This window comes from Agelaius phoeniceus, chromosome 12 (genome assembly GCF_051311805.1).
Source record: "Agelaius phoeniceus isolate bAgePho1 chromosome 12, bAgePho1.hap1, whole genome shotgun sequence".
Taxonomy (NCBI): domain Eukaryota; kingdom Metazoa; phylum Chordata; class Aves; order Passeriformes; family Icteridae; genus Agelaius; species Agelaius phoeniceus.
The window spans coordinates 9,072,936-9,145,024 of NC_135276.1; positions in this window are offsets into that span (position 1 = coordinate 9,072,936).

Here is a 72,089-nt window from a genome sequence, read left to right on the forward strand (position 1 = left end):
ACTCTGATTGCAAAAACACCCAACTTGTTGCAAGATCAGGCAATTAAAAGGAGTCACTTCAGCAGCAATTTGAGTGATTTGTGGATGGGCTGGGAATGGGAGACAGAGGAATATGGATAGATAGGGTAAAGCTGGCCTTGGGAACTACCACTTCTGTGATAAAATGAGCACATGATCCTAATTCCACAGGAAGTTGCAGGAGGCACCCATATCTGAGGCTAAATTTTGTGGAACTTGATATTTACAAGGAAAATAAAAACAGGACAAAAACATTGACACTTCCAAAAATGTGCAGATATATCCTCAAGGACTGCAAGAGTTTGAGTCAACATTTCCAGTGTGACTGTCAGTGTCAGTCCCATTATTTCGATTCTGCCTGTACCTTCCAGTGTTTCCTGTACCATAGCAAGGATGTAAAATATGGTGGAAAGATATGTATATATACATAAGTGTATTGATTGGCATGAATTCCTCATTTACTGACTGTTGCAAATTAAACTGAGTCTGCACTGAGAATTATCATCCCTAATAGCATCAGCAGAGTTGTGTATCAGAGATGTTTTCAGACTCCAGAAGACATCATGGTATTAGCAGAACAGTGTAGGTTACTCCATTTCTTTAGAATCCCTGTAATTTAGTACTATTTTCACCACAGGTTTGTTCAGCATTCCATTTGCAATAGTGTGTTAGGTGGTGTGAAACACCATGTCTGCTAACTGAAACCAGTTAACACATCTGATGTGAAGAATCTAAGAGGATGCTTGTTGAAGAAAAATCTGTCTTGGGCCTTTTCTTTCTGGTGATAAAGAACAGAAATAAGCTCTGTCTTCCTGGGCAAAAAGTCTTCTCAATAAGAGAACTTCTATTGCCTATGAACACATTTGAGGTTTTGCTGAGAGAAGTTTGGCTGCTGCATTTTTCTGTACTCAATGTGCTGTCAGTAAGATGCTTTGTTAAAAAGTTCTTTGGGACACTCTGTGCTTAAAGAACTATGATACAGAACAAAATTCTGTTTTATTTGTGTGATATAGAAAAGAAACATATCAATGTTCACCATGATTTTATATTTATTTATTTTTTAATCTATTTGTAGGACAATTAGCTGTGGCATGGTTGATAAATTCAAAACTGAAAGAGTGGTTGCATGGAGCAGGGAAGGGACAGGCTTGTCTGCCAGGGTTTCACTGAACTATAGCCAGCTCTCAGACTGATCCTACCAGAGAAAGAATTTAGTGTACATTATGGTGATAAAATGAATAGTATAAAGAAGAAAAATCACGTCCAATTATACTCTATAGTTTAAAATTAGGTGCAAATTTACTTTACTGGTCTGGAATTTACCTCCATGCTAAATAATGGCTGCTATCTCTATTGATTTGGGGAATAACTTAAAGAATTCCTCCAAGCCTGAGTCAGGCTCTAGCTGTACTCAGAGTGAAAGTGATAGGATGATAGGATGTGTCTGTTACAAACTTAGCACATCTGCTGGTTTTTTGAGCTTTTCAAAGGAGCTTGAACTCATGTTACTTTGTCCATTACACTTTGAAACTCCTAAAGCATGGACTGGGGAATGTGTGTGTTTTCATAATACATTCTTTTCTTGAGACTGGGATTATTATTTTCCAAAACAATTCCCACCCTCAAAATTCTCCAGTAAATTCATGGAACTACAAATTCACTGTTATATTTTTAGTATCTCTGTGCACCACCTGTGAAGACTGAATGCATGGTCTGGGGTATGCAGAACACAGAGAACTGGTGCTGCAAATGCTTTTGATCCTTGGGCAAAGTGGGAAGCCACATAAGGAATACTCAGTCAAGGCATAAGGTTACCTAAAAAATATTTTCTCAATAGCAGAGCTTTAACTTATGGAAAACGTTTAGAATATCCACAGGGAAAATCTTTGGTTCTTCAGTTTCATATTTAGATTACTGTAGCTGGAAGTTAATTAGCCCTGCTAGCCTTTTTCTTTTGGGCTAATTAGTAAGAAAACTGAATATAAAAAGTCAAAGTCATTTTGAGAGAAAGAACTTCAGCATTTTGTACAGAGCAGTCCCTTTGGAGGATATTATCTCCATAATGACCATAGGATGCTCTCCATTCTGACAGAATGTAGTTCTACAGTCTCTGGACTCATTTAGACGACATCTTAGTCATTAATGATTTCAGGCCTAGCTGCTTGCAGTTGCCAGATGAAACCACATGACATGTTGTTTAATTATGCAATGATCAGCAGCCTTTACATTTTAATTAGGGAGCCACTGTAATGAAGCCGTCCCACTTTACATATGGCTCCTTGGGCTGAAAGGTTGTCTTTGCTAATTGGTTGTTTGGAAATGTAATTTTGACACAGGTAGACTTGTCTTCACTTCTAATGTGTTTCCTGATCTCTTTTTTTGATTTAGCTAATTAGTGGTAATAATTTAAAAGCTTCATGGCATTCCAAAACTCCTGCTGTTTACTATGTGTATGGTAGTTTTGTTAACAGATTTTAGTACTGTTATACATGGTGACATACTGCTAGTTCCTGCTCACAATTTTCCTTGGTTTTGTAAGATCACAGGGACTTTAGCATCATGCTATCCTTTCAGTTAGCTGTGTGTGAAACAGATTCTTGATGCAAGGAGTTTAAAGAACTATAATTTTATAACCATTTTGAGTACTCTTTAGAGACTACTTGCATTGGAAAATGCATGATCTTTGGAGTTTAAGTTTTTCAATGATTAATTCATGAATATATCTTCAAGAGTGCTAAGGTCTCCAAAATGATGAAAGCTTATCCTTTCACTGCTGTTTGTTTTCATTTCAAATCAAAGCTGTCTTGTTTGTTTGTTTACTTTTAAAAATAATAGTCTGTTCTTTCCACTGAGTTTTTGATAAAATTTTGACAAGTAAAAAATTAATTTACATTAAAGAATCAAATAGGTAAAATTTCCATCTCCCCCTGTATTATATTGTGTGATATGATAAGCAGAAACATTCCCAACCTGCTCCACCAATCCAGCCCACATCCTATGTCTCTTCCCTGCTTGGTGCTTCATTTCATTTTATTTATAACAATAAAGTAGACTGTGTTCGCCTTAATTTCTCTCAGGGATGGCTGTTTATGAGGATCCTAGCTCAAAAATATTTGTCTCTGTGTCCTTTCTCCCTTAAAGCTATTTTTGAGTACATCCAGTTGGACAAAATGTAAGTTGCTTCAGTTAGTCAAGAGACTCAGCAGGAGCGTTCCAGGCGAACGTTACCGCTGCTCACTTGTTAGAGCTCTCCTGGTCAGACTAACATTGATTAAATCCAGGGTTACTTTCACATGACACTCCCAAACCCTTTACTGTCCTTCCCAGAGCACTCCTTAGGTTTTCTATTCAGCAGCTTCTGACAGCCACACAGGCTTTAGATCTGTATGAGTTCTCTAAAAATATTGTTTCATTTCAAAGATTTCCTGTGCATTTCAGAAAATCAATCCCATAGTACTCATCTGTTACTAATGTAAAGGTGTTAGAGTGGGGAAATATTGTGCTGTGTATTTTTATTTTTATTTTGCCTAGCAAAACAAAGACTTGAGAGTGATGAAATAACTTTGCAACACTGATAAAAATTGTTAATCTCTCAACTGTTAGAACACTAACAAGAGCTTGCACCACCTGCTATCTGGCAGTCCATTAATTTTGTCTCCTGTGTCACAGATATTTATGTGCATCACTATTGTACCTTCAGCTAAGCCATCCCGATTCCTTACTTGAAGTGAATAATGTTTGTAGGACATAGAGGGTTATCTTGATAATTACTTCCTCTGCTAAATACTTTTTTTTTAATAACTTTTTTTTTTTTTTATTGATAACTTGTTTTAGCATATACCACTAGGGTCCTAGAACTCTATGGGTGTTGTTAAAATAAGACAATATCAACAAATCCTTCTGACAAAAATACGAATGATTTAATAATTACTAGATGAGATACATAAGGACTGATGTTTTAGCAAGTTTTTTTCTTTTTCCATGATCACTATCAATTTTTTTAAAGTTACCTACAAAAACTTGCTCTAGTATCAAGAACTGTAGATAATTTTTACATAATCAAAACTATTTCCTCATTTTCTTCAGAGTAAATACTGGATTCTCATCATTGCATGGGAGTTAGAATGAAAAATTTCACTGAAATTAATGTTACCTGGGATTTCTGGAAAAGACTGATCATCAAGACAGTTGAGCTGGACATATGAAGTAAACACATTTATCAGAATGTATCTGGCCAATAGGATTCCATTGTCTCCTGCCAAAGCTTCGGCTTTCAGCCAAATTAGTTTTGTTGTGTTTATACTGAATGGACACAGGCCACAAAAGATAACAAGGTGCAAAAAACTGAATAAGAAACATACGAGGTGGTAAAGAGAATTTTGTGGTGCATCTACTGCTTATTTCTGAACTTTATTTGTGTCATTTCTAAACCTAAAATTTATGCTTGAGCCATTGGATGTGACTATGCATGGTTTTCTGGTTACTTTTTCACATCCAGCAATCAGGACATCATCCTTCATGATGCTGAGTGGTTTTGCCTTTATTCCTCATAGCAAGTGAGTCATTGTTTCATCTTTTCCCTGGTAGCAATGTCTAATTTTATTGACTGCTTGTGTAGGCTAAGTTAGAACAACTTCAGAATAGGCAGCAGGACCATCTACATGCCCAGGACTTTACCAACTCAAGACTTGTACATGCTCAAGAAATTTCTAATGGGACAATAAAGCACTTGCTTCTGACCCAAATGGTGTCTTTAAAAGGAAATGGCTTTTACAGTTTTCAAGTTGCTCACACCTTGTCATTTGGAATGCACTACATACAGACATCTCTTGTTAACTGCCTCCTGCCAGGGGACCCCTGTGACACACTGACACATTTACACATTGATCTGAGGGAAAAGAAAAACTTCATGTCATTTCAATAAACCAATACAATTCAGCTCATGCTAACATGAAATGAAATCTATTGTGCTTCTGGTTTTGTGGGTTGAAAGTTTTTTGATGAGAAAAAAATCTCTGTGTGAAATTTGTTTCTGTTGATCATAAATACTTTTGAAAAATGCCCTCTTGATCATCCATATTCACTTTCTGTTGCATTTTTGATGTTCTTTAAACATTTATTTGGAATTTAGAGATCTTTTAGTGAGCTGGTCTTTTAAAAATGTGGTTATCACACGGTACTGAAAAGAAGATAGCAATGTGAATAAATATGGCCATTTTATTTTCTCAAACATGTCAATGTCAAACATGTTTGATATAAGCCTACACTTATTTACCCTGGTAAATTTGGAACTCTTTTTTTCAGCTTTCTAGCTTTTCAGCTTGATGTTTCCAAAACATTTAAAATGAGAGGCCCAAAGATGAAGATCATTAAATTCGCATGGAAAATTGAATATAAATATAAATAATAGCTGGATGTTTCAGTAATGTGAAGGTCTTGGAAGACTGATCATGCAAAGAACAATCTTTGCCAAAGAGCCCTCAAGTGATAAGCAGTCTCTGGAATGATAAGAACCACCCCTTTGCATTATGGAGAGATGAGCATTTGATCAGCATGTTTCCAATGTCATGCCATCCCTATAGATTTCCATAACAGGGTGTAGTTCTTTCTTGGGTTTTCTGGTCTTTGAATACATAATTTGGTTAGACTTTTCTAGAATGTATTTGACACTTTTTAAAGCTTTATAATCACTGCTCATTAACTGTTTACTGATATAGAAGTACTGTTTCTTTTATTAAGTTGAACAATGCCAAAACAGGGCTTTTTAAAGTTTAAATATGGCTTAAATGTAGCATTCTTGTTTCATGTATCATCTTTGTGAGAGAAATTAAGAAATTTAGTATTTATGTGATATATGCAGATATATTTAAAGTTTAGGATGAGTTCAGTGGAACTGCCCAGGAGATGCACTTGGCTTTACTTATCATAAACTCAGATTTATAGCTCTTCTGAGGAAAGGACGGTGCATACACAGTTCTGACTTCTACAACATGAAGGATTCTTGTGTTGTCAGTAAAATGATATGCAGTGGTTAAGAGTGGAAAAGAACAGGCCAGCATTCAGGCAGTTTCTTTCCATTCTGCATTATGGCAGATTACTTACTGCAATGTCTGATAAGTAGGTGTCACATAACCTGTGACACCTTATTGTCACATAACTGATACCAGCTTTTTATTGTAAATCCTTGGAAAAAGAGAGGAAAAACCCCACAATTAAAGACAGGCAAGCACACATCAGGTATTTAGATGAAGTAGATAAAGGTACTCAAATAATTAGCTGGTGATTTGCAGAAATAATTATTTCTGCATTTCAGGTTTGTAACTCTATTTGCCAGAATATATTTAAGTAAGATACTTTTGCATTCAAAATAACTATCTAAATTAAAAATATGTTGCCAAAATTTTAGTGGTTGCATTAGGATTTTTATGTTCCTGAATTTTAATAGTGCTATATCAGCATAGCTGGTAAAATACCTGAGAAGCATGAACAGGATTATTGTTCCCTATGGTTGGCTCAAAATATTAAGTATTCAGCCTATATCTTATTTGTGCATTGCACAGCACTATCTGGCATCAGAACAAGATGTGATTTGTTTGCAACCCCAGTGAGGGATGGGGATACCTCCTATAAATGCTTAGCAAAGGACTAAATTGAAGTCTGCCGGCACCAGTGGGAGCAATTCTGTAGATTGGGTTTGGAACCAGGGCCCAAGAACACCCAGGTGCTCACAGGGGATCCAGGTCTGTGTCTGCAGCCAGGTTAGCTGGAATGCCACCAGAGGAATGCCACCAGAGCAGGAGCCAGAAATGTTTGCCTCATGCAGGAGTGCAGGATCCAGAGCCCACATCCCTCTGATGGGATGTGTCCACCTGTCTGGCAGAAAACTTGCTGCTCAGCAAGGCTGAGAGAATGAGAGGTTCCTGTGGCTTAAAGCAATGGTCAAGCAGCTGGGTAGAGATAACAATAAAGCCTGACATTGACTGGGAACTGCAAGTGGTTCTTTGTCATGCTAAGCCTCTTTCTCCAATCTGTTTCTCTCCTTTTTACCAGATAAAGTGGACTATTTGATAAAATACAAGATCTTCCCCAGGGTATTAAATATATGCTACATAGCAGATAAGGCATTAGTATGATATAACAACCAGAGTGGTATGTCTTGCTAACTAGTGCAACTAATGAATTTTAGTTTTAAACACAAAAAAATATGTTTTTAAACTGATTTCTCCATAATTGGTTAAAGTGATTGGTATCTTTTAAAAGATGATTAATGGCATTATAACTTACTATATATCCTTACATATATGTATGATATGACTTCTCTCTTATTTGGGGAACCTGAATGATAAATATTAATCCTAAATGTTAAAAAGAACTGATAACAGTTGTAACAATATGAGCCCCAGAAATCCCACAGCAGTTCATGGCTTATCATTACTTGATTGGATTAAGCCTGTAATGGAATTCCCCATCCAGTTTCTACAAGATTGCTAAATATCTCACACTAAGTTCCATCTTTCTTTTAGAAATGGTTTTCCATTTTTTTTTTACTGTAGTGCACAACCAAAAGGCCTCATGGTTGCTATATTGTGTTAGTATGAGCTGGTCATGAAGTGTGATTTTCATACATCCTGGGCTACCTACATTTTTATTTATCCACCAAGCCAACATTCAACCCCATCATATGCATATGAGTTTTTGCTGTATCACTGTTTTACAGACAGAGAGGAGACATGCAAGTGCATTAAGTGTGTCTCTGCAGAGAGAACCATCCCAGAGCAGGGTCCTGGATTGGCACCCCTAGGCCTGTGCCAGAGCCCAGGGCAGTAGGAAGCTCAAGGCAGGGTTTACTGGCTTCAGTGGCTGCTGCTTCAGTCTTTCCTCTTAGATCCTGGTGGATTTCCATGCCAGTGCAAGGCAGCAACAGCACAGCCCCACCCCATTACATCCTTGCTACACGTTCACAGTGGCTTCTAAGTCAGCCTTTTTTCTTTGTAATAGAAAACAAGGCACAGAGTTTGCATCCACATCTCATAAATTGGTGCTTGGATCACTCATTTCTCTCCTTAAAAGTACGTGAAAGTTACAGCATATTCAACATGGGGTCCAAATATTCTTCAGAACCAACAGTGAGCCCTGCAGATCTGTCTGCTGAATGCTTGAGGGAGATCAGCTTTCAATTCCATCTTACACGCTCATCCCCAAAAGTATTTGGAAATCTTAGGGATTAAGTCTCTGACAGGTGGTTAAATTCTGCCTTTTGTTGTTTTACAGAAGTAAGTCTAACAACAAATAGCTGTGGAAATATATATTTATTGTGTAGAGAGAATGGGATAGGAATTAGCATTGGAACTACCTTGAAAGTTATAGAGACATCTTGAATATTTTCAGTTTAGACTAAGAAAGATGCTTCCCATTACAGAACTGACCTTGGTGTATCTCAGAATGAGCATGGTGGGGGTCATTTATACCAAGAAAGCTTTTGGCCATCAGGATAAAAACAAATTAATAGAAAAGCCCCTTCTAACAGATCAGGACACTCTGTTAGAGAGTCCTTGTACTGCAAGATCTGTGTGGTGCCCTGAAAATGAAAATTCCAGTCTGTTACTCATAAGAAGAATCTGCTGCTGGTAAAAAGAGCACTCCTTTTTGTTTCTTCATATGAATTACTGAATGTTAACTACAAATCTCATTATCTGTCTCCCTTTTTTAAACTCTTGTGCATACCAGCTTGTATTAAATTGTCTTTTTTACTAACTGGGTGTGGTGAAAAAGCACTAGTTAACAAATGTGGTCACTAAAGGTTGTTTTTTATTGTTTGAAGCTGTTAGTTACATAGGTAATTACATCTCAGCTATTTAAGATGGTTGACTTCATGTTAATCCAATTAAATATTTTAAGCACTGACTTTATTTAAATAACATTTTTCTTCCAGCACAGCTGCCCCTGAGTTTGACAAAATAATTTTACTGCATGGTGAACTTTGCTAGTACAGAGAATAGCTAGACCAGCTAATTTGAGAAAATTCAATATTTATTTTAAGAAATATATTTTTGTTAATATTTTATTTTTCCTGCTTTATACTTTTCTAATTTCATGTGTGATTTATAACAGCTAATATATGTCCTTGCTGCTACATTGTAATAAGACAATATAGTAGCTGATTAAAAATAAAATAAGTGAAATAATTTTAGCACTTGTAAACACATGAAAATAAAACATTTATATTACTTATTATTCAGCTATTATATTGCTGACATTTATTACAAAAAAGGTATTTTGCAGAGATATTAAAAATTGTGAAACTGACCCTTTACAAATGTACTTTCACAAGAAGCAAAAAAAATAGGCAGGGAAAAGGTCAAAAGTTAAAATTTAGTAAGAAAACAAGATTCTGACTTTTAACTGGCTCCTAGATGTTTTTGAAAACTGGAGGTAATTGCTATTGATGCCCTTGTGGATGTGATCTCAGCTGTCCCTACAGCAGACTCACACCCTGACCCATGGGGACCATGTCCACCCAGGGAGCTCTGAGGATGGCAATGGCTCTTCCAGCAGGACAGAGCAGTTTGCTGCTCGGGCTCTTTGAAAAGCACTAATGCTGACCAAAATACACTGAACTCCTGGTTCATTGTAGCACAGGAAAGGGGCAAAAGCCAAACCTTGCTTTTTTTCACAAGCTTTAAGTTTTATTTTACAAGCTATTGTTGGAGTAAGGAAAAAAATTAAACTTGAAATTTAGTCTTACTTCTTGGAAGTGAGTTTTTAATAGGAACTTCTCCATAGGACAAGTTCAGTGTCAGTTCCTAGCTTTATTTCTTTCTGTAAACATGGACTTTACTTGCCTGGCAAAAGATATTTTTTCACCTGTGCGCCACTGCAGGTTATTTAAATAAATTACTTAATTTACATTTGCAAAATATTAAATTAAAAAGTGCTTTACAGTGACAGGTACAGGTGAGTTACAGAGCCCTTCAAAAGTAGCATATTTTTGAAACATAGGTGAAATTTTTATAACTCAAGTCCATGTTAAAGAGAAGATGGGTTCTGCAGATTGGTTCAGGTAGAGCACTTAAGGAATTAATCTATTTTTACACCGTTAGAAAAGAAGAGCAACAGACCAACCTTTGGTTGGACTTGATCTCAGAGATCTTTTCTAGCCTTAACAATTCTGTCATTCTATGGCTTTTAAAGTAAAACAAGGTAATTAGAACTATCAATAGAAAAATGCCACAGCTCATCCCCGTTTGTTAAAGATGCTATTAAAGTGAAAATTTGAAATGTACTGGACTGTCTTTTAAAAGCAATATTTTGAATTCTGGTTGAGTGAATCATTTGAGCCCATGCTTTATTTTAAGTAAATTCTTAAACTTAAGTAAATTCCTCTTAAGTGTTGCTGAATGGGAATGACCCGACAAATATACTATTATTGTTTGTTTGTTTTTCCTAATCAGAACCTCATTGTTCTTTTAATTGGTGTTACTTTCTGAATGTAATCCTTTTCCATTTTCATAAAAAATTAGTATGGGAAGCATCAGCAAAAACCATATTCTTTCTCTGTTTCTCAATCAACTTCAGAGCTATTTGCTGAATAATATTTTAAAGAAAATAGACCTTTTTTCTAACAAATATTTCTTGTGGTTCTTCAATTCTTTAGAGGACTGCTTTTGCTGGGTTAGTTGACTTAAAGGTTTAGCACATCTCTAGCAATAAACAAGCATGTTGGACATGTTGTTTGATGAACTTCAAAGATTTAGGCACTCAGCTTTAATTACTGATGGTTTTAGCAACAGCACAATAACGATGGGCTCCTGCTTCACTAAATCAAAGAAATGTGACTGAGGGACTTCTGATCCAATTGTTCTCATTTAGTTCAGCTCTCACAAACGTGGCTGTAAAATATCGTTGTGGCTTGAGTTGACATGAAACGCAATTGACATCAATCAAATAAATAAAAAACTTGTGAGAATCAATACATGACACAAACCTGGTAGTTCCAGCTGCTTAATCAACTGCACATATTTGTGTTTCGTTTCCCTCCTGCCACTTTTTCTCTCCAAATTCTACTTTATTTTTTTTAAGCACTTGTCATCTGCAACCTAGTAAAGCTTAGCAGCTGCTGAGATAAGAGGATCAATATTTTCCAATCAGGGTAATCTGAAAGGCACCATTACTATATAACATTTAAGTGCTATTGTTACTGATAAAGCTCTGTACCTTTTAGTTGTTCAGTGATAATAACAATCTTTTGTCTGCCTGCAGATACAATTGTGCACACTGTATTAAATAGTTATGATTGTGTGGCTTGTCAGCATTCCAAGGTTTTGCCAGAGACCCGGCCATATGAACTCATTCAGAGAAGCAGGGCAGGTTTAATGGGCAAGTTGGATGAAGCATGAAGCCAGCTGGTGTCAGCTGCCTCTTAACAATTGTAATATGTATCAATCACTCAGCATGGATTTTTTTTTATTGGTATATTTTTGATCTTTGAGGTCTTATACCAATAAAACATAATTACTGGGATTTAAAGGGGCAGCATTATTTAGAGGGAGGAGATGAAATATTGCTTGAATGGATAGTCCTCAGCATTGCCACCTCTATTGATAGGAAGATAATTCAAAGGAAACTGATAGAACCAAAAAGAGCTTCTTATTGGATTCTGCAGAGAGAGAACCCAGTGCATGGTTTCCACAAGGACTGTGGGGTTCTAAAGGATATACTTTAATTTTTTTTTAAAGCCAGGTAACTTCAGGTTAGAAAACTGGTTTAAAATACCCAACAGTTTATCTTGGAATTATCAGATCACCAGATCTCTAAGAATACTGGTCAATATAATGCCAGGAATTTATTTTTCTGTACTATAAATCTGACATCAATATTTTATATCTGATATGGATAGCTTAAAAAAACTTTAATGTGAGATTGTACGAAAGGCAAAGCAACATCCCAATGAAGCTGAGCTGATTATTGTTCCACCATTACTTGTATTGACTATGTTGTAATCTATCAAAACAAATGTCAGCCATGTCAAAACAAAAAAATCCTTCCTGAAATCTTGTCTGAACTGCTTTCATCGAAAATCAGCCACAAACTACCCCATGTACTGTAAAAGGTGTGATTTAGTCCAGGCAAGATGTTCAGAGTTTTTGTATTGCTGTGTTGAAGGCAAAGAAGAGGAGGAGACAAAAATGTTGTAGCCAATTATCTAAAATGGTACAATTGGTGCATTCTAAGCTTGATGGGCTCATTAAGCATTAAAACTCCTTGACATTTCCCTGTTGTACTGATAAATAGAAATGAACAGTTTGCATTTTATATTTTACCAAATTGTATGTCTTTTTGGCTTCTTATCTGTCATGTTTTACATGTTTAATTTTGCATCTATTTCATTTAAAAAATCAGCACTAAAGATTCTTTGCTCTTCTTCTAATTATCTTCCTTTAAAAAACTCCCAGTTTTGTATCAATGATATTGTTTGGTTTTAAAGTGTAATAGTTAATGCTCATTGTTAAATTGCCAAAAGGATATAGACTAATTTAGCATGTCATGGCTGCTTGGTGAAAATGCCATCATTAGTGATCCATGAGTTGTAAAGAAAAATAGAAAAGGAAGAAAGGCAATAGCCTCCTAAATACCCCAAATGATTTTTAGAAGTTCCTTTTTATTAAAAGAGTTTTGAATGGAACCCTCCTTGACATAATTAAATACATTAAAACATCATCTTTAAATGGAGTTATGACTGCATTGATTTAATAAATAGGAAAGAACAAAAGGCAGATTGTGAATGAGATAGTGTTAGCCTTTTTATACTAAGGAAATTAACCTCAGGATTACCTTTCTGTACTATTCCCAGTTCAGAAAAAAATCCACCTGGATTGGATATTTGTGGCATGAACTGATAAAAAAGACCCTCACGTTTTTTCCTTTTTTTTTCATTTGCATTCATAACTAATTTGTTCAGAAATCCCCTTTTGAATTTTCAATCGTGTTCTCTCTCTCTCTTAAGAGCAAAGCTCCTGCTAAGTTCTTATTTTCTCTAGGTTTTACAGGTCAGCAGCAGGCTCTGTACACTGGCATTGACTGCCTGACCACTCATTGCCCCCTGAAGGGTCTGAGTGTACCCTGCAGAGGTAACAAGGCAGGCAGGAGAGGGGTCTGGAGTGAGCTAATGAAATTGAGCTTGGTATTTTCCCTAAGTAAACTTTTGTCTTCTTTGTTTGCCAACACCCAAATCAATAATCAAATATTTATGTTACTGACAGTAAATTAATTTGTTCTGACTTTAAGGGAGGTTTACCTTTAGCCACCTTTTTTGACATGTTACAATATTCAGCTAGATAAATGTGTGGTGCTGCAATAACCATTTTTTTTTCTCATCTAGCACAAAAAGTAACTTTAAAAATCTCTGTTAATTATAATAATACCCCTTTTTACAGTTCTGGCAGTCTAATGGGACTTATGGTCATGATAAGCATGATTAGCTTTCTTGCTGGATATACTGGAGTAGCCAGTGAAGTGCTGCAGATCTGCAGAGGTTCTGTTCCCACGCTTTATTCGTTGTTCCCATGCTGAGGGCCTTAGGCTGACTTTATATTCCCTGTATTCTACCACACATGGTGTAACCAGCTCACACAATTGCTCTCATTCAGGTGTATGGAGCTGCCAGAGATGGTTCAGTTCCAACATTTATGTGAGACACTAACAGAGCTTCCATGAGCACCATCAGGGTTACTCCTCGTGCACTTCCCAAACCCTCAATACTCCTGCAGCAACATGAGCTCCTGTAAATGACAACAAGGCCCACAGCCATGTTCTGTCTCATTATGAAATGACAGGGTTGTGGGCTGACATGAACTATTCTTTATGAAAATGGGGGCAGGTGGCTGAATAAAAGCCTTGCAGAATGTTTTTATTCACTGTTTTAGAGGCTTCAATAAGTGTTAAATTACAAGGAGAATTAAAAAACCCCAACAAACCACTTGCTGCATTATTTATTTTGGAGGGGGGTATTTTTTTATCCTTTAGAATTCTATTGGTCTGTCATAATGCCTATTACTACAGTTTTGTCTGTGGTGATTTATCACTATGTTCTTTGCATTGTCATAGGCATATTTGGCACTACTAACGTGATATTTAAATTTCAGATGGTAGAGTTTGGTACTGGGGTCATACCAGTAACACATGGTTTGTACTAAATGTATTAATTTCTGTATGGTATGAATTTCTGTATGGTCCCTCTCCCTCTCCCCTCTCCCTCTCCCCTCTCCCTCTCCCTCTCCCTCTCCCTCTCCCTCTCCCTCTCCATTCTCTGCAACGTCTCTTTCTCTCTCTCACCCACTCCCCCTGTTTGCCCCCTTTCCCTGGTGCAAAACTTCCACCTTTTACATTATGGTAATTCTATTAATCTCCTTGGAAGGTGTCCAACCTATCTTACATTCCACTTAAAAAAAAAAAAATATATATATATTATTTCAATCACTTAAAGCACATATATATAATTATGTAGTTTCTATATTTTTCTTGGAAAGATTTTCACCATATGTGTGTCGAGGAAAGAGGTTTAAAATACTTACCCACCATGGTGTGTATTTAATAATACAATATATTTCCCTTTTTGTAAAGAGGCTGAAAACAGGACCAATCCAGCTCACAGAATGAAATCTATTCTCATGATCCTAAATTTTGATTCTCCTTCCTCACCAACTCAAACTTCAGGTTAATGGACACTCATATTTAGCCAAAAATTCTCTCCAGTAATCATAGAATTGAGAAAAGAAAGCATTTGAAGGTGTTTTCTCTGCTTTCCTATTTTAAATGATTTTCCCTTAGTGCTGTGTTCTCTTTTTTACAGTGACTGTATTCATCTGTCATTCTGTGTAAGCAGTCACTCTTTAGGTCTTGATTACCCTTGCTTTGGGCAATGCCTTCTCTTTTAAATAATATGATGAAAGCAGATCCAGTGAGGCTTACACAATGAGACCTTTAAGGTGCTGCTCAACCCTTTCTGGTCTTGCTGAGACAAAAATTGGTCTCTCTTTGCACAGGATTCATGATCACAAACACAGCTGTTATTATGCTTACAAAAAGTATCCTATAATGCAAATACCTAACAACTTTATCAATGCAAGAGACTGGCATTGCTCTTTCTGCTGCTGCTTGATTTACTGTTAAGAGAAATGTTTGTTGGTTCCAGGGAATAAAAACATTTCAATTTGGAGGCTCACTGCAGTCATTCTGGACAAACATTGTATTGCCTCTCAACACACTCTTGATTAATTTTAACTGAAAAAAGCAAAAAGAAATTAAAATTTTGACTGTGTTTCACTGAAATTGATAATACTCAATATCCACGTGGGCAGGTTGGTTCATGTCCCTCAGTGGAATCTTTGTGACAGTTCTGGGATCTTCAGGCTAGATTTGTAACCAATAGTGATGGAAACAGGGTAAAGCCCCACAGGTTTGTCACCTAGTTCAGAGTCAAAGCCAACAGCAGTTGTGTGCCTCTCTGAAGCCATTGATTAAAACCTCTAAATGCCTCTTAAATGTGTGTTACACATTGTGAATGGTTCTGAAGCTCTCTTTATGTGGCTGAATAAACAATTTAAATGGGTGAACAGGCCAGACTGACCTTCGCCACAAGATGGGATGAAGAGTCCCAGTTTGTTTTAGCATCTTCTTGGGGTTTGGAACTGGGGCTGTGAAATCCTCAACTGCTTGACATCAATTCCCTCCTTCTGGGAAGTGTCTGCCTGGCCAGCAGGGACTCCTCACTGGGCCTCCCTTGCAGGAGGAGCGAGTGCTGCCTGTTTGTGCAAAGATACCAAGTCCTTTCCAGAGGTGTTTGCTCCCTTCTTTTGTCTCTTTGTGCACCTATACAATCCCACTCATGGTCTAGCTCTTGTGTAATCAGTTTCTGAACAGAAAATGCTCATAATGCCTTAATATATCTTTTTGCACTTCTAAACCTTGAAATAATAAAAAAAAACCATTGTTGTTCGGTAGTGTATCTAACTCAGTTTAGGCTTGTGGTTAAAATCTATTTATTGATTCATTGGAATGGACTCCGAAGGGATGGTTGAAATCAGCACATTCTTGTAAGTGATCAGTCAATTTTAATGCTTTGATACCTAAATTTATGCAGTTGACCCAAGGGATTTTTTAACTAGTTTTGTTTAGGGAAAGTTTCACAGATCTACATAAATATCATCACTGAGGATTTTTAGGTTTTTTCATGGGGTCAGTGACACCAGAAAAAGAAAACAAAAATACCTTTGAAGCCAGGAAAAAAAAATGAGATTACTACAAGTAGAAAGAAAATATTAAATAATTTTTTAAAATAGGAATACTGAATAAAGTAAATTCCTAAAATGAAAAAAAAAAACTGTATACATTTTCCTCTCGCACTTTCTGGAAAATATTTTTAAATTATAAAAGGCAGAAACAATAAGTTGCGCCAAAGTTTTTGTGGGAAACGATGAGATTTTCTGATAGGAAAGTTTCCACATCAGAAATGCAAAGCTAGGCTAGATAGAAATACCAGGATTTTGTAGGTGAAGTTTATAAACCTGCACAGCCATTTCGTTTGTCTTTGCTTTAAGATGCTTGGGCAATATAAATATTGCAGAAATAAAACTTTAATCACAACAGCATAAGACTGTTGGCACCTGCTATCAGTTCCTTACCTGTGTTATCTCTACAGTGGCCTTGGCTTTTAAATAGTTCTTTCATTGGAGAGGAAGGAAAGGTCAGCGATCTCTTATTGTTTGACACCACCGAGGGGTTTCCGGAGATTGGCAGCCGGCAGAACCTTGCAGGAAAGTGCTGGATAGTGCTGCCAGCAAGGCTTGCATAGATCAGCATTTCATTACAGAAATAGCAAATGACTGATGTATTTTCTAGGTCAAGGTGGAACAAGTTAAATAAGGATACCGACAACTTGAGTAGGGGAAGGTGGCTATTGTGTGCAGTATTCCACCAGCTGTGGATGGACAGTGTAATCCTCTTTTCTTTCATTATATAACAATACTTAAGTATTTCTTCCCTGAAACCTATTGTGTGTTTGGATATACCAGAGGAGCTACAAGTACTTCTCTTAAAGAATTTTAGATTCTTTATTTAGTCATGATTTAGGTTTAGTCATGATTTAGAGAGAGAGAAAAAAAAGTAGTTTAGTAAAAGCTTTAAAGTATTTGCTTTTTTTTCCAAAATGTTCTTCATAATCACAGCATCTCATCTGAGCTGGTAGAATTGAGGGCTTCAGGGATGCAGCTTAGGAAACTGAAACTATCAAGAGGAAGAATGGCTTCTAAGGCAACGGGATGGTGTCTCCAGATCTTTCAGTTTAGAAGGCTCAAAAATAAAGAAAAGCATTGAAAGACCATTCAAAGACTTAAGACAGCTAATTAGTTCCTGTCCTCTAATTATTGCTCAGTTTTATCTATTTCTGAGTTCTTTCACTTTCCTGAAAGTAAGAAAAATGAAGAGGTTCTGCCATTAAAAAAATCATAAAAACAATTTTTGCTGGTAATTTATCAGTTCTGTGCAATGCCAAGCAATGTTTAAAGAGGATTTTGGCAAAATTTAACGAAAATTATTCCCTTTTCAAAAGTATTACAAGTAATTGCCTTTCTTCTATATCCTTTGCTCCTCCTCTATAAGCAGAGGAGGTTAAAGTAGCATTTGTTTCTTTAGGATAGCTGTTTGAAGATGTACACTTAGAATTTGCACAATTCAGAGAGAAGTCTGTGTAAATGTGACATGGACACAAGTGACAGCAGCTGATCCTTTGCATTCAGAATTCTTCTCTCAAGGCTGTTTTGATGCAGAGCAGGTGGCTTGGCAGATAGAGCTCCACCTGGATAAACCATGGGACATCAAAACAGCCCGTTACCTACTGACACGCAGGAACCACAACAGGAAATTGAGATAAAGTATGAAAACCTTTTTGCTACAAATTCAGATAGCTCTTCTGCTAATTCGACCAAGAAAAATGTTATAAATTTCTTGTTTTGGTTAATAATGAATGTTTCTTAATTTTCTTTTTTTTGGCACTAGTTATTTTTGTATTTAATTTTTTACATGGTAATCAGTTTTGGATTATCACAAAAACAAAAGATGGGCACAAAACTTAGAATATATTTGTGTATTTGTGATTGCAGAGACAGGAGAGCTGCAGGTTTTAATTCTGAGGTCAGAATCCCCATCAGGTAAAATCTGGTGAGGTTATGTCATGCAAACTTGGGTCCTCTTGAATAAATGAAAATAAAAGTTCTTTTTTTAAGGTGAATGCATTTCAAGTTTTAGAAAATCCCATTTTATACTTAGTCTTTACAAAAAATCAGAGTTTTTTCCACAAGACAACTTAGAGTTGTCACCAAGCTGCCAGATAACAAGCTTATATTGTTCAGGAAAATATATTACAATTTTATCTACTTGTACTGTTCAATAAAACATTAGTATCTCAGCATTTTTATTTAACAATAGGCAACCCTAGGCCAGTAATTATGCAACAATTATAATAATAAAAACTGTCCCCTGCTGCTCACCTAGAAACACGAATATATTAAACCAGTACTAACCATCTAAAAGGAAAGCAACAAACTACACTCATTTTTAATGCCCCTGCAGTGCACCATGGGAAGCTAATAATTCACCCTCTAATTAGTATCCCTTCTGCTGCTGTTGGCACAAGGACAGACAAAGAGGCATCCGCTTCATTACAAACTTGCCTTGGTAATCTTTACATGTCTTTCTTCTCTGCAGGTTGAACGTGTGGAACAGGGGCAAATAGAATGTGCAATTAAAAAAGGTTTGCTGGTACTGCTAGTCTGACCATGCATCCTGAGTCTAATGAGTGCACTAAAAAGTGGAAAAAAAAAAAAGCCATTTGAATGTACTCATTCTGGTTTTTGGTGATATTGTAATTCTTCCTTCTTTTCCTTCATTAGTGTCTACACTAGCAGAAAAAAGGCAATACACCAGTGGGGTAAAGATTTGATAACTTCACAGCATACCTGCAATGACAGTGTTCTTTAGACTTTGAGTGGTTGGTCAATGTTATAAATCTAGTTTAAGAAAAAGTGAATGACAGTAGGCCTTAATTAATACTTGAGAAGATTAATTGTTTCAAGGGGAGTGTATCAATTTTAATACATTTCTCTTTTAAAAACCAGAATTATTTTGCCACAGGGCACCACAGGTCTGAAATGTGCAAAGCATTTCTACATAATTTTTAGTACTGTGGTGGTTGTAGTGATCATACTATTACAGTGATGCTTTCTTTTAAGTGTCTTGTTTACACATGCACAGTGTATTTGTTGACTAATTTAAGCTTATAGAAAATATTGCATGCCTGAGGATATTTTCAACTTGCCAATACACAGCTGATTCTAATTATTATAGAGAAATTTTGGTTTTCACAATGGCCTGCTGGTGCTGTCAGAAGCAAGGCCAGCAGTGTACTGGACAGCCCTGGGACCTTGTGCCCTGGTTCAAATCTGGCTTAAATCAGTTGTGTTATTTCCTTTTCATTGCTGTGTACTGATCTCTGTGAAGCCCATCAGTAGGCACATAACAAAGCTAAGTGCAATGTTGCCCCTTCTGTTAATTTTGAGGATTACTTATTAAATAATCAGAGGACATGCCTCTTCATCCCTATTTAAACCCAGTCCTGCTCTCTGTGAGATTCAGCTTGTGTAATCACTAGGAGAGTTGAATATCATGTCACGTTCTTATGTACAGTCAATAGAAAATTTTAAAGCAAATGACTGCCGTAACCAACTTAAAAGTTTACCTTCTATTTTGATATATATCTGTAATGCTCTCTGAATGAATAGGTAGTTAAACTTTTTTTTTTTAACAAATATGTAGTTGGAAGAAAGCTAGTGGAGCCTCATAATCGTTCCACTTGGATATTACAACCTAAGAGGAGGTGAGTACTGGATTATCAGTATGTAAATTACTCATAGTGCTAAAAAAGTTCCTTAATTAGTTTTTAGTTTTAATATTAATTAAAGGAGTCACAAGTGAAGTGAAGGAGTGTTGTCTGTAAAATGAAATAGGATCATCATTTGTTGTTCCCTCCATCTAAAATAAAGATATTCTAGAGGTTCTTATAGGAGAGTAAACAGGACATATGGGACATGTGACAGAAAAAAAATTGCTTGCTTCCATTCATATAGTGCTTCTCTCTTGGTCTCAGTTTGTCCTAATTCAAATGTGCACAAATTAAGAAATGAGAAAAGTTGCTCTCTTAGGCTGTGCGTACACTTGAAAAGGAAGTCCATGCCATTTCAGATTATCCTAGGATTCACGTTGGGAAATAAAATATCTGGAGGTTGTTCTGATGTAAAATCAAAGAAGAAAGATTTATGGAGAGCTTACAAGATTTTATCAGTACTGTATCTGTCCAGAGAATAAATGGAGGACTTAATCAAATAGTTCCATAAATTTAGGCTTGGCACTAAATTCACTTAAAAATGTCAAAATTGGATTTGGTTGGCACTCAATCGTAAAAAATTACTTTCTAAAGAGTTATTTTCCATTTCTATTATTGAGTATCTTGATAAGAAAATAATTGGATATAAATTAGAACATGTTGGTTTAATGCTGTATGAAGACACACTTTGCAAGAATAAGAATGGAAGCAAAACTAAAATCCTAATGATAGTCTCTTCTAAAACAAACCTATATTTGTAATAATGACTAAACAACAGGTCACTTGGTTAATTGTTAGTGACATGGTGGATTTAATGCATCTGGATGTAGCACTAGGACACTTCTATAACTGGCCATTAATCTCAGCACAAATGCTTTCAGCCTCAGTCATTATTGCTTATTGATCTGACACACTTGAGCATAACTTCTTGTTATCTTATGAATGGCTTCTCATCCAGTTATGTGGTGCATTACATCAAGGTACATTGTTTTCCATAAAATAATATATTAAGTCTCTATTTTTTATGCTTGACTAGAAACAGCAATGTCTGGACTAGCAAAACTCTGTGGTGGACAGATTCACAAATTTGTCCTTGGCCAGGCCCCAGCTCCCACAAGAAGGAAACCTTTATGGACCAAAAGACTAAGGAATCCATATGCAAAAGTAATTTTTATTGCCATTCCTTTCAACAGAATCATGGCTGGCTTGCTCACAGTGAAGTATTCCCTGTGGAATCTGTTCCTTAATTTCACTTTCCCAGAAAAGATGTACACTTTGAAAGAGAAAAAACAAATCCACACACAACTTCATGGTTTTTTATTTTGTAACTCCATAGAGTAATTTTGTAAGTCCATGTATCCTGAGTCTCAAATGAGACTTTCTTTGACATTCTGGCCAAGGGGGAAGTTGTGCTCCATTTGTGTTCTGCCTCTCACGTCACCTTCAAGTTTAATGCAGGGAAATTCTGCTTGATTTTGTAATGATTGGTGGCAACTTGGGGAATTATTACAATAGTAAATATATTAGAGTTATAAATATTGATAAATATGTTTGTATAGATTCCAGCTTCATAACAGTGATATTTTAATTATATTACTTTATTTATTTTTTGGCCTTTATTCTCAGAAATACCACTATTCTGCAGAAATTAATAATGCAAATCAAATTAACATTGATAATTTTTAATCTAGAGAATGTGTATTTCTAAGCATTGATCTAGATAAACAGCTTACAGAAGGTTTTATCTCAAGCCTGGGGTTAATTTTTTCAAATGATTATTGGCATCTTTCAATTTCTGCTATAAATACAATATTTTTCTCGAGCACACCTCATGTTTCTCTTTGGTGAAAAGTGAGATTTTTCTGAGGAAAAGAAGTAGTCTAGAACTACTTAATGTCTAAATTGATCACTACTTCTAGGAAATTAATTTTGTTTGTTGTCTTGACATGGCAAAAAGCATAGCTAAGAAGTCCTGAATATTTGTGAGACAATTTTCTTGTGTGCTGCACCATATTTGAAAGGTCATACACCATTATAAAAGGTGTAAAATTTCCTGCCTCTGCCTCCACCAGCTTTAGAACACAGTCTTGTGCCCACTAAATCACTGACAGCTTTCTCTGCTGGTTTCAATGCAACTGCTTTAGATACCTGCTTTCCACAGTGAAACAAAGAATGAACAAACAAAAAAGAAAATGGATTAGTAATTAAAGCATATAAAAGCTAGAATTGTGACATCAATCTTAAGTAGTTTTTTAAAGAGATCTATGCTTTTCATACTGATCTGTTTTTCTTCCATCTCACAGGTCTCAAAAAATAATTTGCTTTGGGGTATGTAATATATAATAGACACATGAGAAAAAGATAACTGAAAGTATAATTATTGTTTCTTAAGGTAACTTTCAGAAGCAAACTTCAGGAGCAAGCTAACACAATATTATGCTAGTTTTTTATACACTATAGCTCCTAAATTCCTTATATATTTTCAAAAATTCTCTAGCATAAAGCGCATACTGGCCTAGAACACAGAATTAAAAAACTTGAACCACTGCATTACACACTACTGTTTATATTGCTCAAGCTTACAGTATAAGGTTGCAGAATATTTAGAACATCTTAGGCTTAGAGTTCTGAAAAAAAGAGGAAATACATCCTTAAAATTTTATGATGTAAAAATATTTGCCTGATAATGTGTAATTGAATAATAAGTTTGCCATCACTGCCACGCATATTGTCACATATATGGTAGCATTTAAAGGAGTGGAAAAGACCAAATGCAAGTGGTGACCATGAAGTTCCGAAGGGCTCTTATAGATAGTGATAATTTCGACATGGGCTTTGTTAAAATTTATTTGTACCTATTTTTGAACAGTTGTTGTTTGCAACTCTTATTAATAACACATCATTTAGCACACCATGGCCCTTTAGAAGACTACACTGCAAATTACATTTCTTTTCTGAGTTGGGCTGCTGTTACCGGGCTGAATATGCTGTGCATGCACAGGATCGAATGATTATTAATAGTTCTAGTCTTTCCTGGGTTGCTAACTGCACAATAATGAAAAAAAAGCATCATGGCCAAGATACAAATCAGATGGAAATATCACCTGTGAACTTCTCATTCTAAATTTGTACAAAGCAATTAAAAGCCCCTGTACTTACATATTTCTTTTAGACTGCTCTAATGGTTTGGAGGTAACAAGGTAAGATAGACATTCTGATTAGAAGAGACCAGCACTTCCCAGATCAATAAGAACAGAATGTTCTAATACCTCTGGACTTCTGGATGAGAGATTTTCTTACACTGATTTTCAGTTTAGAGGTACTCACAGAAATTTATAAGAGGTTTTTTCCTCCAAATTCTGAAATACGATAAATATGCCTACAGTTGTCCTGCTATATAAATTGCAGTAAAATTCATGTGTCTCCTGTCACATAAGCTGTTGAACTTTTGGGCACAGGTATATCCATGCCATGCATGTGATAAACAGGTGAAGGTTCTTTGATGTGCAATGGAAAAAGGGACTTTTTTCATTACTTTAGATATGATTGGTGGATGAACAAGGGTTGGGAACTCACAGGTGTGGCATTCACACACAGGTTTTAGACAGCGAAACACTGAACAAACTTTCCATTTAGGCAAAATGAAAATGTTATGTTATGATAATTATATAATGGATGAATCAAAGTTTGGAATAAAAAGGAGTAAACTTTAATCTGCTTCTCACACTCTTATTATAGATTGTGCTTTCAAGCATAATTCAATTTTGTCAAATGCTTGCTTGTGAATGTTTTTCATTGAATTATTGCATTTGCCACTCTTTTTGTCTAGTCTATTTCTGCTTTTTTCTGATTATTTTTTCTTTTAATCTGCAAAGTCATTGATGCAGCATCTTTTTCTCAGCTGAAAGAAACAGTTTGAGGAGTTGAATTGCTGTTACAGGATTGCAACAGCATGTTAGTTCTGACTGACTATCTTGCTCCTTTAGGAGTACTGCTGGCTGCTTCTTCTGTGTAGGGTAGTAATTATTCACTAATTTACTTCACTTCATGTTGTCTGCTTCCAACCTTTCCAATCCCTATTATACAGGATGAAAAGAGAGACTTTAAAGTAGTAGTTGCCTAAGGAGAAGGAAGGGTTTTGATGCTATTCCTAAGACAAGTAATGAAGAGCTTGCACTATTGCAGGGCCAGTATCTCAGTATTACTTATTTGAGTATCTGTAAAATAAATTGAGAAGCTGATTTTCTCTATGAAGCTGAGTAGGAAGGTAAGGGATGCTCATCTCTGTACATTTGAGCTTTTTCTAGAAAGAATCTGCTGTGCTATTTCTGTAGCATTAGAGCCATGCAGCCCACCACAGGGACATGCCTTTAATGCCAAGTCATTTTGGCCTGCTAAGCCTCACATTCTTTCAAATGTGCTGCTCTTCAAACCAGTCCCTGCTTCCATGGTCCCACTGTCTTTCGTGCTGTTGGAGAATGTCTGTCAGCCTCTTTAGAGTCTTTCTGTGATTTTTCAGGATCCTGACATGCTCTTTGACCCAGCTGCCTCAACATGCTGCTGCTGCTCTCTTGCCTCTCCTTTTCTCTAGTCCTGTACAGAATTTGTAGCAGTTGTACAGCCTGTGCCTTGTGTTATAATTTAAAACTCTGATGTGATCTTTAACATAATTACCTCAATTGCAGGAGTTTAAAATAACAAGAATGTAGGATTGCTGCAATATTCCCTCATGCCACCTTGCATGTCCCATAGGGTTGCTCTTGGAGCAGGCACAAAGGTGGAGCAAGCTCTGTTCTGCCTCTCCTTGCGTCAGCTCTAACATTAGGATGTGGATGAAACATTTCCAATTTCTCCTAAAGGGCTGCACAGCAGGATACATTGCACCAGCAGTTTGCAGTATGTGTCAAAAGGCTGCAGCATATGCTCTCTCCTCACTGCACTCACCTCCACAAATTTAACTCCAGCAACATTAACAGACGCTGAGCCTGAGATATTGGGACAATGTATTGATACTCAGGAGGGAATCACACTGCAGGCTTTCTTTCCTTCCTGCCTTGTTCACAAAACACTGGAAACAACATGAATCTTACTGTTCAGGGTATTGTAGTTCATGAATGGAAAGCTATTTTCGTGCCTGTAAGAAGCTATGACAACTGTTATTCTAAAAAAATAATCTGCTGTAAAATTTAAGTAGTGCTCTCTGAAGATGCTGATTTCCCTGTGGCCTCAAGTGGCATATTAACTTTTTAAAAACTATTCCTAATAAACATAGATTCTTATCTGAGTTTACTTGCTTTGAATTTTATGGAAGTGGCAGTTTCTCACTACAATAAACCCAGATCAAAAAATGTTTTCTTTTGAATTCAAATCAGCCAAATGGGCATCTCTATCTGAATTCATTCATGCAGCTCATCTCTGGTCTTCAGCATAGTTGGGAGTTTCATGTGGAAAAGGGGGTGTAACTTTTTTTACACTGAATTATGTATTTATATACAATGTATGCCAAACAGCCAGAGCCAGAAAAACATCCTGGAAGCTATTATCTAATAAATATATTTTTAAATACTTTGAGCAGTAAACTAGTATGTAAGTTTATCAATCTTTGTCAATCAAGATTAAAAAAAGCTACCAAAACATTTTCAGCCATTGATTGTATATTTTGACAGTATGTGTTAAATAGTTGACTTTTGCCAGCTTACACATTGTAAACATTGGCAATCTTGAAAGGTCCAGCTCTCTCAAAACAGATTTTTTTGAAAAGGAAATCCATTGTATGCAGAGAGAAACAATCTGAACTTGCTATGAAGCTGGTGACCCAGAGAGTCACAGCTTGGCTTTCAGTTTACTTTGCTTGTGGGCAGTGAAATTACCTTGTTCTTTATCTGAGGTCTCTCCCATACCACAGTCAGGTACCTGGCAGTGCCCTTTCATGGGCTGCCCACCACATGCACAAGGCATCCTGCTTCTTCCTCAGGACTCTGTCACAGTAGCATTTCCTTAGTGATCCCTGTGGACTGTAATTTTTTGTCAATTCTGTGTGCCAAAAATTGGAAACAAATCCAATTTTTCCCTTCTCTCTACCTGTTGCAAAATACAGTTCTTTGTCACTTGCTCAGTTGGAAAATGCAGTTTGTGGATTTACCTGTTAATTTAAACTGCTGTGTACTGCTGTGGTGGTGCAGGGCAGATGTATAACATCCTGTAACACCTATTCACTTAGCATATGTAAACTAATGACAGAGTTGACAAAGATGTTTTGAAACAATGCACTTGCTTTTCAACTCATGTTGTGTCCATCGGTTTGGCCCAACTGTTAATGATTTGGGGTTGTAGGGAGTAACATATGGCAAAGAATTCATTTGTTTTAAACAAACATAGAGTTTAAAGTTCTGCTTAAGTCTGTCTTAGACCTGCATCTTAGCGCTTTCAGGATCTCTATTACTGAGAAGGATTTTCTGGAACTTATTTAAGTGGGAGTTTATTATATTTGTACTGTAAATGAGCTGTTCTGGAGGAAACCCTTGGAGAATCTCCACCAGAATAGGACACAACAAATACAGCAGCAGCTGCAGCATCAGCATGCTCCTCACACTTTCAGCTAGCAGCTCAATGAAACATTTTGGCAAGGCAGAAGACCCAGTGGGTGCCAGATTGGCCCTGGTACCTATTGTGTTTTCTTTGCCTTATAGGATTTTTTTAAAATTTGTCCATCTATTTTTATGATACTGTAGCTTGAAATAAGGTGGAAAAGGAGAAAATAATTAATTCTTCTTTAGGGTCTCTTCCCCGTCGTGGACTTTTGCCTTTATTCTTCTACTTTCTTCATCATGCTAATTAAGAAAAATATTCAAACACCTGATGTTGAGGACAGTTCCTGGAACATGATGATACATTTTAAGGGAGAGAATTTCCTTGACATTAACATCATAGCTTCTTGCATCTGTTTTCAAACAGTCTCTGTTTTCAAACTTAAGTGTTTAAGGCGTGCTGATCTCATGCAGTACAGCAGAGAACAGGGCTGCCTGATTTCCAGAACCAGAAGCAAACAGCTGTGCCACTGTGGTGTAATGCTCAGGCTAAGTGGGGGACCTGCTGAGGACAGAGCCTATCAATTCAAGAAAATTGGCAACATAATTGGCAATGCATTACTTTTAACATTGTGTAATTGCTAGAGAGGGGATGGAATGGAATTATCTCAGTGAACATTCTGTGCAGTGTCTTGGAGTGACTTCTAGATCTATATATATGGGCTTTCCTTGTTGACAGTTTCAGCAGGAGATGTTCCACATTGAATGTAGTTAGCTCCAGTCTAGGAGCTAAATTTGTGATTAGAATTCCCCTCAGTATCTGTCTTCAGGGGGTGGAAAATATGGCTACCTAATGCAAAGTATGACTACCTGCTCTTTAAGTAGTGCCTCACACGAGCATCCTCTCTATAGAGGCTCTGCAGTCACCACCAGTTCCCAATTAACTTGCAGGATAAGTTCAAGCCTATTGGCTTTAACCTGTAAATCCCTAGATACCTTGGGACTAGGCCAGCTGACACCATTTGTGATATTCCTGCAGGAGTCATCAACAAATCCTCATTGTGCCATGTTTTTACACTAATGTGCCATTTTCTTCAGTCTGCCCTGAGCAACAAGATGCTGAACTCCATGTCTTGTCTTTCACATGTGGTGCTTCTGTGGGTGTGTTAGATGAATGGTGGCATAAAGGAATAGATGAGCGTGCAGATGATGAACAGTTAGAATTAATGCAAGCCCACAATAAATGTAATTAATAAGAGCTCTGGAGAACCTCAGAATAAATAATTTTGTTCACACTTGACAGAATGAAAAATTTGCTTGTGACAAATGCAAAAAGATAGAAGTTGCCTCTGCAAAAGATATGAATGTGTTTAAAGTATCTAAAGAGTTGATTGTATTTCATGTTATGAGCAGCTATACTCAGAAGTATGTTTCTGGAGAAAAAGAAATGCTAGGTGCCAGCACATTCCTGCCTGGATCAGAACTCCAAAAGATTTGAGCAACAGCTTATTTTTGACAGTTAAACTTGCATTTCTTTAAGAAGATCAAACCAAGTTTTATATAGCACAGCTGTTTCAGAATTTTAAAAGTCTTTTCTACAAGTAGAGTTTGACAGTCTTGTTTTGAAAAATGTATTTTAATAATTAATTCCTGTATTTTCCAAAAACAAAGACACTTGTTTGACTTCATGCATCTCACTGAAGTCAGTGAATTTATGTATATAGAGTTAAACTGCTTACATCTTTATGCCACTGAAGACTTTGATGTTATTTATTGTTTAACAGTTCTGCGGTAAAATTGTCTTCTGAAAGTGAAGTGAATGAAATGCAGAAATATTTACAAAGGGGAGAGAAAAAAAATCCTAAATGAATGGGTGCTTATTGGCCGCTGAGAATTTTTTAGCAAGATTTAAAACAAGACAGTGATGTCAATTATTATTTGCTGTGCTTTATTTTCTGAATCATAAATTAATGTATAAGCTAAGTAGATCATTACCTCTGCTTTTGTATAATCATAGATAAACTATAAGGAAAAAATATCACTGATGGGAAAGTGTGCCTGTGCAATTATCTGCTTGCTTGCTGTCTACCATGTCTGACTATAAATGTTTTATTTTGCCCTGACCATGTTAGCTTGAGTAGGGAGGTCAGAACCATTAGCAGATTGATCCTTCTCTCCTCCGTTTTATGGCTCAGATCCATTGTTGTTTTCATTCCAATGACTCTTCTATTTCTCTTTGAGTACAGCTAATTTAAATAAACAAATTTGGGGTTTTCAACTCTGATTTTCCTTTTCTCTCTCTGTAGCTGTCTTTTCTCTGAGCTGTCTGCTCTTCAGATGGTTGTAACCTCCTGTGAGCTCTTACTGATTTTCAATACTTATGTTAGTTTTTGTGACTTTTGTTATTGGGTAGAAGTGTCGTATCTCAGATCATCTCTATTAATTTTGGAATAAGAATGTTTCCAAACTCTTTATTCACTTTTCTCTCATGGCGAGCTATAAATTTTCTTAAGCATCTGAATTCAGCAAGGACACCCAGCTGTCATTCAACACTCTGTTATTAGCTGGTTTAATTCTTGAGAATCTGCATTTATTTTCACATTTACATGCTTATGTTTTAGTCATTTGTCTTTTACTGTGGCTACAATAAGAAAGGAGATACTTTAACACAGAATTAATATTTATCCTGGCAAATGTGACTGAATTGCTCATCACTCTTATAACAGTGTTTGATCAAACTGCCAGTCATTCAGCTTATTAGTGTCAGTGTATGTTACTGATTTTTATTGTTCTTCAAGCAGGCTCATTTTCAATTCACTTGCCAGTATCCTTTTGTTTCTGTAATGTAGAAACTTCAGAACTCTTCAGCATCCAGGGTCTTGTTCTTGCCAGCATTTTCTTTCACCACAGGACCCCCTGAGTTCATCCCCCCCTTCCAAATGAAGCAGCAGACAGTGTAATTGCTCCTCTGTCCTGTTTCATAGGACATTGTTTCTCCACAAATGTTTACAGTGTCCTCTCAGGAACTGGTAGCAAAGTAGTTGTGCAAAGGTGAACATTTGTGCAGGAGCCCTTCCCAGGAGAATGGTTATTCCTCTTCTTGAAAGTACCATGGGAGTGTTTCTTTCCATGCACAAAGGAACCAGCAGCTTGGAGAGAATTGTGTTTAACAGCACCTTTGAAGTCGAGTGCTTCTGGTAGAGTAAGTATTAATGAAAGGCTAGAAGATGACAAAATAATGTTAGACAAAAATCCAGATATGGATTTTTGGAAAGGATTTAATGTCGAAACTGCATGATTCTGGAGGAGCCCATAGAATCCAGTGAAATAAAGTTTCCATCTTTATGGAGCCAACATGCAGAGAGTGTAATACAGAGAGGAAATGCTACAAAAAGGATGGAGTTAACTTCCCATAGCAGCCCTCATAGTGCTGTATGTATAGAAGAATAATACAATGCCATCATATGAATTTGTATTTTCAGTTCTGGTCACCTCATCTCACAAGGAGTATAAAGGAGAAGAAAAGTGGTTCACAGAAATTATAGTAGACATAACCAAGTGATATTTTAGTGTTATAAACTAGTCAGGCATAAGAAAAAACCCTTTGAATTTTGTATTTAGTGCAGAATCACAGATGCATATTAGCCCAAGGCCCTGTTTGTGTGTCCAGTGCAAAAGAGCTTCATACACATTGGAAATATTAATAAATCAAATGGGAACAAATATGTTTGGTTGTAATTTTCTGCAAAATAACAGGTGTTGAGTGCATGTATTAAGGCACCTGTTTCATTTGGCTGTTATTTGTCCAGAGATGCTTATTCATGCTAAATTTAGCTAGGCTGTGGCAGAGCATGAGTTCACTTGGGAATGTGAATCTGTGAAATATGCTTTCACTGGAGCATGGTGAATAATTTAACTCACTAAATCTCTTTTTCAGCTTGCCATTTAACTGTGAATAGATTTCAATTTTGATTTATTTTGTTCTTCAAGTTATTCAACAAAAGGTTTATGCAAATACATTGCAGCCTAAGGACAGCTCATATATTACCCACAATGATTACCCACTAGCTTCTGCTGCTGCTGATTCAGTGCTCATTGGAGTCATTGGAAAGGCTCCTATACACTTCAGCTACCAAATCCTGCAGATTTTTTTTCCATTGACTTCAGTGAGGGTGGGATGAAGTTGTTCTCAGCTGTTTTAGTCATGGTCTCTGTCTGGTCAGATAGCTCATGTAAAGGGGTTTCTGCTGCTTAACAAGATGACTTGAAAATCTACAGAGAGTCCCTAAAGATTATCATGAGACCATTCCCTCAAAAGCTGTGCATTTCTTCATGGTATTTCATCTTTCTGGAAAAAAACATTTTGAAACTCTTGCAGCACAAACATGTCTGCAAGAAGTGATTTAACAGCTACACAATACATTTCTAAGTCATTACATATATGTTGTGTATTTACCAATTTACAATCAGCTTAAACAATGCCTACTGTGAATTTATGCATTATATGAAAGGAACACTCTAACATGAAAAGAATTTTTATTAATTGCAATATATAGCAATTAAATAATTTTAAAGAGTTATTGATAGCATTGCTTCTAGTCTTTTGGAAAATACCTGGTTTCTTGTCAGCAGTTCAGAGAGTATGGATTTAATTTCTTACACTCCAAAGTCTTATAGGAAAATGTATCTGAATAACAAATACAGGATATCAACTCTCTATTGTATAATTCATGCAGCTAAAGAATTGATGCCCTTTTATAAAATTTCCTTTAATAGCTGAACTTTTTTTCAAGGAGATGAAAATGTAAAGGTATATCTAAAATAAAATCTCTTGAGATACTTAGGGGTTTTTCTCTATGTTTATGATTTAAAAGAACAATGTGTTCATTTGGATTCTGTACCATCAATTCTAAGAAAGACCAAAAGATTAATTATGAATCTGATTTTATGATTACTAGACCTTACTTAGTTGTTTATAAATTTAGAAAAAAATTACTTCATTGTTTTATTTTCAGTGATTAACCATAGAATAACGTGTGATGATATTGGTTGCTTAACCAAGTGGAAGATTTAAGTGTGTGCACATTTCTTTAGTCATTTGGCAATTTTTGTGGCAGTCAATTCTTTGAATTCCCCCCTGACATGACTGATGATGAAATATTTGCATATAATTCATTTATATGCTGAAGTATCATTTGAGCTATCAATATTATTTTGGTTTACAAAGTCCATAATAGCTTATCAACACTTCTTCCATATCCACCCATCATCTGGTGCACAGTATTTATTTTGATGGTGAATCTTTAACCTCTCCTCCTTTTCCAGAAGGAAATTCTTGCCTGAATTCTTAGGGGAAGTCATAGAAAGACAGAGTTTTTTCAGTGATTACTTAAGAGATTCATGTGGTTAAACCTCATCTTGTTTATTTCAATCTGTTCTTTTAATATCACAAAATTTCTTTCCATCCCACTCATTTTTCAGATTTTTAATATATACCTTTTGCATATTAGATATTTCGGTGGTGGTGTGAACCCATGGTGGTGTGAACCCTCTTACATCATATTTCTTTTAATGCCATATGCTTGCACTGCTGGATTTTGGATTTCCTTGGATATTTGCAGAAACAGTAAACATAGATCTATTTTCTTTCTGATTTGTGTCATTGCTTGCACGTTCCAGGCTTCTGTTTTCTTGTAACATTTAGCAGCCAACAGTCACTTCCCTCCTGGACTGTTCCAAGTACTCTGTGCCCATGTGGGTTCTTGAAAGTATCATTGCAAACATATTGAGAAAAAGAACCTTATTTCTTTTGTTTTGTGAATAAGCTTTTGAAATGCACCTGGCAAAGGAAAAACAGCAGGTGCCAAGTGATTTGAAGTGTCTGCACTACAATTTTCTATTAAACTAACTGGACAAAAAACTCATCCATGTACAATAACCAGCAGATGAGAGAAGATTTTGTTAGGTTGTATTTTAAGGACTATAGTTAATTCAGTAGATGGCACTATTCCTCCTGAGTCACTGAGTTAATAACCCAGATACAAGGTGGCTCTCCACTATGACAGTTATCTTTTTTTTTCCTAGATGAGACTGAATAAAAGTTTTGCATCCATTAAAAATTCCCATGAGATTATTTGCAAGAACATGGGAAGCTTTCTGCCAAGATTCCAGTTTGATTATTTGATTTGAATCAATTTATAGGTGTGTTCCTCTGTGTCTGGGCACTGCCTGCACCCCTTTTGGGCTCAAAGGATTGATGTGGTAGTTCTACATATGGTGATATGGTGTGGTAGTTCTACAAATCATGTAAGCCTGCAGAAGCTCTTGCTATTGCTTCAAAAAATGCTCTGATCATTCCCACCCACCTACTACCTCTGACACTCTGACAGTTCATGGTGGCATGAACATGCCCATGTGGATTGGGATTGGTCTGGGTTGTAACCAAGGAAGGAATCCCCCTGCAAGTTATTTGGCCTGGGTACTTTTCTTGGTCTGGTTCATGTTACAGTGACTAACAAAGTGGTGTAAGGCAGTGGAATCAAACAAGAAAGGATAAAAAAAGCTGTCAAGATGAATTCTTTTAGTAACATGAACAGTGTGTAGCAGCTTTAAGTGTTCACGGCTGCAAACACTAGTGCTGAATTCAAGATTTCAAACTGGGTATGGAAACAGTTCCAGTTCTGCAAATTCAGACCCTGCTTGAGCATGGGCTCCTGCTGTGGAACCAAAAGGGCTGCAGCTGCATGAGGCCCTGATCCAGCCCAGCTTTCCTCTGTTAACGTGTTTGATCCCTGTAAATCAGGCCTGAAACTCCATATGATGTGTGAGCAAGGTGACAGGGGCACTGCCATGTCATCAGGCCCAGGCAGCTCCTGCACTGATCTGGGATGAGGCAGCAGCACCGTGCCTTCTGAGAGTGTGGGAATGCCAGAGCTCAAAACTTGGTCAAAATAGCTTTGATTAGGAGAATCAAATAATGAGAAGGAAAGGTGTATGTGCTCTGGATATGCTGCTGTCCTCAGAAATAAGAAGCAGCATAGCCTCAGCACTTTCTTCAAAGAAAAACTTACTTTTTATTGGATTGGATTTTTCCCACTAAAATCTAGGCATTTTTGTCACACTTGTCTTGAAGATAACTATTTTCTTTTTTCTTTTTCTTTTTTCTTTTAAAAAGCGTGATTTAAATTATTCTGTGATTCTACTTTGTTTGGTGGACATAAGAGTGGCAGACATGGTGACATTCTCATTGCAGGCATTCAAAGCTGACAGAATAAATTCTGAGTCTCTCTTGAAAAAATATTACAAAATGAGAGATGAATAAAAGGAAAGGAAATAAAATAGTCCAAAAGACTATACCAATGATTTCCCAAATGTCTTTCATTTCACCAGGTGTGAAGTTGCTTTTTTTATACATTCAAATCTAAAAGGATGGGGTTGAAAATTTGGTGCATTCTATATATTCAAGTTCAAGCACTGGAAATGTTCATATGCATGGGCAGTTATTGCATTTATTGCATTTTTTTCCTTGGCCTAATAGTGGTGACTAAGAGTATCTATGAATATAACATATGTTTTCTCTGTAATCTGACTTTTTAAATTAAGTAGAAAACAAAGGTATTTTAGAGTAAATATAATACAGGCAATCAAACCCATTTTTGTTCCTTTCAGTTAGATATGATGTCTTCTAAAAGAGTCCATGGTCATAAATAGAAAATTATTAAAGATAATGGGCAATTTGAAAGGTAAGGATAGAATTTATTGCTGTGTCTTGAAATGGCCTAATCTAGAATTAATTTTCTTTAATCACAGTAATAACATTTCACTTGCTTGTTTTGGAAATGTGGTGGGAACACAGCTGCTTTCTCTGAGGAATGGGTTGTAGCAGCTTGTAGTTTCCCTCCTAATTTGCAGGGTTGGAACTAATAGGCAGGCAGATATTTAGTGCAGCAGAACACTGGGCTATTTCTTACTGGAGTATAACTGAATACCAAGTGCTGTTAGGCAGCAGAGTAATTAGATGTACTTAGTGAAGAGAGGGTGGTGTATACACACAAAGGTTTGTAGAGATGGCCTTTGGATACTTACATGTTTTTACTTTTTATAATAATGACTTGTGTTCTGAAACCACCTCCTTGAAAAAGACATCAGCATTGATTAAAGGGACAATGATCTGTGATTAGGACATAGGGGATTTGGGTAATCTGAGCACTATCCCCAGTTTGGTTTCTAATGTCAGGTAAATAATTTATGCAGGCTGTGCAATGTTTTGGAGCTGAATCATGGTGATATTCAGGTTCCTATGCCTCATCCTACCACCTCACAAAGTGAGTTTCTCTAGCCATGTTGTCACTACCATGATTTAACTCTATTCCTTTTACAAAATACGAGCAATTCCATTTTACTTAGAAAGTTTCTTTAAAATCTTTAACTTCTCTGATATGTCTAGCCATAATGATGTGAGTAATCTGTATGGTTACAGTATTGACACATGATTTTTTAAAAATCAAAGTAGTGGTAGCTGATAGGAAATCTGTGATAAATAAGAGGATGATAGATTTTTCCCCCCAAATCAATAGATTTTTACTTTTAATAAGAATTTTAATTTTAATTTAAAATTAATTTAATTTAAAATTATTACTTTTCCTAATAATCTTAATTTCATTAAGATATGTAATTAAATGCAAGCTTTATTCCTTGATTTTATTGGTAGCTTGGTCATATCCTCCCATTACTGTGTTGTCATCTAAAACAGCCCTTAAGAAGCAGTATTGCATAGTTTTGATGTGTAAATAACCTGAGCTTGGTTTGAAATAATGAACCTATTAAAAAACCCAAACCAGCAACTATAAATAATTTCCTCCAGCTTTCTCACTGAAGTCTTGAGAGTTATATCACTCTTTTTTAAAAAATTCAAAATAAAATCGGAAAATTTAATGTAAAGATTTTATTTAAATAGGAAGATCTAAAATAACACATCAGTTGCCATGAAATTTTTAGAAAGTGGGAAAATGTTTTTTTCCTTACATGTATTTTTATATAGCTATGTATAATGGAGTGTTTTACACACTGTGCCATGAATGGCAGTGACCCCTGTATTTCAAAGCTGCTGAAATAGGAACCAGGTAGTTACTATTGATTTGTGTTAATTGCTTAATGTCCAAGCAGTGATCCCCTATTGTTTTAGGTACTGTATATACAGTATTAAAAGTCTTTGCCATTCTTCCTCTGACTCCAGAATGAAGATTACTTCTTGTAACAGGGCAATAAATGATCAGCTTTGTATTTTCCCCACTAAAAAATACTGAATTACTGACATTGTGCTGGTTTGCTCTCACTGGGTTAAAAAAAGGAAAGAGTCTGGCAATAAATACGTTTGTTTTCTGTACAGAGCAGTAATGATTCTCCTTGCATTCTTCCAAATTCTCCTGAATTCTATCACTCAATAATATGTTGCTCTTGTCAGCCTAAAAGGGTCCCAGATGGACACAGCAAATCAGCTGTGGATGCATCCTTCTTTCATTTATATTGTTTAATAAGCTGATACTGTGTCTTCAGTCAGTACTTTCTGTCAGGTTCATGTGTGTTCATTTTAAACCAGTTCTAATTCCACAGATAAATCTCTGAGCTGTGAGAGTATTCATTGTGCAAGACCAACTTTGCAACATTCCCAAGGCAAAGCAATTAAAACTCTGCATTTCCCTAAGCCCTTCTGGCTCCTAATGGCTGTTTATATTTTCTGTGAGGGTGATGGAAGAATGAAGAGATAGATTTGCTCAATACAGAGCAGTGGCATTAAATGATACTGACCTTCTTTAAAAATGCATGTTTTGTTATGCTGAATGCTTTCTTATCCTTTCAAACCATGTTTGGCATGGCAGCTTGTTCTGTCCTTGCAGATAAAAAGTGGTTTTGTGCTAATAAAGAGTTAGCAGCTTTTTAAGAACTAGTGAGAGGAAGAAACTTTCATTTGCAGTTGTGCTGGCCATGGGAGATTGTAATTGCTATGGCCTGTGGCAAATTTGTTTGCATCAGAATATATCCACATGGGTGATTCAGAGTTAATTTTAGCTGTTGGTGAGGCCCTGAAAGCTTTACACATTTTTTCTCTTTAACGATGTCCAAGGTTCTCCTGTTTTACAGTTCCAGTGCTTCCTCTGTGAAATTGAGGCATGTGCATGTGACAGTTGGTTTTCATGAAGACAGATCACTGTCTGTGCAAGGTTAAACCTCGAGTCCATGAGTTTTGGCAGCCACATCACTCAGAAATGGCAAAAGACCATCACCTTTCAGTCCCTTGGCTGTCTGTCTTGTCAAAAGCTTTTCTAGAGCATATTATGTCATTTAGAATGTCTTTATAATGAGTATGCAGAAGTAATTTGGCCCGTGTATAACTGCTACAGGGACCACAAAGAAGAGAAATTATTTTGAAGCCACACTGTTGAAGAATGTGGATGAGAAAGGGATATGAAAAGGAGGCTTCACAATTTTCCTATAAGGAATAACAGGAATATCTAGAAATGAGGATAGGCCTGTGATTTATACATGCTGAATATCCAGTGATCACATGCACTTGAACACAAACTGTAGATGCTCAGAACTTCTGAAAAGTATCTGTTAAATAAAAATAAACCTCGAAGAGTCCAAAGCCTAATTTTTAAGCATTTGAAGCTGGAGACAGAATTTTAAAAGATCATAACTCCAACTAGGGCACGCAAGTCAGGGCCAGATTTTCAAATACACTCACCAGCACAGTTCCCATTGTGACACCTAAGACCCAAGTTTTAAAAGACTTTGGCCCCCAGCATGCTTCGGTCTTTTTAAAATTTGTCTGCAACTGTGTAGATGTAATAGAACTTCTTTCTCTGAAGTATAAATATCTAAACCCAATAATGGAGTGAAAGCTCATAGAGAACTTTCCTCAGATTTTTTTGAGTGGGTGAAATTCAGTCTCCCATTCTTCTGTTATTCTCTCACTCACCTAAGGACACCTGAAACTACAGAGAAAATCATGAGTACTGGGATAAATAAGATTTAATATGTAAGAATAATTATGCATTCAACTATTTACAGATAAAATAAGGAGACTCAAGACCTCTTTCTCTAGTTTCTACTCAGGTTTCTGTATTACTTTTATTCCTTCCACATAATCTTACTTTGTCATTAGTGAGACCAGGATACCACCAGTAGAAGTTCTATTGGAAAAACATGGACTTATTTATGGTTAAATTAAAAATTTTGTATTTCTGAAACTGCTAGTTAATGATGACAATGCAAATGTTATTTATTGAAAGGTTGTTTTTTCTTTTTTTTAAATAAATTTCACTCCAACCTTTTAAAAGTTTTAATACAAAATCTTAAAACCAGGAAGTAGCTGACTTATTGATAATATCCTTCTTGAGAAAAAACTTTCAACTGGAAAAGCTTTATGTATTATTCTCAATTATAAAATACATCTTAACTAGGAGAATGTGAAGTATCTAAAGTGAAAGACAAGATGTTAAATTTTCATCTTCAATGGCAGGCTAATTAAAAAGTATGTACCTGGATTTAACATTAACCTTTTTTAAAAAACCAGAGAGGATTTTTATATCACATTTAACAGATAAAAGATGTATGAATGTATACATTTAAGTATCTTATATGGTTCTTGAGTGGAAATTTGAACTAGTGTCAAAGCATGCCCTGAGTGTGTAAATATAATTAGTCTGGCTATTATGAATCAAATCCTTCATAATCCTCATACATACAAAGGCTGAAGGATGAGATCTGTTTGTCTTTATAACTCCTGAAATAGAGTTGATTTGCAATGGCTACGCTCATTTAGCTTATCTATAAAATAAGCACATATTACAAGTGCTGTTTTATGCTTCTAATATGCTGTGATTAATTTTATAACTAATTGAAAGCCTTAGACACTAATTGGTTCTTGTGCATACTCACACAGTATCCTGGCAAAAAGCACACTGCCACAAAGCCTTGGGGCAAGAAAAGACACCAGATAAGCTCTTACAATCTCTTGGTTGATGATAATATGAGCAACATGCATTGTAAACGTTCAGCAAAGAGTAAAACACACATTTTTACATGTGCTGTCCAAATAAGGCTGCTGCAGAACTTTTGGAGGCATTAGGGCATAAATTTTAGTACAGCTCCACCTTTAAAAACAAGGTTAAAGCCAAGACAGATCCTGAAACAGTTTTCTTCATTGGAGTGGCTGTGTAAGGGATCTGTGGTTCCTCTCCTCTCTCCTACCCACCACATATTACATTGTTACTGACTTGAATTAATTCTATGCAGTAAATAACATAATCCAAGAAGATGAAAAGCCATGGAATTAACACTGTAAGGCAAAAATGCTGCTTGAGCAGAAGCAAGGATTTTATCATGTAAATATGCAAATATCTACCAATATACTGACATTGCAGTTTCAAGTGTGTTGACACCTATGGACTAGGGGAGAAAACTTTTGTATGGTTGAATTCAGTCAACTGTATTGAATTTCAGCACAGCTTTGCAAAATGCCTCAGGAATGTTCTATGTTTAACCACATTCTGAATGTATCTGAAATGCCTGCAATTTTCTTGAGGTAGTAAATGAAATAAAGCCTTTCAAAAAACACAATTCAAAGTAGATCATATAAATTCGTTGTTTTGAAGATGAGTAGTGTCAGTATTTTATTTGGCAGCATTATTTGTTGGGAAGTGCTATTTTCATTGCATATAAGTAATTGTCTGAACATTTGCATTTGTTTTTTACAGCCAATGTAGGTTACTACTAAAATACAGTGTCTCTGACAGGTTTATAATTTTGCTGACACAGGTTGGCAGATAGATGAGCATCTCACATGGAATATAAACATAAATTTCAATGAATAAATAGAACAGAGTCTGTTAGCATAGTCATCAAAAGAGAAAAGCCTCATAAGAAAATAACAGAAGGCTTTTGACCCTTTAAATTATAGCTCACTAGCTCACTGCTACAATGAACCGAGCTCCCAGGCACTGCTGGTACTCTGACTCCCCTCTGGCATCTCCTTGCATGATGTTCACATCAAAATCTCCATGGAAAGTCACATGCTCCCAAAATTAAGTAGCTAATAGACTACCCAAATAACCCAGGTTCTGGGTCAGAGAAAGTCTGTATGTTAGTCTGCAAGATTCAGGACTGACTGTCTTTAGAAAAGTGTAGGAAAAAGGAAGGCATAATTGAGTATTTCTGACTGTTTTCTGTTTGGCTTTTGCCTTTGTAAGGTAAAGCTCAAAGCAATTAGAGTAAGGAGTTTGAATGAACACAAAAGCAGGGAGGTGCTGTAAATATTATTAATTAGCACTCATTTTCTTAGAACTATCTCCCAGGCATTGTCCCACTCACTTTGCAGGGGGCACCCTGACTACCAGATGATCTGCTGGTGTGACTTTAATGAGTGAGAAATGCTGCCTCACTGCTTAACTTTTAACAGATCTTTTTCAATCCCTCCAGGGATGGTGACTCCCCACTTCCCGGGGCAGCCTGTTTCAATGTTTGACAACCCTTTTGGTGAAGGAATTCTTCCTGCTGGCTGTAGGTGTGTCTACAGCTGCTTGTAAATGCAAGAGTCTTCATTTCAGGTCTGAATTTGAAACCATCACTTCTTTGGGGACATAATTACCCTAAGATAGGGTTATAGATTGGGTTTTTTATTAGTCAGGAGCTGGTGCTTGATTCCTACCTAGATCTTGGCAGGCTTCAGGACGCTGAGGCTGTTACCATCCCACTTATGACATTCACTTATGACATTGGGATTGTTACACCAAAATTTACAGGCATCCTTTCAGACAGCTGGGATGTGCGACTGTAAACACACCTGAGCTAACGTAAAGCTGCCTCATTACAGCCCTGCAATGAATGAGCCCATCAAATGTGGAATTGGGTGTACTCTGGTCCTGACTTTCAATGACTCTGCCTTCCTGCCTTAGAGCAGAGTTCCCAGCTGAGCTGTTGGAATTAGAAGTAGTTAGAACATGTTCTCTAATTTTACAGACATTACTCCTTTTACAACCTGTTTTTACTTTCCTGACTTGACTTTGACAGTCCCTTTACTGCTTTGTAGTGTTCCTCCTAATTGTCATTTTCATACCTGTTATTTATATTACTCCCTTTACTGTCTTTGAACCTTCAGTGAAAGACTCATCTCTGTTGTCAGAACAGCAAATCTGGGAACTACCATAACAAAAGACTTTTTGTGAATCAGCTAGTTTCAGTTATTTACAGTAGCTGCCTTGATGTAGAGGAAAGACGTGTGGAGCTTTTTAAACAGAGATTAATTATAATTCTTAATGTTTGTAATTGTCCCAGAGACTAAAATTGTTGGAATTTTCACAATGGAATCAATAATATATGTGGAAAAGCCTTGTTTTTCTTTTAAACAAATTCTGCCTATCAGAAGGAAATTTTTACAGTGCTAGATCCTTGATTTCTTTATGCGGGGTTGTTTGTTTATACATTTTTCATCTGAGTTATTGTAATTTTGCCTCTGGCTGATATTTTTCATTGGTACTTTGGTTTTTCATTGTTGACAGATATTTTTGAAAGGTACTGCATATATATGTTACATTTCTTAACAAGGATATCTTGGGTAGATAAGCCACAATGTATGGGAATGTTCTTGAAGAAAATTGGGAGGAGCAGAGATTTTGATAATTAACCTAAAAGCTGAAAACATTTTGTCTGCAAACAACTGACAAAAAATACTGTTAGATATTGTCTACCAGGGAGAATTGAATTTTTTTCCATTAACAGCAGCTCTGTTCTGATATCTTAGCTTCTTTTACTAACTATATATCTTAGCACACAGACCTTAGTTCTCCTTTACATTCAGCATCTACACTGATGTACTCTTGTAAACTTTTACCTCTTCTTCCTATTTTTTAAATTTTATCCCAGCTAATAATTGCAAATTAACCTAGGAAAAGAATACTCTGGAGGTGAGAAAAAACTGTAATACACAATAGATTAATTAAAGTAAACTTTAAGTTATCTTATAGAACAGACCATTTCTTTAAGGTGAACAGGTCATGTTGAGGGTTGTACTTGGCCTTTAGCAGAATTTGTAGTGATGTGTGTGAGTTTTTTTAAGTGTGTGCTACTTGGAATAAAGTACCTTGTGACTTGTGCTGTCATTTCCTGGCCTGCTGTGTCTGATGTTTGCAACTGCTTCATTATGATTTTTGTATGTATTAAAACAGGACCTGATGTAGAGCTGATGTATGTGTAGTTGCAGAATTCCAGTCAATCACCTCTAAAATAAATTCAAATTCCCTTTGACTTTATGAAGAACACAATAAAATGTATGCAGACTAAGAGCATATTGATAGGCTTCCCATTTAGAACAGGGTTTGGTGGTGAATCCTGCAGTCTTCATTCAAACAAATCTTTTTGTTGAATTCAGTGTTAATGGCATTTGGGTGACATGTATGAGTGCTTTCAGGGTTTAAAATACCACCAGTTTTCTTTTGTTCCTTTCACAGTTCTTCAAAACAGACATATCACAGGTTTTTATTTAATGTTAGATGGTTTTTTGGTCTTTTTGAAGAGAAACATTTCTTTCTTGTATAAACATCCTATTTCAAATAGGTGCACTGCCAGAGGCCATCCAAAGAGGCAATAGATATGCAACTTAAAATCAAATCCAGTTTACCCAGAGTACAAAGGCAATAGTGAGAGATCAGATAGAGGAGAAAGGGGATGAATCTCTTGTACTTCTTGACTGAAGTTCTTAATAAAGTGTGCAAATTCTAAGAGTTAAAAACAAAAAAAGTCTTTGAAAGAAGACTCCACTAGCTTCCAAAATAGGCTAAATACTTCCAATCTCTGTAGTCTGCTGCCAGAGCTAGAATGCAATATTTGAACTCTCCTGTTTCATTATTTTTGAGTTAACATAATGTGACCTTCCCCTGTCTTTTAATTGAGCATCACTGCCTTGTCTGCTTGAAAGATTTCAAACGCTGCTCCCATTTTTCATTGGCCCTGTATAATTAGGGCACTCTGTTTTTCTCTTCAGAATTTTAATTACACATTTTGTGTTCCTGATGATGGGGTGTTGTGTAGGTAACTTCTGTTTCAAAGAAGGAAATTCTCCTATCTTTACTGATTCTTAATACTTTTTTTTCAGTTCCTATGAAAAAGGACTCCAAAGTGTTGGTGTTTTCCATGTATAAAAGAAAAATACATTGCTGTTCATAGCAACAACTTCCAGACCCAAAGTGGTCAAGTAGCAACCTGAAGCTAAACAGTCATGTTGCATTTCAGTGATAGGACAATAATAGGACACTTGGAACATTTTATGGTTCTTATGCCCACAGATCTGCAGTAAGGTGAATAATGAGACATGAGATGCAAACAAAATTCTTCCAGCAGCTATATAAAGGCAATTACTGCATAATAGTTTTTCACTCTGGCATGGTTCAATCCTGAATGAGATCAAATCTGTGTTGTAACATACCATGATTTGTGAATAAATAACCCAAATACACTGCTGTTTATGAGAGCTGTGAAAATCTAGAAGCTCAAAACTTAAACAGAGTAGAATTTTACTTATTCCTTGCAAAGTTACTCCTTCCCTTGAATTTTTTTTTTTTTTTGCCATTAAGATTGTTGTAAAGCCATCTCTCTACCCAATGGAAACTAGAAATTGTGCTTCAGTGTCTTCTGGCAGGACAGATCTCTCACTCTCCCTGACTTATGCAAAAACACACATTACTTCATTACTCTCCCCTGAGCTACTGCAGTTTGTAAGGAGAATAATTAGAGATTCACTGGGGAAAGGAACAAAGTGTTGCATATTTATTAGGACACTACCCAGCTCAAAAGTCACAGTTGCCTTTAAACTGAAGGTTGTAGACTCCAACCTACCAGAAATAATGAAAACTATATTCCTAAGTTGACTTTTTCATTTAGCTTTCACCACACAATAAACAGGCAATTCCTGCCAAATCTACACACAAACTTTTAGTGAGACAGAATCCCTTTCACATTTTAAAGAAGAATATTATTTCCCAAAATTCTGATATATATTAAGAAATACAATTTTGTTTTGCATTTGTGATTTTATTGAGATAGAGAACAAGAGACTTATTTAAGGCTTTGGGGTAGGAATCTGCTCACCTGAGAGCAAAAACCTAAACACAAACACATGAAAATTATGTTATTCTCATCTACATGGTTCTGTTGAATTTGAAATGCTTCATAAAACTGAGGTTTTTTTGTTCCAGAATTTAATTTAAAATAAATAGCAAGTCTTGGAAATTGTTGACATGGGACTTTAAAATTTCCTTTAAAATTTGCTTTTAATTTCTTTTAATGGGTTTTCGTTATAATAGAATTAAAACCTTTTTTGTTTGTTTTTGTTTTTGGTTTTTTTTCATGATTATATGTCAGAGTGGGGAGCTCAGTAAATTTCAGTCTTAATTCTGATTTCATGAAGCAAGATTTTAATCCTCTCATGCTTTTAACATCCAGTGAATGAGTGCCAGAACTGCCTCAGCTCTTTGTCAAACAAAAATTTGGTGGTCTGCAATTCTACTAAGCCATCTTGTAGATGAAACAGTGCATTTTTCAACTCCTCTTTCATTACTCAATGCACTGACAGCAAGTTTTTCTAAAAATCTTGAAAATAATTAGCATAAATACCGATTTGTGAATTCTCCTGAGAAGTGTTATCAAAATGATGAAGTGAGGCACAGTCAAAGTAAACTGGAGATTTAATGAGAAATGTTTGTCTTGATTCTTCTTTACTTCATTATAAATCACTAATAACTGTTGTACTCTATTAAAACAAATTTAAATGCAATGGGAAGTAGCATTGCAACAGAATGCCTGTGCAAAAGAAAACATTCCTGGAGATGTTGATTTGTAACAATCATGCCAAAATTGTGGAAATACTTTGATTTACAAAATCTTTCTGTATAATACACTCAATTATTTTAAAATACATTTAAATCTGATTCCATTTATTAGCAAGTTTCAAGCAGATGAACCATTTTTTCCCCTGGAAATATTTTGGGAGATGTGCATTGTTCCACATGCTGTAATTCCACTGATTTACAGTTCTGCAGCTCAGGAAACATTTCTGGATACTCCTCTGTTTTATTCATTGCAAAGGAGAAGGGTTTACAGTGCAATATCACTTTTACAACATAACTTATAAAGGAAAATAGTTATACAGTGAAAATTTATGGTGCCAGAGTCACTAACATATACTCAAATTTAAAGGATCAGATATTATGGTTTTACAGACATTGTGCTCTTAAAAGCTTTTTCACTTAAATGCCATCTAGACAGAGAGATTGAGATATTAAACAGCCATTTAAACCAAGAGAATTTCCTTGTGCCAGATCAGAAAACCTCTATCTCTAACCACATGAATATTTGATTATTTTTCGAACTGTGTCATTTGTAGATTATCATACAAGCCTATTTTAATTTAAATTATCACATACAGTTGATTCTTTCAGACTGACACACCTAAACAAGGGTACTGTTAATATATAGCTGTTATGTAATGTTTTAGATTTAGTACCTACTGCTTCTAGGTACTAAAGGTGTTTCACAATCACTAATTATTTGGTCACACAAACATGTTATCATCCCACAAGACAAAATTGAAGCAGAGTGATTAATTCCCTAGTATTAACATAAAGACAGTGAAAGAGGGAACATCAAGATTCAGGAATCACCATATATTAAAGCTGAAGTATTGTTTTTTAAATTTATTATATAACGAGGCAAAAAATAGCCAGTGACATTATAAGAAACATTTGGAACTGGAAAGTGGGGTGAAACCACAGGAAGTATAAACTGCTTTAGAATCTTTAGGTCCTATGAGTCAAAGGAAGTGAAAACATTTGCATTTATGGGACAGGATGAACACTTTCAAGGTTATAAAATTGATGAGAAAGAAGGGAAGCAAGTCAGGAGGAAATATTTGATACCTCATCTGGCTGCCCAGAAAATGGGCCATGAAGTTGGTGACAGGCACTGCTAGATTGCATATGGAATTGTGTCCTTAACATGGACAGTCAACTGTCTGAGCAGGATCAGCAGCCAGGAATTCACACCTTGTTCCTGGTGGGCCATATGATACTGTCTGTATCTTCAGAAGCTTAAAGGACTGTAGAAAAATCTGGTTTGGCCATGTGAAATAGAATGAGAATAAATACTGAATAACAGAATGAACAAAGATAGGAAAAAAAATCCAAAACAAGGACCAAAACCTTAGGTGTTTTGTTGTGAGCATATCCAAGAATATAATTTTGTGACATATTGGAAAGAAAACTACAAAATGGAGTTAAAGAATGGAGAGGCTGAAAGAAAAAGAAGAAAATGCTAAATTAATAATGAGGTCATCTATTGTACAAAATCTTACCTCCTAAAATCTGTTTGTGCCCTCCTGTCAACCCCATCTAATTTGCATTGCGAGAGGTTTAAAGGAGATGGCAGCTGTGCCCAGTGTACCAGGGCACGAGAGAGTGTGCACATTGTGCAGTACCCTTGGTCAAAATGCAGCCTAGTGCTGGCCCTGGCCCAGAAGGATGAGGAGCACTGGCTTGTGTTGATCAGCAAGGATTAATGAAACAGTGTGAGAGATCAGAGGGAATGACACCATCCTTGGCTCTCTAATTGGCATTAGCCTCTGTGTTGGTGCTTTTGTTACTGTGTAACAGCCCAGAGTAACTGAGGGCTTCTTGTGACAGACACTGCACATGTGTCTGCATAAATACTTACATGCACATATATACATGCAGAGAACAGGGAGGAGGACTTTGGGTTAAAGATTTATGAAAATTTGAAGTATATACACAATATGTAAGATTGGTATTCTTTCTTAGCAATGGCTGTAATGCCACAAAATGTGATTAATGGAACTGAAAAGGAAAAGATAAAGACCACAGAAAGAGTGAAAGGAAGGAGAGTGATAGTTGAGGAAGAAAATACATTGAAAGATACTGGCAATTGGTTGGATATAAAATATATCAGTGTGGAAAAAATAGGAGAAAAATAGCAATTCCAACTATACCTGTAGGTGTTAATCCTCTGCTACTGAGAACAGCTTTATGGACTTCAATGATCATAGATTGTTGCCTTGACAGGATTAAGACAAATAATGCATTAATTCAGTTTCCCCACTCTCTTCAATTCAGTAGCAACCACATTAAAGAATGTCTTCTGAGCGAGTTGATTTTAGGGCTGTCCAGTGTAAAAAGAGAATGGAACTTTCCTAGATGAACCCACATGATAAAACTACTTTAAAACCTTCATACTCAGAAGCCTACAGAGAAAAAGACAGACAAAAATTCCATTTGAAGTGGATTCTTAGTTTATTTTTGCAGCTGCCTGCTGTCACCTTTATTCATGGTGACTTTGCTGAAGCAGCAGTGCCCCTGTCAGTCTCGCACACTGGAAGAACTACCTCGAGGAGAGCAGGTTGACTCAGCAAGTGTAGGACCAGCAGGCTGGCTGCAGCCAATTTCAGCAGGAGGATGTGGAAGTTATTATATAACTTGCTCTGCAACCTGTTCAGCTAAACAGATGGAGAGTAGAAGCAGATGCAAGGGCAAGAAGGAGTAAGAAAACATGGGTGGTAGGACAAAGAGGGGAACATCATACAGGGACAAATTGAAGAGTGAAGAAGAGATAAAAGAAGAGAAAACAAGAGTTGATAGAAAACTCTTGGACTGTCTGATAGAAATAGAATTGATTGCTGTAATTTTAGTTAGTTTTCTCTTGTAGTTCCTTGAATTCAAAATACTCACTGAGAAAACTATAAAACAAACAACAAAACCCAGAAAGAAAACACCCTTGCAATTCTATACTACCATCCATATTCATTATCAAATATAATTTCATCAATGCTGCAAATTTGGTAGAATGTTATTTCACTTTGAAAATCTTATTTATTCAGAAAAATTCTAGAATAGTTTTACTGAAGTCAGTGAAGTTCCTTTACTTTTTACTGTGTATAATACAAGAATACTATAATGCTAAGTATTTTGGAGAGATTACTAGTATTTCCTAGGTTTTGCTGGTATTCATATATATTATTTACTATAATAAGTTGGTGTTTGACAGTTAAAATAACCCATCTAATCATCATTCCTACATTACTCATAATTTATTTAGCTTTTCTTGTAGTCCACATTTTTGTTACTCATTAATCCATTTAGGAAATATTTATTAAAGGTTCAAGTGCAGTTATCATTCTGCATGAATTGGTTAGATTACTTCTTTTTACATCTGTTTGCTGTTTGCATGTAATATTTAGTGAAGTCTCTACAAATTATCACTGGAGTCTTCTCTAAAGTCTTCCAGAAAAAAATCAGGGTTCTTTTCATTGCTCACTTTAGGATAAGTCCATTAATGAATCTTTGCTGTAGTTTCTCCTACAGCAAGGGTACACTAACCAAGAAAGAAAGATAAATTCAGCTTATTTAAGACAAATCCACACTAATTGTGCATTCCTGTGATAATATTGGCAGGATAATTTGCTAAGAGTTTGATCTATGTTCTCACACTATATTTCAAGATCAGAGAAGGATGACATTAAAAAGCGCACCACTAAGGAAAAATACTAATTTAATTTTCCTGAAGATGAACAAAATTAACCTTCATTTGAATATGCAAGCACTTATAGCATTTGGCAACTCAAAACTGTCCTCTGAGGACACAGAAGGCAGGGATGAAACTGCTTATGTTCCAGCTCAATACTTTATTTTTGAAGGCATTTACACATGAGTAGGTGCTAAATAATAATAATAAGCAGAGACTGAAACAAACTGCTGGTATCTGAAGGGTGTCAATGCAGTCAAGATAAAGAACTGGGAGCTCTTCAAGTGAGTTGGGGTGTGACAAAATCTGTTCTGATGAATGCTGACATCCTGAATAAAATCACTACACGGCTTCACGTAGGTCAAGAAACTACATTGGTTCCCTGAGCCACAATGACAGCGGGGTGACAGAGATTAATAGCTTTGTATTGACTGAGCAACTTCCAGTTCCTTATCTTTGTCAAGTCAAGGCTCTGTCCAAGAGCTGAAATTGTTATTAGACTTATAATTGCAAAGACATTTAAAGGGTTTCCCCTTAAGGGACTATGAAATCCAATAAACCTTTCATAAAACCTCAAGCATTCAAGTGCAAAACCCTTGTCTCAGAGACAGGCACGCTCACATCCATAACAGGGGAAACCTTGAAGCCTTGTACATTGAATAATGTTTGATTTATGAAGTTAGTTTTGAATTTGTATCAGTTATTTTATTAAAAATATATGAAAGAATGTTTTAAATATGAGTGAGCTGTGTTCACTTCTGTCTTGATCAAGTACTCCATGTGTCTGAGCTGGAGGTCTTTCTTCACCTGTCACTTAGATTCATGAGGGCTCAGAAATACTGATTTTGTATTGCTAATTTAAGGTGGTTAATTCAATTTGGATGAGATTAAATCTCAATTTCTCACTGAAATTTCAAAATAAAAGCTGTAGGATCAGGCTTGGATTTCTTTATTATTGTTTATTTGTAAGGAAATATTTGCAGCATGTAAAGTATTTTCAGTACTATATGTCAGATTTACTTAATGAACCTATTTGAATGAGAGGATGGAATGTTTTCAAGCAGTAGATTTAATGCTTATCTCTTTGGCTTACTTAGAGTCTCTTCCAGTACAACAGGGTGTAAATTGAGAGATGGCACTGGCCTCAGGAGATACCAGTCTTTCTTTTGTTTAAGAAGCTCGAGCTTTTCTAGGAAATTATTGTGGTTTGCCAGCAATCCATTTTTTGCTAAATTTTCTGTTACTCTGTTTATTTACTTCCTTCAAAGCTTAAAGGGCTTGTCTTGATGCCAGTCATAATAGTGGTGACTGCAGTCATTTGGCAGCAGAGCAAAGGATATTGTATAGTGCAAAATCAAGTAGAATCTGCCCTTGATTTTAAAGAAAGGAAATCTCATACAAATCTTCTGCTGTGTTTTATTTTGCTAAGACATTAAGAAATAAACAGCTAACATAATTAAAAGCTACATCTTAATAGTGATAATCAGATTTAATAGCCATAATATATTCAGGCACATGCCTTTTATTATTTCATTAATTCTTCAACAAAGCTGGGTGCCATTCTTTAGATAGTCTTACTCCAAGCTATATAGATCTCTACTGAGGTGTCTGCAGTCACCACTGACTATTCTCCAGATATTTCAGAAGGTACTGATATGTGGTACCTCCTCATTTCAGTACTAACTGTGCTTGCCACCTCCCCTAGCTGTAAGCCTTGTTCTAGGAGCATATGGAGATTACACTTGATCTTCCATTTTGCTCCAGAGAAGATGTTTAGAGCTTTTTGAAAATATGAAAGTATTTTAGTTTTAGGGAGCTGTAAACCTTAGCACTGAAGTGACTCTACTGCATCTTTGCATTGAACTGGATATCCACTGTATTATATGAAGGTTTATTTCTTTGTTGTGTGTTCACTTAATTCACATGCATGTTTTAGGCTAATTCTACCATTATCAGATTAAAATTTTTTTTCCCTACCTAAGGAAGAAGGATGTTGTGAGAACTTAACACAGTTAGAACTCTCCTGTGCTATGAAACAGCATTATGTGCATATTGTCAAGGGCAGGGAAGAACGGGAACATTTCATGCAGTTGTAGCAACAGTCACTGAGGCTGGTGTAGGTGGTGAAGGTTCTGTGTAGGGCACAATAATCATAATTTTAGTCATATTGAATTAGGGACACGGTATTTTCCCTGTTGCCTGCACCCTGTTTCCTATAGAAAAAAGTGCCCAAGGAGTAAACAGGAAGGAATTAACAAACTGGAATGGACACAAACTGGAAGAAGTAGTTAAAAAGGCTGAGGTATGAGGGGAAACTGAACAAACCCTTAATGTTTCTATTTGGTGTTTTGGAGTCCATGGAAAAAGGAATAATATCATTAAACCTTCTGAGTATTTATGTTAATATTTTTTGTATCTTGTATTTCTTCCTTCAGTGTTTTCATATATCAGTGTCAAAGTTAGGTATATTGCCACAAATTAACTTGCATTTGTTACCCAATTTTGACAAAAAAAAAATTAAGCAGTAAAAATGTGACTTAGAGAAAACTGTGATCAGTTAAGTCAGCCACTGGCAGAAGATGTGCAGTCCAACCATCTCTTCTCTTATTGAGGGTTTACCATAAATTTTATATTTATGTAATTTATTTTGTACATGTTCCTGTATATACTCAATAAGAACCCCCTGGATGCTCATTCGCATGAATATGCTGTGCATTTTCTGTCCATAATTGTGCCTAAGAAAGAAATTTACAAATACATCAATATGTATATCCCTAAGTTATTTGGGTGCTGTGCTGTGCTGTTTTGTAGTTTTCTTTTCAGAATTTTTGCCTGTTAGTGCAAGTCAAGAAGCCAGGAGCTGGTGCCCTATTGATCAACCTGCAACAACCACTGGAGTGAACAGACCAGCCTGATGTCTGCAATGTACACTTCCAATTCCTAAACCGATTTTGAATTTGAATCCTGAGGTAATAGCTTGTGGCAAATAAAATAAAAACTACAACCTGGATGACTACTTAACTCAGCATAAAAGGCCAGTTGGCAGCTGCCTTGTGATTAATAATCTAAAGGTGGGAGAGTAATTGCAGCAGTTCTTGCTCTCCACTTTTTTTACATTCTTTTCCAATCATTAGTTTTATGTTGGGTCATCTGAAGAGTCATGTTTCTTAATTGTGGTTAGATTGATTTATTTATTGGAATAACCACTTAAAATTCTAGGAGCTTCTTTAACAAAAGTTCTCATAACAAATCCAAAGGACAAATTATAGTAAATAGTAAACAAATATTTTAGTAGCTATATTTTGTTTTATGGATGCAATGATCGGCTTTAAAAATCATTCATTTTAGGAATTGTACTAACAAAAGTTTCAAAACTCTCTTTTTTTTTAATATCTGGAGGGGAGAATTAGTCATTTCAAGTTGAGTTCAGCTGTGGGCTTTGTGCACATGTTCAGAGAACCCATTAAATTTTGGACTTTTTCTGCTATCTGTGAAATCTAGATATTAAGCTTGGATTTCAAGATACATTACAAACATAACCAGGTTAATTACCCACTCAAGATGGTAATGAATTCACATGGTGCTCTTACAACATATTCTTACCTTATGTGGAATACAGAACACTGGTGTGGCCAATCAGCAGTTGGAAACCTCCCTGTCTGTCATTCCACACAGAATCTTACCAAAGCTTAAGGATGGCAACATCCTGCAGGAAGAAAAGTTTCCTAGAATGAATAACTAATTTATAGTAAAAACCTCAGGGCTCATTCTACAACTGTACTTTGTCAGTAGTGCTAGGAATCAGTTATGGTGGTCATTTCATCACTTATCCCAAGGGATGATTTATTGTGGATCATTTTTCTGCAGCTGGAGATATTCAAAGCCCTGGCAGCAGCCTGGGAGCTGAAAACCAATGTGATGTGAGTGCAACTGAGGTGATCTCATGCAGCTCGTGCCATTACCTTCCCTCTCTGGTTACCTCTTATTTTTGTGGCCAAAGGGGATCTGAACGACATTAAAGATCTATGATCTCAGAAATAGAAATGGTGATTGGTGTGTATAATGAGAGGCCATATTAATGGGGTTTTTGTCCTGTAGTCAGTGGGTATCCTACTGTCATCACCACTGAGAAACCAGCATTTCCCATAGTTATTATGTAGTGAGAGCTGTGGCAACCATGGCTTTCTCTTCACTGCTCAGGAAGTATTGGCACTAACCCTGCAGTTAGAAGCAGTCTGGTAAATTTTGATTAAAGTCTTATTTTTTAATAGCTTTATTTGTGGGGGTTTTTATTGTGGTGGTTTTTGGGGTTTGGTTTTGACTGTTTTTTGATTTGAAGTTTTCATCATTCCACAGGTGAAAAATGTTCAGTGGCTTATCTCACTATGTGAAATAAAGAGCATTGGCAATTTGCTTAGTGAGGGATATTTTTGAAGAATATTCAAGCAAGCAGTTGATGCTGAGAATGGTCCAGGCCTGTGCAAAGAGTTTGTTCTAACACTTGTTTCACATTGTTTTCTTGTTTATCCTTAGATGGATTTTAGTCAAGCTGCTGAGTGCAAATGAGGTTTACCAAGTTATCCAATTTTCCTTTTTAAGTTCCAGAGGGAGCTACAAAACAGTTGTACTCCATTCATAGTCATATTAATCTGACTGTAGAGAACTATAGAGTAATGGGAGAGGATAAGATAGAATTCATTGCACTTTTATCACAGGATAACATGAAGTTTCTTCACAAAGTTTGAGTGGAAGAAGAAAAAGATGAAAAAATAAAACCAGGCTATTTTCCCTTGCAATTTCTTTTTCTTCAGGTGGCACTTAATTTAAGAAGCCTTAAAGGATCATAATTATCAAGGTAAGAAGAGTTCCAGTTTTAAAATAACATAAAGGGTTTTCTGTTCTTAATTTTGGTAATACAAAACTTGAAAGATTGCAGAAAATGACCTTATGTTCCTCAACTGCTGCAGACATTATTTATTGCATAAATATAAACCTAGGAAAGAATTGTTATTATTGATTATTGTTATTGTTTTCTCAGTATAACTAAAACCTAATTTTGGACTCTGTACCTACTGAATAAATGTGATACATTTACCAGATGTATCATCAGAGATGATTCCTGCCCTGAAGACTTAATAGCTCTTGTGATTCAGTGACTTGCACAAATATAAATCACAGCAAGGCAATACATTTTCAGTAAATCTGGTAGTGCACTGTAAATGGGTGATGCAGGATGAGGATATGATGGATCATAGGATAGGCTAAGGCTTTGCTAGGGCAGAGCCTTATTTAAAATCAGGGACCATAAGGACAGGTAACAAACCTTATGAGGGAAAGGAAATGCAGCTGTCTGTAGCAAATACATGAAATCATGTGTGTCACCTTGGTGCACAAGTCTGTGTTTAAATTCAACTGAATTTGCAAAGATATTTGAAGCTGTGATTGTTACAGCTTTCTAATATTTAGTGTCCTTCAGGAGAAGAAAAGGGGGAAGGAAAAAATAGAAAAAAATGCTGTGAAAATATTTTGTGAAGAAAAACTTTTGACCTCTCTATTGATTGTTAATATTTTTCTTAATATGGAAAGTAAGAAAAAATTTACTTTCAGAAAGTATTGACTTCAAGGATCCTAGGTCTGGGAGGAGAATATTTATTAGTTTATATAATCAAAATGGCAAAAATGTTTCTTTTTCTGTAGCCTTAGCTCTGTTTCTTTCTTAAAAGTAATAAACACTGTACACAGGAGTATTGCTGAAGCAGACTTCTGATACCAACCTGGGGTGTTGGATATAGTTACATTGCTCTGGGAAAAAAATACTGGTGTTTTATGAGTATTTCTGCAAATGAAAATGCTGGAGAGAAGGTGGGGGAAGGGGATGGTATTTGAGATACCATTTGAAAATTGCCTGAATGTGTGGCGCTGTTTCTCACAGGATGCCTATGTAAACAGAATATTTCTAATATTCTGTGTTTACCAGAATTTTCTTGCTAGATGCAGGTTATATTGTGTGTGGAGGGCTTCAAGTTATATTACCTCCCTTCTTCTTCAGCTTTCTCTTTACTCTGCAGTTGGCCAGATTTCTACTCTCACTGTACATATGAACATGTGCCCACCCACTTGGTAACAAATGAGACAGTGCCATGTGGGACACACTTCCAAAGCAAATGGGATTAGCTAATGTATAAAAAAGCTCAGAAAGAGTTTCAGTACTTCTACTGACTTCACTATTATTACAATTTATGTGAGCAAAAAGTTTATTTGAATTTTTCTGCCTCTCAGCCTTGCATATTTTAGCTGCTGTTTTTAAAGTGAAATGGGTTTTCTACAACATGAGCATCATCAGCACTAATGAGGATGTTTCAGACCAGATCAAACTCATGTTCAAGTAACTACCTTAATATTCCCATGGTCACCCCAGTGGGCTAGAAAAAGGATTAATACAAAGCCTGTTCAAAAGAAAATTCTTATAGTCATAATCAAATATCTTGCTTCAATAATTTTCTGCTTGGTCAGATTTTGACCCCAGACTTGCATTGAGACAAGCAACAGAGTAGGATATAACCAAATACTTTGGAATTTCTTTTTTTTTAGAAATTGCTGTAATAAATATATCCTTTTTTTCTTACTCCATTTAGCTATATACCTGTTAGTCTTTAATAATAACTTTAAGGCATGCTAGTAGTACTGTTAATAGTTATTGTATAAGGACATTTTTAATAACAGCCTTTGGACTCTACTGGAAAGTAAAGACTAGTGAAAGTACAAAGTATATTTAAAATAAAGTAAATATGGTAACATTGGTCAACAAAATGGGTGGGTGCTGAAACAAACAAACAAACAAACTTGGTTTATTAGTCTGTTGCAGAACTGATGCAGATGTTGATTTGAAATGATCTATGATAATCTGAAGTTCATGAACTGACAGCTGATAAGTTGATAACTCAATAAAATATATCCCAGATATCTGAGTTTGGGAACAAAATAGTTAAAGAACCACCAATGTTACTGAATATAAATATATATACTCTGATTTGCATTCAGAGAAAAGATGGTTATGGTCTAAAGAGTCTTTTGAAAGTCAACAGTCAGAACAATGAAGAAAACAACTTTGTCCATTACAGAGACACAAACAAGGGCTGACTGAAGCTTTCCTTTAGAATAGTTGCTGTCTCAAGAACAGTTGTTGCTTTAAGTATAGGGGAAGAGTTCCATCAAAGAAATTTACTGCTCTTAAGGCTTAATGTAACAGTTGCAACTGAATATTCAAATATTTTACATTAGGAAAAAAATGTAGGACAGCTTAGTTAATTGCCTCATTACTGGGAAATGCAGCAATATTATTTTTGTTGGTTTTTTTTTTTTTGTAATGGGGGCTAATAATGGTAAAGTATTGTAGGGATTTTGTTATGGAATTATGATCCATTCTAAATATACCTAAAAGTCTGCAAATTTTCATGTATTCCTGCTGACATATGTAGCCAATAATTTCCATCACAACATCTCTGTGGAAATTGAACAAAATATCTTGATAGGAACAAAATTAACACAGGTCACACATCACTCCATATGGCAAGTCACCGTGCCAAGACAACTCAAGGTGCTTTGTATTAGATGGAAAGTCACTAACAAATACCTTTCTCTGTCAAACAGTGTTTCTGTTATCTAAAGAAACTTTGACATCCATGTCTTCAGCCAAGATCCATCAGTGGTTTTCCATTACTTTATTACATTAGCTTAATCTGACCTAGAAGAAAATATAGACACCTAAGCACAAGCTTTGTTTGTATCCTTGTGTACTCACCTCTAATACCTTGAGAAGGAGGAAAATAGTTGGCACTGGAATGTTTAAAAATAATAATTATAAATTCTTCCAGTGCTTGACCTCTACATACTCAAGTTCTCTCCCTGCCCCTTCTTTTGCATTTCAGCTGGGAGAAAATGGCCATTTATTACTTTTGGATCATGGGAAGTTGCCTTCAGCTTTACCTCAACTTTACCTCCTTTCAGCTCTACCTATGAATGTTCACTGAGAACAAGGATGTCAGTTTTTTTTCTGGCTGACCCATACACATCAGGCTGCAAAGTGAGGGTTCTATGATGAAGCCAGACCAATTCAGCCTCAGTATCACTGAATAGAAAATTCCCCACTGAACTTCTGCCTACAGGGTCCAAATTTTATCTCCTCCCAATGGTATATTTTACACAATACTATCTATAAAAGCGCTGCAAAGCCTATACTGAATCCATGATTATCTCTGGAATTATTAAACCCCATAATACTGCCCCTAGCAGTTTCCTACTGTATTCTGCATTCAGCTTTAGGACCACTGTTTCTGAAAATGCTTTATAAATATGATATATAATACCCACATTTTGATGGGGATACAAAATCATACATAAACATGCACTATTTGCCACTAATTTCTGGTTTGCTGAGATCACATATTAGTTCTTAATTTGGTTTTCAGGAGACATCTTGGTACAGTTCAACTGCTCTAGCACCTTCTGCATGAATAATCTGACTGTGTGCTATGGCATTTCTAACTTTGGAACATTGTTATTCTCCAAGTAATTTTTCTCCAATAGAAAAATTTAGTAGATATGTTTGATGGGGTATTGACAGCAGTTGTCCTAGTGAGATTGTGTTTGAATGCAGCATGGTTTGTCATTGCTCTAATTAGGCTAATCACATCCCAGAATTTTGGAGATCTCATTTACATAACAACTTAGGTAAAAAGCATAGTGCATGATTTTATTTAGTGGTGATTGTAGGAGTATGACCAGAGGAAAGCTAAATCCTTTCTGTGAATCTACAGCCTATCCATTTCTCATAAGATCGGAAGGATTTGCTCCTTATGGAGTTCAAAAGAATTTTTTCTTGGCCTTATTGAGCGCTAAAAATAGCCTTTATGTTATTCTGTCCACTTACACCTATAAGTAAACAAACATATAGAATACCCATATAGAAAAATTTCCCAGAGTATGCATTCACAGTAGCACCAAGGAGCAAGCAGGCTTTCCTGTTCCATTTTTTCCCCTTTGGTCTGTTTGGTAAGGAACAGACTTGACACCCATCCTCTTGTTATCCTTTATGTGAACCTGCCTGTTCCAACTTTGTAATCTCACAGATCAGGATTAACTTCCACTATAAGCTGCATTCATTTTAGGGGGATTTGCTCACAATATTGAAAGACAGGATGATATAAATGGATTAGAACTCCTGGGTCTTGCTCCCCATCTCATTCCCATTGTGCTTTGATCTTCTTCAGGAAGATCTGTGTCAGAATGAGAAAAGACTCTGCCCATTAAGTGTGAAAAACCTCTGATGTTTGATGCAAGGAGAGCATCTGCCATGTTAATAGATTTGTCAGTGAGCTAAGTGCAGAGGTACTGGCTTTTGTTCTGGATTTGTAAAGTGCCTAGAAAAAAACAAATTAAAGAGAGTACTGACACACAACTGAAGCTCCTGAGAATATTTTCTATTTTGCTGCCTTTGATGGGAAGCTGGCCCTATGAAAATTGTTTAGAAGGTGTATAAATGCTGTTCTTTTAACACTCAAATTCCTCATATGCTACCTATTTATCTCCAGTCTGTGTATGATTCATGAAGGGTTCAAAACCTCTCTGTTGAGAGAGTTAAAATATGGGTGGATGCTCCAAATGTTGATCTGCTCAGAGGCTTGAGCTTGTTTCCTCCACAAACACCTATGCTCCCCTCCCTTTAAAAGTCAAATGTCATTTGTCTACCTCTGAATGATAGCATTGCAACTAACTTATTTCTACCAGAAAGCCTAAATTTAACAGAGCTGAGCCTAAAGATTTAACAGATATTGTTACTCTCTGCACATTTCTCAGATTTTTATTGTACATAACTTTTCAGAATCTTGAGCCTCCTGTGTAATATAAGGTGTTAGAAACTCAGGTTATTACCAAAGTGGCAGCCTCAGGCAGGAGAGAAAATTGGCACAGAAAGACCCACACTTACTTTTCATCCTTTTTTCCTGCCTTCTGGCTTTACCCTCATCTAATGTACCACAAACTTCCAAAACTCTGCTTTCTGAAATATGTAGACTCCTATTGTTATCTTTGCTGTATTGAGTATGAATATTTTAAATGGGAAAAAATAATGAAAACATCACTGTCTACATATATTTCTCTGTAATTCAGTCTATCAATTTTTACATGAAATTGTAGCAGGGTGCCACCCCTATAGCAGCAGTTTAGCTTTCCAACAGGCTGCCTCAGTTCCTTTTCCTGTTTTCTTTCAAATTATTTGTAACTTTGTTTCTGTTCACAAACAACTCTTCAAACCTTCTCCCCTTTCCCACAGGAGCAATATGGCAATCTTATTTCCCTAAGGCACTGATTCAGTTTCTGCTGAAAATTGAAGTATCTTCACTGACTTCAGAAAGATCCAATATGGCTTGTTCAAAGACAAATTAAAAATCTCCTACTTGATAAAACTAAAAACATATTAAAATGAGGGTTTTTTTTATCTTTTGGACTGCTGAAATCTCCAGATTTTCATAAAAAGCCCTGAGAAAGTGTAATTTCTTGGTACCTAATCCTCACCAGCTCTAAAACTAGAAATAACCAAAGCTTTTTATCTGTATTCCTCTTCTAGAATAACTAAAATGGAGCAAAAGATTCTAATTTTGCTAAAATTCCCTACATGAGGAGCTCACCTATGATATATATTAGGATTAGGATTCATTTTCTTTCTTTTCCTCATACAGAATTAACTGGCCATGGTTCTATTCTAAGACTTCACACAACTACCTTTTGCATTGCATTTGTAGGTTTCCTGATATTCTGAAGTCTATCTCTGATTTTTTTCGATGGATTACAATGTTGAAATGTAATGTTGCAGTTTTATTTAATTCCTCCACTTCATCAGTGGACTGAAAGAAAGTCAGCCAAATACAGCTGCAAGCTACTATAGTGCTTATGTGTTACTACTGTGAAAGAAAGACAGGGAGCTGAACACCTTCAAATTTGCTGAAGTAGTTCTATGGTGTTGCTCACAGGTGGCTGGAATTAAATTGACTAAGTGACTTCTCCAAGCACAGTACCTGTCATATCTTGTCTCCTTTTCATAACTTCAAAGATATGAAAGTCATAAAACCAAGACCCAGAAAGGGTCAGAAGCCACATGCTCCTTTGATTGATGTTTTGTCATATTTTGGTTCATTACTTCACCAGAAACCTTCTCTGCTAAATTTCAGAATTTATGAACTCCCAGAAAATATATATTATTAAAAACTGGGGGAAAGGGTGGTAGTGAATCTAACCCACATGCATGAATCAAACAATTAGGCCTCCAGGATGACCTCAGAATAAGGAGCTACAATAGAGATTACATTCAATGTATTTGTTATCTATTTCTTTGACCTTATAGCCACCTTAAAATGCTGAGCCACTGTTGCTGAAGGAAATATTTTTTTGCTGCTGTGTACAGAAGTTTCTTTCTAATGAACACCACAGGGTTTACTGATCGCTCTTAATGAGTTAGGAACAAGTGTCCTACAGGTAAATTGTCACATATTTTTAGAAATAAACCAATCAATGAAGGTGATGTATAGAATGATAGAGTTATCTGTAGTTCTCCGAAAGAGAAAACAAATATATCAATGTCCTTAATGCTTTATATAAAAGACACTTAAGGAGCTGGCAAAAACTCTGTTTAGACCTGTGTTTCAGCCCTTAAGAATCAATAACAGCAGTTAAACTGAGATTTAGGGACTCTTACAAACATAACCAGGAACAATATTCAAAGGAATGAAGAAACTGAAGGTTGTCAGAGGAGAAAAAAGTCTGATTTTGTCACAGTGTCTATGTCTTTTGGAAGAAATAGCTGTCCCTGAAGGTTACTGTAACATTGTCTTTTTTAACAATGACCTTTCTGCTGTGTCTTGACAATTACTTTGACTACCTTAGTAACTTGTGGTGGATTTCAGCTATTCTGCTAGAATTCAACCAAGAAAATAATTGATGTACACTTTTTAGCAGACTATATCTGAGTATATATACCAGGATCTACTTTTTAGGGAGATACACGCTTAAAAAAATGCCGAATGCATTTATATAATTAATTTTCTGTGGAGGGATAGAATGTAAGAGAATAGTGCAGAAGGCAATCTCACCCCTGCAGAGTTGCAGCTGTACTAATCACCAAAGATTAGGAACAGGCCTGCTCTTAACAGGCCACAGCTGTGTCCAATAAGAAGATGAGTGCTACAAAAGAGTGGGTGAGCTGTTGAGGAGAGTTGGAGTTGGCTGTGCTGTGGTGAAAAAGAAGTCAGTGCTGTGAGGAGATGCCCATGAGAAATCACCAAGAAGGTATGGAACTTTTGAAATAAGATGACAACAATTTTCATCCTTAACGGCAGATTTAGGTCTTTGTATGGCATTTGCATATGTGAAGATTGTTTTGTCCAGCAATGAAATGCAGGAGGCTTTGGCTATCAGCTGGGACTGCCCCAGCTGGGAGGCTCCTGCTGGGGTTTGTGCAGTCCCTCCTGGGTACAGCCCTGTGCACAGGGACTGTTTTGCCAGTCACACCAGGCTTCTTTCAGGTTTTCAGTGGGAAAGTCTTATGAATTGAGGGTTCTATTTTCAGAATTTGAGGATGTGATGCTTACATAATAAACTCTCTGGTAGAGCTCATATTTTTAAAACTTTTAATCTGGTCCCTTTCTCCATGCAAGTCAAATGTCTCTGGCAGAAGGATACATAACTGAGCTAACTCTAATAAACTTTCAACATAATTCTACCTATCTTGTACACAATGCAATAACTCCCTCTCTACTTAGGCTTTTTGCATACACAATGGAGAAATATGCTACTGCAAAGTTTTTTCAATATTTTCCCTTTTTCACAAATAAATGCCATTTTGCTTAATTAGATAATATAGCTGTTTAAAGACAGGAAATCAGGATTATTTTGTGTGTGAAAATGTAATGTGTTACAGACCCCCTTGTGGCAAGACTTTTTTATAAGTTTGACCATGATTCCTTCTGTCTTTACATGGAGGTTTTGAAATTGATTCTATCAAACAGGTAATTCAGAGTATATAGCATAACCCCCTAATTATGTTATAAATACATAACTAAATTAGTTTTTGTGATTTTCATCTTATATGTGAATTCATCTCTGTTTTCTTAATGTTGGGATTCTTTTAACTTATGGAAGAACAGACTTCTGCACATGGCCAAGAGCTACATTTATTTATGCAAAAGTAAGGATTGCCATTAAATATTTATATATCTCATTTATTTGAAGCTGCTGTCCCATAAAGAACAGACTGCTTTGGGGTTGCTATTAACTGGCCAGGTTTTTCTGACCTCAGTTTAATTCTCAGACTGCTGTGCTCAAAGTTGTCACCTTTTATGAAATATTCCAAGAAAATGACAACACTTTTGAAGTGTAAGTGAAGAGCACATGCTTGTCCTGCTCAGTGACCTCAGAGCATCCTTTACATACTTGTACTTTTATCCTTATGAGTTTAGTTCAAGAACTTAGTTCTCATGGAGGGTTGATCATTTTCCTACCATTTAGGTGTCTTTAGGAGTTTGCTTATTTCTCAGATCCTCATTTAGTACACTGCTACAAGTGACAGACATCTGCTTCTGAGTAAGTCCTTTCTTGCTTGCTGTAAATACTTTGCTCATCTGCCTGCATTTGCTGCTTTGTTGCCTGGGGAGAGGCAATGTGGAAAATGTTATTCAAGGAAAAAGTATGTACAGCATGCTGCATGAGAAAGTCCTTAGTTTCAAAGCAGTAGGGCTAGAGATATGGACTGCTCTTAATGACAGGCTTGTTATGAGTTTTTTAGATAATAATTTTGAATGTTACTTGTAATTCAGTTCTTTGAATTCTGCCTTTTTTTTTTTGTGTGTGGAAAAGGTTTTGCACTTCTGTAAAGTTTTGCTGCTTTGGTTTTGCTTTTGTTGGGTTGCAGAACATGCCATTGTTTTATTTATGTCTCATAATTTTCAATCTATGTATACTTTTCTGTGTTTTCCTGTTTTAAATGATGTCCTACACTGTGAAAGCACTTGAACATTTGAAATACAAGCAGTAAAATGCAGAGTTCATTATACATCTATGGAAGTTGGTGGTCTGTAAAAGTCAAAAGTATTGATACATGTTTACATGTTTTGCTTCACAACAGATTAATGGGTTATTTTACAGTAGCATGGCATTATAATCTTCTTTATATGTAGTAATTTTTTTGTTGAGTCTTCCTTGTAGCATATTTCAATTTTTATGTTATTTACCTACCTGGTTTTTCTACAGCCTGTAGAATACTATGGGTTCAGTTCAGAAGTTGACATCCTATCTATAATTCTAATAAAACTGTTACTTTGCTAAATTTTACAGTGTATTTACAGATCCATCATGATGATACCTGTTCAAGTGATTAGTATAATTGTAAATATTTAGTATTTATTGACTCAGTATTACCATTTGTGAAAGTCAATTTTACTTCTGGGAATAGCAATTTACCAAATCAAAGTGAACTTTTAAACAAATAAGATATTCAAAGACAACAGTAGCTCATTGGCTGGCCTGGAATCATGACAAGAGATGAGGTATGGCTCTTGTATAGTGTTTAACCTGTATTTAAGTTGCATGGTCAGAATTAGTGATGCACAGTTCTTGAATGTTTTTCTCATTTATAATGGACAGGAGCACAGAATTCTACCTGGAATTTTGTCTAGGTTATTTATTTAGCATATAAATAGAATATGATTATTAGGGGAGCTCACAATGCTTTGAAAAAGATTATTTTGAGGCGCATAAAAAAATGCTTCTACTTTTACTAGCTGTAGATATGAAGAATATAGCAAAATGATGTATTTCTAAGTCCATCACTTAGACTCATGAGCACTGAGAATGTACTTCTCTAACTTCTCAGTTTGTTTTGTTAGATGACCTAAGTAAGATTATTTTTTTATCTGATTTGCTTTTCTTGCCTCTAATGAGTCTGAGTTTTAACTGTTTGAATTGTAGCTGGTGTTTCTATTTGATCTGTTAGTTCAAATATGCCAGTTCACATCAAGGAACTCTTGATTTATTTCCACATCCCTTGCAGATGGATTTGCCAAGCAAACAATTTTCTTAGAATTATTTAGGTTATTTTTGGCCTTTTGTATTTAGTGAGAAAAGTGCAATAGATCACATTTTTATTAACATTTCTAAATGCGTGCATATTATACTGTATTCATCTACCCCCAAATTCAATATTGGTTGAAGCTTGTTAAGATGACTGACAGGCTGGTTATTACTTCTGCCCTCCAGTGACTGTCCACATGGATATTCCCAGCCATTCACTAACGCTGGCTGATTTTGGCTTAAAGATGAACGGATCCATAGATTTATAGTCTGTGCTTCCTTTCCTCAAATTACTGCTATATAGGTTATTTTACTTATAAAGCAATATTTGTTTTATAATTGAGACACATACAACATGCAGAGCTTTGTTCACATACAACCTGTAGAGCGTTAGAGCTTTGTTCACTTAAAATATATTCAGAAAATTATGCCTTTATTAACAGTTGTGGTGAGAAAATAGAAATACTGGATATGCTTGAAATCGCTCAAGCAAATTTCTTTTCCTAAGTCACCATATTAGTGAAACAAAAAATTTATTAAGAAACTTTAAAAGCTGTTTGAAATAATCTATGAAATAGATTAGGAAGTAAATATAATTCCAGTTAATTGTGCTACTGTTTACTGAATCCTCAGTAGAGAAGTTGTGAAATATGAAAATCAGTTTTAGAAAAAAAGTTAACTGGCAAATTGAACAGAACTTTTTTTCTCCTGGAAAGGGCAGATCTGACAATAAGGTTATTTACATACAGCAGAACAAAATCAATGAAGTAATTTTACTTTCTGTTTTCTCCTCTGCTGTATGCAGGTGTAATAAGTCATCTTGACTGGCTGAGCAAGGAGGGATCCTGGAGGCTGTGGGTCTTTCTCTTTATTTTTGAAGCTGTACATACAGCAGCTCATGAACAGACTCCTTTTCCAGATTCATTTTCTGCAATCCTTTTTATGTTGAGTAGTTCATTAAAAAAAAATTAATCAAACCTTTTCTGAGATGCCCTTTTGCACAGCAGTTTCTGAGTTTCTGTCTCTGAGGCTCAGTGGAGCTTAGTGACAATGACACCTGGCTGCTGCTAAACCCCTCCGTGGGGCTGGCAGGCACCATGTCCTAAACTGCCACAGGCTGTGCCTCAGCCCTTCCCGTGCCCTGGAACTGCTCTGAGAACTAAAGAGAAGGAGGCTCTGCCTTTCACTCAGGTGTCACAGAAGTGTCCATCAAATAAGCAAAGTGAAGGGGTAATCTTCAGCAGTTCTCTTGTTAATCAGGGAGTTTGTAAGACATTATTGGTGAAAGAATCTTCTTAAATCCTAGAAATGAACTTGTGAACAAGTAAGTGTTCTGGAAAAAGAGCCTCTTTATGAGCTGCTTTCTGTGAGTGTTGCCAGAATATTCTTTTCCACAATCCCAAGTGAGTTTGGTATACTTCCCATTTAGCTGATTGCACAAAATTGAGTAGTCACACAATTGTTAAGTTCTGCAGAGGCTACTTTTAGATTTATCATTAATTTCTTCAACCAGTCTGGAGACAGACCTGTGTAAGAAACAGGCAGCATTCCTTTTAATACTAACAGCTAATGCAACAAAAGGTACTTCTGATTTTCAAGCACATCCATATTAAATGGAAAGTAGGCCAAAGTAATGGAAACTGAACCTACTTTTTCTTAATGTTTATAGGAAGCAATTGGAAAGAATTTATATTCTCTGGGGGAGTTAAATGATATGCACTGGATCAGTGCTCTGGTCCTGCAGGAGGTAGAACTTGTTCAACTGCCTGCAGGATGCTGAAGTAGATCATGAGGTTTCCCCACCTCTATTGATCATGTGCCAATTCTCTATAGGCAGCAGCTATTTCAAAGAGATTTAGATTATGTCACAGGAAAGGAAAGATTTCTCCTTTCCAACTGAAATGCTTTATATGCTGTAGGATACTTTGGTATCTTAACAGCGCACAGTATATATTTCATAATGTGCTCCCTTTTTATGTGTAACTGTTAAAGAGCGGAGTTTAGGTTTTTTTTTAGTGTTTTTTTTTCTTTCTCTAAAAATTAATTTGCATGATTTTTTTTGGAGAGGTGGGGAGGCCAGGTTAATCAGTCTTACTAAGTGATAGAAACTTTGACTACAAAATAAATTCAGCAATGTACCTTACAACACACAAAAGCTTGATCATAAAAATAATGCAAAGGTACCATCCTCATTCCTTCCTTAGCTCTTTGGAGTTTTGATCTAAAATACTGCAAACTGCTAACATTTATAAACTGTGCAGAGTAAAATATCCTGTATTTCTGAATTGCCTGCTGATGCTGAAAGTTATAGAGTTTTCCTCTACATGTGGGCACCAGAAAAGAATCTATTTCATGTGGGTAGCTGGGATAACAATGCAAAGTCTTGTCTTTACAAATATATGGTACAGAAGGATTTTTCTTTATTGTTCACTTTTAAATTCAGTGATATTAAAATGGCAAAATAACATTGGAAACTTTCACTAAATAAACAGTGTGTTAGAAAGTGGGCACTTTCTTTTTTCCTCTTCCACTTTCTACTCACAGAATCAACACTAAATTGAAATTATGCAAGTTTACCTTTTTGCTTGAAATATTTCCCTTTCTCCAAAAAATTTCTGTATTTAGTAGTTCTTCTCCATAGAGATCCCTGGATGTTTCAACACTGCTCAAGTCCCATTCTGAGGATTGAAATAGTCCTTTGATTCCATGCTTTGAATCTTTCAGAGGGACAAATCCTCACCCTCTGTGAATCTGTGCCCCTCCCCAATGTATTGTTTTCTATTGTCAGCATTAGTGGGTCCAGAACTTCTTTGTGAATATGGGACTGTTTCCTCAATGTGATTGTAAATCCTAGTTTTTAATTTCATGTGTCTTGGAAACCAGTTTCCTTTATCTGAATCAGTTCAAAGGCAGTCCAGTGAAAGAGGAGGGAAGAAGAGGGGATAAATACTAAGGCTAGTCATGTTTTAACTAAAAGTATTGGGCTGTCTTGCCTGGGGAAGACATCAGGAACAAGGCTGATACTTCCATAATGACTTTTTTAAGGTAGCAAGAGTCATAGCTTCAGCCTTTTCCTTGTGTCTTGTGAATCGGATGAAGTTGCCAATACTCGTTCCTCTATATCAGACATTTTATTTATTCTGCAGTCTAAAAGCTGTTTGCTGTCATTATTTAGAAATTGGTGTTATTATCATCTTATATGTATCAGAATTATTGAGAGGGTTTACAAGCACCCAGTGCCTCATCTGCTTGATCTACCACATCTGTTTTTCTGAAAACTGTTGGAAATCTGGAACTAAAACATTTCCTGTTCTTGAACCTACTGCTTATTATTATATACAGTCTCTTTATTTCTGAATGGTTTCTCAACACTGTTGGATAGATATGGTGATCTACAAAGGAAAGCAAATACTCAGTTTAGGATGTTATATATAGTGTGCCAAGCAGGGGAAAAAAGAAAGAAATGTGTGTCTTGTCTAAAACTTCAGAAGGGAATCATTCACAGAAGATGTGCTGTTTGTTGGAAATGAGGAAACTCTAAGTACATAAAGACACTTCTGGTTTTACTTCCTTTGGTTCTGGGCTATCAGTTATGTGGCACAGGAAGTTTGGTGTTCTGGAGGTTTTCTTAGATGCTGAAAGTGGCTTCAAGTAAACTTTTTATATACTCAGAACTTCTGGAATTGGATGCTTAGTGTCTCAAGTGGAGTAGCAGCACACTTTATAAATCAGCCTTCTGTGGGCACTGTATTGTCTGTCCAAAGGCTGTAAGGAAGATTTATCATGCAGTGTTTGTGGGATGCTTGGATATTGACTCTCTCATTGCACTTAACAAGAGAAGGAGATACCAATATAAGGGTTCTAGCTTAACTGATTATTTTCTCAGTAATCAGCTGGTTTCCTTTCAGTAGTTACTGAGAGAAAAGTGTCCTACTGAATCAGTGTGGATTTCAAGAGGATCTGTTGCTGGGAAATTTTCTATTTGCTTCTTTTTATGGCAAGTATTATGATTCTTTGATTTGTCACACTGAACAGCAAATTAAAAGAAAAAAGGCACTAGAGTTTCTTACCTAGACAGCAAACACAGTCCTGTTTAGCAAAGATGGAAACTGCAGTGGAGGTCTGAGAAACAAGGAAGTGCCAGACAGAATGGAGTTGTCTTTCTTCAATCTTCTGGAGCTAATTTTCTTTGACATCAGATTCCAAGACTGGGCTGACTGGGACCTGAACAGCTTCTTCCCTGTAGGGTCATGTGCTGCCTGTTGGAGACAGTAACTTAAACCCAATCACAGCCTTATAAAATCAATGTGGTGTCTTTTCTTCTTGGACTGGGTTTGACTTTGGACTGTCCAGGAGAATACTGTTATTTTTAGAGTGACCAGAGGATCTGAGTCAGCTAGCAAATGAGCCAAGGTGAATTACTCCAGGAGGCAGAGGCACTAAGGTATGAGCAAAGAGAAAAGGTCCTCATGTTGTAAATGATACTTTAAACCAGAGCTTTCTGTTACTTGTCTCCCCTGTAATTTAGAACATATAACCCAGAACACAGAGGTGGAAGCAAGAGAATTGATGTGTTATGTTTACTGGCTGCTTTGGAAGTTTTTCACCTACCATTTCCACTGAGCTCACCATATTTCCACAGAGTACAATGGGAGTAGAATTTAAAATTGTACTTTCTGTGATGTATACATGGTTAATTAATAATCATTCTTGCTAGCATTAGCTTAATTTTTAAAAATGAACTTAAAATCAACTGTGCTAGAAAATTTCTTATAAAAGTATGGAAGGCTCTGGATGATGGAACTGTCTTTTTTCATCAAGAATGAGTGAGAATTTCTGGAACACTGGTAATCTAGAAATTGTTAGTTGTGATTTTTTCATTTCCAGCTGTCCTGAAAAGTGCCATCTTTGTGACCCTACCCTTGGTATGTGCCTCCTCTATAACATTTGAACTTGTTGACCAATTTTAAACAAATTTGGCATGGGTGAAAGTCACAGAGGTTGGGTGTGTTCACATTTCATGAAAATGAGAGTTAGATATTGGTGAGAGAGAGAACTGTTGTCATATCCTCACCCAAGGAAGACAACAAAATTAATCTTTGGTTAAATGTCAGGGACTCTGCATAAACTCACCATTGAGACAGAAATCTCAATTATGATATTGGACTGTGATAGTTTGGAGCTCAGAAAATAACCAGGTGTGGCTTGGGGAAGTTTTTTTCCCCCTCCAGTTGAAAAGAGTATCCATATACTTTGAACTGGAATAACTTCAGACATTAAAAAAAAAAAAAAGAAAAACACAATTAGAGCTTTGATGAGAGCACTCAGGTCTAATTTAGAACAACCTGGACTGAGCATGAAATGGCTCTAAAAATAGCAGGGCACTTAAAAAACTGGAAGGGATACATGGAGAAAATACAGATTTACATAGTTAAAAGACTGAGTGAGTAAAGATGGAGATTTGCTGCCACTATTTTTGTTGCCACTTCATCACCTAGAGAAGAAAGAGATGAGGACTTTACATATAGTTTGGAGTTTAAGGAATGATTTGTCATCCCTGAGTTACCATAGCATCTGGTTTCCCTGGTTACCAGTGACCATGGAAGGGACACTAGGGAAGCTGAAGGCTGCTTATATATTTATTTTTTGAGAAGGGAAAAGAGAGGGGTCAGAAAAGATTTTTGTGTGTGTGAGAACAGAATGTGAGAATAGTGCTGGAGGATAACAGTTGGGAACAGATTTTGTCTGAAATGGAATTTATAGATTTCTTTTCAGTGCAGGGAGTTAAGTAGTTGAAAGAAAAAGACTGGTAGTGAGAAACAGAAATTCTGATTAAAAAATGAGGGGAAGAAGAGCCCTGAGGCTCTGCCTGAGATACTGGAGGTTGTGTCAATACAGATGACACAGGGTGTGATTTGACCAGATTTCCTCTTTACCAGGGTAGCACTGGACTGGTCCTCTCTGAGCTTGGGGTTTTACAAGCAGAGATTTACAAATCTACTTATGCCATAGACAGCATGTTTCTTGCTAATCCAGAGGATTGGTTTGGCAATTCTTGTGGCTGAGACTGCTGAATGGTTCCTAGAATGGAAATTTAGGAAAACCTATGTTTCTTTGTGGCCTGTTGAATTACTGTCAATAGAAGAGTAGGTATGGCAGATTATAGCAAGGAGGGTTCTTGAGTGTTTGTTTGCTGGTTTAACAATAGGAACATTGCTGATTTTCCCTTTTGCTTTCGAGCTTACCTATTTCATGTTCAGAAAACCTTTTGAAAGATGCCACACTGTAACAGACACCATATGCAACAAACACTCCTGGGCAGCTTTGGGTTTGATCTTTAGTGGAAAGCAAAGGAAGGCTGTAATTGCTTTCATCTTTTAGACTTGTTGACACTTAATCAGAGCTCAGATTTCCAGGGAGGAATTATTCAGGCTTGGGGAGTTTTTGACACCTCTACATTAGTAAAATATTTTTTTAGACATTTTAATATTCTTATTCCACAAGGACCTGTTCGTGTCAGAGAATCTCATACAGGAAATTTCCACTAATGCAAGAGTGGCTCTGCTGCCCTAGTTCCAGTATCTGAGGCAGCTTAAATGGAATAATTCTGTTTTGTCCCTGTGTTTTATCTATGATAGACATTTCTTTGATTTCTTCATTTCTAGGGCAATTTACATGTACTTGACTGGACCAGCTTCTCTTAAATAAAAAAATATAAAGGCTTAAATATAACAATACTAAACTTTATCATGTGTAAACTCTTGTTTATGGCTGAAATTGTAAATCTGTCTTTAATATCTCTTATTTCTTTGCACAAAGGCCAGATGGTAGGAAACAGATAATTTTACTAGCTGGATAATTTTAAGCATGTGATTACAAAGTTGTGAGTAAATACATCATTTTGCTATGTTTCATTACTGAGCTTTTTGATGTTCCATTCAAAACTTAGTAAATTTTTATTTTTCAGAGATTTTCTTAGTTATTTTATTTTCAAGATGATTTAAAATACCAAAAGGCATGTCATTGTATATCTTCCAAGGCAGAGAGTTTTAGAGAAAAAAAGACAACACAGTGTGTATGAGCATTTAAATTAATTGAGGCAAATTTACTCTGAATTTGACCCTTAAATTCAAGGTTTCACACTATTAGTAACTATGATGTGATGATGATTTAAACATCCTGAGCATTTTGGTAGTCTATAGAATACCTTAATTCACCAGAGACCAGAGAAGAAGGCTTTTGTAGTATTCTGAGCTTATTCATAACTAATAAATTACCAGCTACCATAGATTTAGATTAGTAATCTGGCAACTTTTGTAGATTTAGAGTATATGAAAGTAGAAAGAGGATTTACATTTTGTTTCTTTGGATTTATTTTGCTTATATTCCCTTTTATTTGCCAGTGTAACTCAAAATATTTGTTTCCAACTCTGAGTTCAGATTCCAAAATTCTCTCAGTTTTTCTTATTTATTGTATTTTTTGATTGCATTTTTGCCTCTGTGTTTTTAGAATAATATTTCTGTTTTGATCCCAGTTTACATGAGTACAATGTCAAATGTTCACATGCAAATGGGGTGTTACATCATGCATGCAGTCCCTCTTTGCACTGGCAGGTAGGCAAGAGCTAAAATGAAAACACAAGTTAGCCTCAGTGTTGTCATGATTCTCATTCATGAGACAGCAGAAGAGAATTTTAGAAATGGATTGGAGGAAGGTGTTTAAGGGGAGCCTTCCCAGCCGGATGGGCTTGAACCAGCATCATGGGCCAGTTAAATGAAAGAATCTATTGGTCCCATGCACTGTCTCATTATTCCCATAAAGCATTTTTTGTGTGCAGGAATAAATTGGATTCCTTATGGAAACTTCTTCCTCAGTAAAATTTTGCCTTTGACATGAGACAAGTTTTCCAGTCAATGCATCTCTGCATATTCTACCCTTTGGTGCCCACAGCCAGAGCTCAGTTCAGCACTTCCACCCTGGGGGCTGGAGAGATCCAGATGTCACCTTGGAGTGGCAGAAGTGAGCCCCAGGTGCCAGGGCCACTCCTGGGTCTGTAGGAGAGGGCAAAGCCACTCCTCTGAGCCTGTCCCTACAGTGACACACACAATGTCCTCCTGGACTCAATAATGGGAAATGCTGCTCATCCTCCTGTGCCAGTCTCGTTCTTTCCAGCCTCTGATCAGAGGTAGGAAGGTTTTCAGCAATGAGATTCCCTCCCCCACCCTGACATTTAAAGTAAAATCTCCCTTTCCTCAGGCAGAAGTATTTGTGTCAGGCTTTGTTGATAGGCACCAGATAGCTTTCAGTTAATACATGAACTACATGTTCTAGCCACCGTTTTAAAAAACACATAGAAACATTTTTCTCACAGCTATTCCTCCTGAAACACGTCTTGTTAAATATTATTCCTCATATGCTGCTGAAAAATATTTTATTAAAAATATGACTTATTTAACAGCTAATATGTCTAGGTTATAATTTCCTTGGTAGAAAGCTTTTCCCCTTTATTTTTCTTTCAATGTTCAGACACAAGTGAAAAAAAACCCAAAGAATCCTCTAAACCCCCAGTTGTAATTGCTGAACTCCAAGACCAGCACAGCATACAATGTTGAAGGAAATCTGCCATGAAAAAAAAATAGAACATGTATTGGAAAGGACAGAATGCAGTTAAAATGTTGCCAGTGTACATATTTTGCTACTTGTTCATAAATAGTAATTTAATTTTCTGTTCTGTTTTGCTGACATATTCCAAAAATCCCTGTCAGAAGGTGCTTTGTTGACCTTAGCCTTACTTACTAAATTTTACAAGCACAGTGGTAGTCACTTCCCTTGAAAAAGATATTGTTGCCAGTAATCATTGCTAAGTGTAACCCCATCTATCCCATATGTGACAATAAAACTGGCCTTTTCA